Source organism: Mastacembelus armatus, chromosome 4 (genome assembly GCF_900324485.2).
Source record: "Mastacembelus armatus chromosome 4, fMasArm1.2, whole genome shotgun sequence".
NCBI classification, from domain to species: Eukaryota; Metazoa; Chordata; class Actinopteri; order Synbranchiformes; family Mastacembelidae; genus Mastacembelus; species Mastacembelus armatus.
Window position 1 is genome coordinate 3260807 of NC_046636.1, and position 72089 is coordinate 3332895.

The following is a 72089-nucleotide window of genomic DNA, read 5'->3' on the forward strand; positions in this document are numbered from 1 at the left end:
ATTCATCATTTTTCAATTCAATAGTTGTTCTAATTCAGTGCCAGTAACCACTGTGCTACAGGAGCTGCTGTGGCGAATGTATTGCACAAATCTTCACTCTGGTTAAAAACATAACAAGGTGACAAAAGTGTACCTTCACACCTTGAACGTCAACATTTTTTAGAAACTTGAAATGTCAGGTTTATATTGCATTACACTCAGCATTCACAGGTAATGTTTCAGTTTTAAGGCCTGAAAGTCCAAGGACAAGTAGATGTGGAAAGTGACATTGGCAGTCATAGCTCTCATATTGACTGATCTTGTTGTTTAGAGACATTGTAAGCCTCAAAGCAAAACTTAAATGAGTCTTTCCTCACCAGACAAACCACTTGGTCTTTCAAACACATATTGACCAATTTTTATGACTGAGTTTTTGGGAAGATTTATATTTTATTTTAGTTGTGTGGACATAAGCTCAAAGTGGAAAAAATATGAAAAAGTACAGTTTTTTTATCCCGTCTATCCTGTAATTGTTAGCATCACCACACATCTTGGGATTCATCTACAATCATTAGTACATGATGTGCTTGCAAACACAGTTCATCTACAATTATAAAATATGTTACCCTTTTTCTTGCATCTGTATGGAATTCCAATACAAGTGATTTGTTGGTATTACTGACAACCTTTATTGATGTCGGAGACAACGCAGTGCATGACAACATGTGAATAGATTTTTTACACTCTACCTGTGGGTCTGAAAAGAAAAAAGGAGAAATAAACACATGGAAGTGGAGCTTAATTAGACCTTTCTCTGATAAGGGCTCACAATATATTGAGTAAGCGTAGGTTTTCCAATAAATTCCAGGGGTGTTCCAAATGAGGAGGCAGGAAACAGAAGTGTATCTGATATAATCAATCAACTACAATTAATCTCTTGTGGGTGAAGGTATGGGTTGGTTGTAAATTGCCTCACACCTTTGGCATCATTACACACTTGGATACTTGCTGCCTTTTAAGAGGTGTGCTGTGGTGGTCTATTAGTGCATTGGACCGTGCAGTGTACAAGCAAGGCCAGGGACATTACCCTCACTGTGTGTCACGACACTGTAGCCTCATCAAGGTAACCTGCAGGGAGTCATTCCCTGAATGACGTTTATCAGTGCTCTAATTCAAATGTCACTTCCTTTATGCTATATTCCTCTGGCAGAAGCTTGTGTCTAGAAAACTCATATTTTTACATATAAATAAAGAGCAAGTGAACACTAACCCTAGACCACCATGACCTGTGATCAATGACCAACCCTTTCCACCGGCTGAGCAGCATCCAACACCTACAAACTGTCACAGAAGCTGACTGAACCTTTACATGTGGCTAGGGCCGTTCTATTGCTGCAGAACTGTGCACTGATGAGTGAAAAGGTGTTTGGTTCTTTTACTTTGCTAAAAAGACTGATGGTACAATGCACAATACTGCTCTTCAAATCAAAAGTAATACCAGCAAATGCACTTATGTCTTCATGTTTGTAGGCAAAATGTGAAATTAAATAATAGACCACACTTTTCATGAGATCACAAAAGGAATTTTGTAAACTACTTTTTTATCCTGTAGGTATTTTAGAGCATATGGAGGTAGACTGTACTGAGCACCAAGACTGTCCTACTGCAACAACGAAATGGATAACATAAAATAAGAATATAAGGGATTATTACAACCAGTAGTAGCATGTATTAGTTAGAGGGTGTTCAGTGTAGTCATTAAGAGTCAAAAATAGAAAAGACAAACATATACAACACACATGTTGCATATAAACCAACACAGGACACACTGGATGTTCACGAGACCTACGTTGTGTTTTCTGTACATGACTGTTCTGCAACTTTAACCATGTTTATTATTACCATGACAACAAAGATATTTTAAACAAAATCACAATCTTTTTCTAAATATAATTAGTATTTGTTCCTGAACTTAATGAAACCATGATGGTGCCATAATAATAAGTGCGTGTTTATGATCGTTTCTATGACAACAAAGTGACAGCGTGCTTGCTAGTGGAATTGTAATATGGACTGTTACCATGACAACCAAGGTACTGTAAGCGTGCCACCAGAAGGGTCTTATGGGTAATATAAAGGTAGGGAGGAATAACAAATGAGAGATTAAATGAAATGAGATGAGATAAACGTTATTCATCTTTAAAGGGAAATTCAGGATATCGTTTAGTTTGGAGAACTTTTTTACCTGCAGCATCTAGGTTAGGTGGGTAACGTGCACTAAGCTGGGAATTTAGCTCATGCCACTTAGTCGCATGAGAATTGGACTTTTTAATGGTAAATTCTGTGTCCCTGTATCCGTCGTGTCAGATGCTGGATAGCAATGTCAGATGCTGGTAGGTTTTTTGCAATGGGTAGCACTAGCTGTTCCCCTTGACCCCTTGTTGTTTTAGACTTGGTGATTTTTAGCATGTTGACAGTTAATTGGGTCACTGGGCTTTGTGCAGCAAATGACAGCATCTACTGCACAGACAAAGAGTTTGTTTTTAGTAGCACCTACTGATACTACTGTTCCATAGCAGCAGCAGTATAACTGACATTCTAACATCTAAGAAAATATACCATCTTTTATCAGTCTTTTATATTCCCCTCTTGGGCTATTATCCCTAAATGCTCATTTTATTTAGGGTATAAATGATCTGTACTGCACTGACTGTTGGATTTTATTCTTTTTGTTTTTACTTTTATGGACTACGGGTTTAGGCCTATACTACACTATGTTTACTAGGTTAACTACCTTAAGTACCTCACACCTGTACAATTACGTAGACTAACAAATGTTTTTTCACCAGTGGTCTGGGATCACGTCAGTAAGATTTCATAAAGACTTACCAGACTTATAATCATAAGTCTGGTAAGTCAAAGACATTTGGTGTTGGGGTTATTGTGCAGTTAAAGAATGATAGTAATACACATGAATTCCCTGCATTCAGTGTGGTTGTAGTATGTACAGTTTAACGTGTTATTGTGAGATATCAAGTATCAACACAGCACAACCAAACAATCTGTAGTTTTCCTTTTAATGAAAACCCTAATGCTATTAGATGGCCCAGTGCATTTGCTTAGCAAACATCCAAAAATTCGCCATGGTACATTTATAGTTTATTAGTTTCTTGCAAGGACAAGAGGAAATTCCTTCCCATTTTTGGTAATGTAATGCATATTAATCTGCTCATCCATAAAATCAGATCAAGCATTATAAGAAACGCTGAATTCAATGCTTTTCATGATACATTAACCTCATATGTACTTAGCACAAATGTGTTTGTAATGCCAGCAGTTATAACAAACAAAACCACAGGAGACAGCAAGAACCAGAGATTAGACTTTTTCATGAATTCCTAGCCTTCATCCTCCTCTTCCTCACTGTTTAGACTTTAGTTTGTAGTGGAACAGTGATTACACTAGGATAAAACAATAGCAGAAACAACCACAGGCTATTACTGGAAATGAAAAAAGCCACTTTGGCTTTCAGGGTTTCACAATTGTCCAGTCAGTTGCGGGTAATATTTTATTCCTTTTGAAGATATGCAATTACTGCAAAGGACATCTGTGTTCTTGTCACAGAAGAAGCTGCAGACAATATGACCCCATCCATGCTATCAGTAGATAGGTTCAAACCCCGTGGTAACTGTCTGACACTTTTACAATACACTCACCAGACTCATCACTGACACCTCTGCTCCTTGACTGTTTCATGAGGGTGCTGTGCAGCTGCCATATGGATGCTATCACAGATGACATGTACCATATTTTCATGTCTTTTCTAAGGAACCCAAGGGTTGCTCAGTGGGCGATCTCCTTCACAATGCAATTACAAATTTTCGAGGCTCCCTCTGCATGGGTCCATTCCTCTGTGAGAGACAAAATAGGTCCATGACCAGATGGACAATTGATATCAGTTGTGACTTTCTACAAGGCAGCGAGAACTAAATGGGGAATGAGCAAGTGTTTGGGCAGGTCTTGACGGACTGCCTGATCAGAAGTAAGGTCTCTCATAGATCCAAAGAGATCGGACAGATCGGAAGGTGGAGTTTGGCAAAAGGGTGAAGGGAGTTCATGGGCATGGAAAGGTGTGGTGGGAGGAAGGTTTAAAATTCAATGGATAAATAGGAAAAGTGTCTGTATGTGTTCCAAGATTTATATGGGACAGTCACTCTCACCCCTTGTTTACTGTAGGACTGTAAAAATTACAACCTTCCTGCTATGCACTAATTTTCTTTGTTCAAAATATGGTAAAATCATTTAATTACTTCATGATTTCTTTAGTGTGTCATCTTTCTTAATCTTGTTCTATTTCCCCTTTTAAGGAAGAATGTCATTACCAAAGGTACTACAAGAATGTTGTCAGACAATAAGGCAGGACTTTGGCCCTGTGAGTTGCATTTACACTGAGCTGCTGCATTCAGCGTCAATGCAACAAGTCAGTGCATTTTGCAACAAAATGGACGGGAAAGGTGAAGATTATGCAACATTCATGGTTTATATGCAAGAGATCAGAGTCCAGTAGTTGTCTTAGTTAATGCTGACTTTTCTCTCATCTCAAATCTTCTGTCTTTAGGATTTTACCTATTTATTTGACCGAATTACAAATAAATATATCAGTGTCTTGAAAAAGCTATTTCTCTCCTGGTTCATTAGCATTTTGGGCTACATTTAATTTCTTGTGGTAAATCTGTTGACACAATCCACAGTGTAGTCTTAGTTAATCATACAAATATTCATCACTTATACGTTTTGAATAATGAGCCTACAAAAGTTTTTATGTAAACAAGGCTGTTCACATGAAAATAGAGCAAAGGTTTTGAAAATTATATTTATATTTGCTTTTTGTCCGACCTTCCCCGACACCAAAGGCCACTCTTTACTCCATCACACACACAAAAGAAATCTGACATGTTTGCCTGAGGACCAACCAATTTCAAAGGTGGATTTTGTATGTAGACAACAACGTAGTAATTTCCCTCGATGCAGCAGCTGAGCACACTCGTCTGTGCAATGACAAACGGATAGGGTTATCGAGTCCCCTCAGAATACCTCACAAACATTGCTCAGACAAACCTAATTTTGCCCAAGGCTCTCTTCACCTGCTTGAAAACTACAGCAATAAATTTGCAAATATCTTCAAGAATTCTCAGTGTTCTGAACCTGCAATAACTATACCTCCGCCGGGGCACATCACTTTCCCTTGAGGACTTTGGGAAATATCGTTCAGGCCTTCAGTATTTTTTCTGACTTTAACAATTACAAATGTCATGGAAGAAAAATCACAAGCTCCATCAGGGGCCTGCAGCATTTTTTAGGGGGTGACATTGCCAAATGTGTTGGCTGTTTATTTATTAATTTTCTCTTTGCATAACATTATTCATGAATATTAATGTTGCCTCTTGGTGGGAACTGTTTGCAGTACTCAGTGGGCTGGAAGAAGCCATGGAACAAAGCTGGGAAAATCATACTCTCTAATGTGAAGTGGGAGTTGTGGGCTTTTGGCGCAGTGGATCAGTTACTGAAAATAGCTGCTCACAAACAAATTTGACATTTTATACGTATACAAACCAGACAAAAATGACAGTATCCACTCAAATATTTGACATATTTTTTCTGACTTGCCAAAAAGCTGCCCAAGAGAAGTTTCACATAGTTTTCCAAGCATAAGCATATGGGGGCTGACCTATAGTGGGTCTTTACCCTGAGACTGGAGCTGCTTTTAGAACAGACAGCCAAACTTCGGGTCAGCAGGGATTAATTAGCTTTTTGAAACCCACCCAGCAGATGTCAAGGTAATCTTGGAATGCGGACTGCAGAGGTCAATGCAATATCTCAGAGCAGAGGGAACAGGAGCTGATCTCACCAGTGTCCAACCCTCTGCCATACCAGGCATTAGTCCCAGATAGGCAGTCCAAAATTTCAGCCCTCATTCAGGCCTCATTAATGAGAGAACACATAATTGGGTCACACCTTTTTACGTATGCAGAAATCAAAATAACTTTTTAGTGTTTCTCATTTTAAACCCATGAATATGTGTGAAATGTTTGTTTTTTTTACCTAAAAGAACAAAACTTTGTGATGTTTTTGGATAAGTCGAGTTTTTACGCATTAAATGACTCACTTCCCTCCTTTTTCTGCATGGACAATCTCACATTGCCAGACTGTTGCCTCTGCTCTAGATGGCTGTGCCAGCGCAGGAGGAAGCTTTACTCTAATTGTGCTAAACCTGCTGGTGCTCTTGCATAAACATGCCAGAAAGGGATGAATTCTGTTAAACTTTTCAGGAACAATATAAGGGATTTAGCATTGTTGGAAATCTCTAGCAAATAATAATTGGAATATTTGTAATAATGAAGTAGTCAGGCCTACTATAGTACAATCTGTATAGTTCTGTCAGACATTCTCCATGTGTGTACCACGTTGTCTTAAGGAACTTCTCACAGTTGTTGCTATAGAGAAAAAGAAAATTTACTTGCTTACTTCATTTTGGACATATTGTTAGTACGGGCATTAACTACATTGACCAGATGTTTTGTGCAGTTCTTTTTTTGGGGTATACAGCAAAATTTAACATTTGCTGTTACTGCTTAACAACGTAAAACCCTAGCCCTCACCCTAGATGTTTTATTCTAATATCATGGCAGTTAATCCAATAGTTAAAAACCATGTGTCAGGGCTAATAAATGTCATTGGAAATTAATAGACTGTTCCAACTAGGACTATTGTACATTACCATGACTAGCAATACCAGTTTTAATCTGAGCATATGTCATTAATGTTGCTTGGGGCAGGAGAAATACCTTGAAAAACCCACTTAGTCTGTATTTTGTGAAAGCGGTGTTGGCAGGTAGCCATTAAGCCAAAGTTATTGTGCAACAAATTACACATGCATAATTAAACACTTGCTATAAGCCATCAGAATACATCTGAGGGCCTTTTACATAAAAATAAATAAAAAAAAAAACATTTGTAAACATATTTCCAAGTTAATCTATAGAATTAATCAAACAATCTGTCCTGCTGCGGGAAGCAAATCTGTTTTCATCATTAGCTGATTCAAGTCCTCGCAGTTGATATTCAAAGAGAGGAATTCAGATAAGACATTGCAGGTGTACATTATGGATATGTGGGAGGCTTATTGCAGTCATCCATACCTGATGATTCAGACTACACTGAATACACAACTTTTCTGCATGAAGAGGAGATGACAAAGGTGAAAGAATGGAAAAGCTTTCAGTAGAGTCAGATTAGTGTCTGAGAATAGCTGAATGACCCCACTGTTGAGAATTGGTGACCTGTTCTGCATTGGCACGACGTTAATGACTCAGAAAATGCAGCCAGGCAAAATGCTTCCACGGGAGCATCAGTATGGCCACCATAATGTCGGATGTGCACTGTTTTTTAATGAACAGGCCAAGTGCTTGGATATTGGTCTCATCAAACCCAGCAATTAATATGTTTAGAAGAACTGATGGTGAGTATTTATTTCAGTAACAGCCCAGTAAAAAGAGCTGAGTTCAAAGTAGTACATATAAAATACTATTCTCTCTACCTCTATATTTTTCACAGGTCTGCCTGGTCATAATTTATACTATATAATGTATTGCTATTTTAAATGTATCACAGTATTTGAAAATACCACCTGTATTTGTTCAGAGGTAGTGCTTTCTGTGAGTACGTGCACCCTGAAGGCTCCTGTATTTCCATATGGAAGAGCTAAACCTACGTCTCCCATTCTGATCAACTATTCTAGCAGTTTCATTAAAAGTTTCCAGAGGTCGAGGTCATCAGCAGAAAAGCTACCCAGGTACTGAAGCAAAGATTCTCTGTCTTGTTTAAGGGCACTTCAAGGTGCTGGAGAGGAGCTTCCCTTCCCACTATGATGCCCCAGAGTTGAGCATGGGGCATCATCAAAGACACAATAAAGGACAGAAACAGAAATGAGTTTGTGTCATTAATATTCAAGACACGAAGGCATTGTTTGCTGAAAGTGAAGCGCCAAAGACTTCATCATTAACACATTTGGCCACTTGCTCTCCCTTCTATAATTTGATGAACGTAGGAAGGCCACGTACATGGGAATCAGTTAAATTCACAGTAACTATCATTCATATTTTTAATTTCTAAATTCTAAATCATTTGGTGTTACCCTAAGCTGCTCATAGCATCACATCCACTTTTTGAGAATGTGACTTTCTATAAAATTTGTTTGTTTGAGGATCATTACCCTGTAAACTTTTTTTTTTTTACCTAAGACTGTTCTTTTAGCTTTTCTGACTGCTACACTTTGATCAAACCATCAAATTTATGCAGGGGAAAATGTACATTTTAGGGGCAATGAAGGAAATAAATGATTTTTTTTTAAAAATCAGGGAAGCGTATGGAGAGTGCAGCTAAATACTTCATTATTTCAAAGCCAGCAAAGGCATCACTGTTGAGTTTTGTTCCTTTGAACTGTTTGACTCACATTACATTTGTTTTCCCTGATTCTTTGTAAGTTGTGGACAGTTTGACACTTTGTTGTTTGTGAACCTTACATCAGAGGAAGGTGTTTCGTTTTCAAATCTAGTGTTCACCTTCAAGGAAAATATGACAAAGAACAACACAATAAGCTGGAGAAATTAAAATTGTTTAAAAAGCAAATTTAATGTCAGCTTCTATATAATTTCCATTCTCTACTCTTTTGACATTTTGTGTAAATGTTTGAAAAATTATGAGGTAGAAGTTACCAAATACACTGATCTCAGCCGTGTCTTATGTGCTATCAGTCCTGTACTGTAGCTGTTATTACAGATTGTGTAGACTATTCTCTACACTCATCTTCTTACATGGTGGGATTTAACTGCGTGGATATTATTGTAAAAGATTGCTGCGGTGAAATGAAAACATGAATTCAGAGCTGAGAATAGAGGACACAGTTCCTGAATAATTAATGACCATCACATAACCCCAGTAATCAAATCATCAGATTTGCACTTGTTTCATTTCACAACTCATGTATAATGCACTTGTGTTATGAAAGTTGGGAGGTTTGCCACAGAACTGCATGAATCCTCAGCTGCAAATGTTTTGAGCCTTGTACAAAGGAACTGGATGTTTGTGTTGAAAGATACGAGAGAAAACTAGAAAAATACGTACTCCAACCTCCAACCTGTTTTTTAGATTCGCGCTTCTAAACATCAAATAATCTCTCTCAAGAAAAACGCGGTGATGTGTCCAGGCTCAAGGAGAGATTATTGTGCTTGTTCAGCAGTTTATTACAAGTTCCCATTGAGTAGCTCTCAAGAACATAGTGATCTAAATATGATGGATAGCTTTCACATTAGCCTTTAACCGTAGTCCTTCTCAGCACCCGCAGAGGTGTCCATTCATACTCCAGTATGTGGGCGTGAATGTACATACAGTAGTCATGCAATCTGTCACGCTTGGTCATAGCACACTGGGGAGCAATTAACGTTAATCAGGCTTCAACTGGGTCAGTAAGTCCAACGGCAATCGCAATACTGTAAATGATTTATGTTTGTTTTGCATTTTAGTTGTCACTAAAAATTATTGTCTTGTGATTTTTTTTTTTTTAGATGCCAGTGCTCAGATAAATTAAATTCTTTCAAACGATAGCTCAAGGCAGACTGTCAATTAAACTAGCCAGTGATTCAAACATTTAAGTGAAGCTGAATAATGCTGCATTATCTACAAGTGGATATTTGTCTGCAGCATTCAGTTAATTTTTATTTGATTTATTTAGTGCCAACATATTTGCAAGTTACCAATTAACATCCTCACCGCATTAATAGAAAATGTAGTCCAGCCTTTTCATAATGTGTTATATATAAATGTAAATTCTAGGAGACAGGGTTGCCTAAGTTTACTGTGGGTCACATTTTGCTTTTGCTGTTTTGTTCTGCAGCCTTTGTCATGTTAGACCCTCCATGGATTCAAGCCTCCAGTTCAGGCTTTCAATCACAACTTCTCAGAAAACACGTAACAGTTGTGACGTCTCTAAGACACAGATCTCATAAAATCATTGGTTCCCTTTTAATGACATGTGAAACATCTTTCTCAAATCTGAACTATTGTACATGACATGACCATCTGCAGAGCTTCTTTTGACATTTATTTTTTGTAGCTATGCGTGTGTGTGTGTGTGTGTGTGTTTGTCCACATATGTGTTTTTGAAGTCCTTGTTTACATCTGTTCCAGTGCTCTAGGTTCATTGTGATGAGCATTTATTCGATAAAGGCTTAGAGGGATTTGGGATGAATCTTGTTGCTGTGTCGTTTTTTTGGTCCCCGTTTGATTTTGGAATGAAGGCTGTAGATGAAGATTAGAAAGAGCTGTGCAACCCTAAAATGATGTGTTGGGACTACCTCAGAGCCATGTGCCTTTCATTTGACCTCTCAGTTGGTTTATTTACAACTCATTCTGACCCTGTAGCTATTCAGATTCAGAGGTGAAGTCTCTGTTATCACTCCAAATTAACTCGTCCTTCAGTAACAAAATCGTATTAAGGTCTGACCGTGATTCCTTCTGACACGTCTTGGTGGTTCTTTATTCAGCATGATCCTACAAGTCTCCTTCACAATAATGTCACCTTGAAATGAAAGATTTGCATTAAGAAAACCCGAACACATTCCAAATTTATTACCAGCTCTAATCTCACACATTCAAAATAACCTTTCTGTTTTGAGAAGACCAGACTTCATTAAATAAAGAGTCAAAGCTGGAAAAGAGCCAGTGAATTCACTCTGTTAAAATAAAAATAAAAGGGTTGGTCTGTGACTGGATATTTGAAGCTCGACTTCACATCTCAACTTGCACCTCACTGACCGACACCCAAGTGTGAATGCTCGGCCCATACGCGCATCACAATATAGGTTTTGCCTCTGAACATTGTATTATGAGGTCTGTGGTAGTCTAGCATGGAAATTCTACGGTTTGGAAGCTATAAAAGCTTGAAATAATAAATGTCTTTAAAGCAAATCGACTGGATAGTAGCTGGACTGAATGTCAGGATCTGTATGGTTCCCAGTGGAAGGACAAATGCTGTACCTGTTCGTGTCAGATTGAGAGTTATGACATAAATGACATGATATCGGTCTTTTCGGGCTTATCTAACGGGGCTGCGAGTTGACATATTACTGAGAACACTGGCATCCTAATGAATATTCAGTCTGCGTCCTGAACCTCTATGAACAGATGGGTTTACTGCTCTTTTTACATAAACCCACAAAAAACCGTTACAACCATTGCATACAAAACACAATGTAGGCTCAAATAATGGGGTGTCACTCTACATAATGTCCACATTTCTGATGGATCTGGCCTCATAATGGATTCTTAATTAATGCTTGTACGTTCTGAAAGGCAGCAATGCCTGCGTGAATGATAAGGCCAGACGCTTTTTGGAATCAGTGGACATGAACGTGATGATGATGATAATGTTGATGATGATGGTGATGATAACAGATCTGTTTGGATTCCTGTGTGCCTACACAGGACCAGTCTGCCGTGCATCCGTTCGCTGTGTTCTAATATTCTCAAACGTGGGCTGAAAGCATCATTTGTCTTAAGTGTCAAATGCACTTGACATTACAGGCCCTCCAGCTCGCATCTCAAACAGAGGCTGACAGGGATCTGCCAGGCGATTTAGAGCCATTTGAGACAGCGCCGATCTGTCAGAAGTCTTTTATTCATGCAATTTAAAACTTAACCACTAAGATGACTTTTGGGAACCCCGGTCTGAGATCTGAACTCTAACCTCATCTGTGCGAAGGGGAAGTCAGTCATCAGGCTGCTACATGTTGGAATGAGCACTGCAGATGAGCCGATTAGTCATTCTGAAATTTATCCAAACCCAGTTAATGGGTAAGTTGGAGGATAGCAGGAGGCAGAGAAGCACATCAATTGATTTTGTGTAAAACATTTTTTAATGTATTTTAGACCTCAAATTATCCAACTGGGTATACTTTCTATACCATATAAATTCTAGATATTTATGTATCAGCATAACCTTTAAGAAAATAGAAATTGCTGCAAATTGCACTGAAGTGTGGTCTTTCTCACCCACTCCCTTCCTGGTCTAACCATCCTGAGAATCTTGCACTGCTGCTATGTCTGATAAATGTCCCAGCAATGATTTATTTCCACCAGATAGCCATAACGTCACTATTCTGTCAAATTCATTCACTCTGATCAAGGAGCAATTTCAGCAGATACACTAGAAGGGCTTTTTTGATTTAGTTTTTGACATTTTTGCCAATATGTCTCACATGCAATATATGCAAATTGAACCTCTCTAATAAGCATCTTTTTTGGTTCAATTGCTTCAGACCTTTTTTTTTTTTTTTCTCTCATCTGACAGTCTGCCCATCTAATTTTGGTCATGAAAATAGCCTTATTATTTTCCTTATAAGGGAAGGCCTTTTGAGATGTCACTATTCTGCTCGTGCTGAGCAATCACCCCATCTATTCAATTTCAATTCAAAATATCACTTGCATTTCTGTGGGGAGATTGTTACCACAGCATGTAGGCACATGCACAGATGCACAGGTACACACACACACACACGCACGTGAGCACCTCATCATTGTCATCGTGAATAAGATCTGAATGATGGATGGTTTTGCAATGTATTCAAGGCCACAAAGAAACATGGAGTTTTTTTTTACCCAACTACTCCAATTTCTTGCTGCCTAAAGGAGAAACTAAATGTAGCATCAATATTTTCATCATCTAAAGCTAAAACAACGGGTGGCTTGAGTTTGGCGTCAGTAGGAGTCTGGAGGAACAGCATATATATCTATACATTTTCTGCTCCTGCGAGGTTCTGATTCCAACGTGCACGGATCCTGACTCCCTCTATGGGTGTGTTCTCCGTGAAAGGTTGAAAAATGAACGGCAGTGAAGTTGATCTGAGGAACTGTTACCGAGCAGCTGCACTGTGAAATTGATATTAATTAAAATTGATTATTCAATCTGGGACACATGGGTCATTAATTTCTAATCTCTCCCTTCAATCAATAATATATCCCTCTCTGTAAAGCATCTTTTATAGCTTTTAAGTCCTGTTTATGAATAAAAATGATTACAATGATCGTATTCCTTAATTAAAGCCCAAGCTTCCCTGCCTCACCATTACTTTACTGAATTTCATGCCTCTAGAAGAGCAAAAAAAATCATTACTCCAAAAAAAAAAAAGATGAAACATTAGTAGGTGGAAATTCTTTAGTAAAACTCACTGTTTTGCATTATAATGTTTGTACTTACATTCTGCTACTAAGATAGTCAGATTAATTTTGAGATATTCTGATCAGAGATAAATGCATTGTCTAATCCCCTTTTCATCAGTGCAGGAGGAGACAGATCAGACTATGAGATGATAAATAGAAGACTGTCAGGTAATTTAACACACCCTTTGGCAGCCTTGGCAGCAGGGATTCAGCTTCATCTGGTTATCCACTTGTGCTTAGAATACTGTTGTTCTGACCAACAGAGGTACATTCAGTGATGTGCTTTTAATATGTGTTCTAAGGTTCTTCTCTGGACCCCCACTTTGGCACAGAATACAGTTTCTGTGTCCCAGTTCGAATCGAGAGTAAATACAAAATATGATATGTACCATATTTTGTTGGCATGTATGCTACATGTCCATTAGCCATTTAATTCTTCAGTGTGAACTCAAATCATTCTTGCTTTCTTTTTTGTTTTTTTTACTTTTTTGGAACATACACACGTTGTAATTATTTTTCCAAACAAAAAAATAATGTTTGCTGAACTAATTTAAAACCATAATTATGCTTTCATCATTTGTACGTGTGTGTATGCTGGGACGCAGCTTGCATGGTAACAAGTATGGCATTACACTTGCAGTGAGAGTTACCAGGTTCTGTAAAAGTGAGTAGCTCCTCCCTTTCATTAGTACTTTGCAGAACACAAAACAGAAAACAAAATCAGACATTTTTTATTATTATTTTTTGTATACCTGTGTTTGTCACTTTTCCAGAGGGTACACACTATAGACACTGTCTACACTGACAGTGTCTGAGATTTGGACACAGCTGGTTATGAGGTTTATGACAAAAGAGCAGAACATCAAAATATTTTGTTTAGGAGGTTTATTTAGTGCATTTGAATGCAGGTAACTTATGTTTCCCCACTAGTCACTTACATGGACAAAGAAAATTAACATGGGCTTCTTCAAGCAAAGTGGTTTGCCACAATACAGCGTGATTGGGTGTTGATTATGTTTGTTGGTTCCACCTTAATTATTCTGGCTGTTTGGTACACGTCTTCTCCCTCTGATTGCTGACGCATATCACCATGAGGTTGTGAAGAGCAGCATCCTGCGTGTCAACAGCAGCGTCTCGAGTGCCACTAAGGCTCCTAATGATCATCTCCCAACACTCAAGTCGACTTGGGATTTGATTTGGGGTGTGTGTGTGTGTGTGTGTGTGTGTTTTCACTGTAATGGAAGCTTTTACGACACACACAAGCATTGCTCTTTCATGAACTCGCCTATTCTTGAATCATCATTCTTAAGGATGTTAAGACCTGTGTTTCTCTGAAGTGATTGAATTACCTCTTTTATTTACATAACTATATCTACACATCACTGAGCATACACAAACACTTTAAATGTAATTTAAAGTAATTTGAGTTTTTTTAAATCGTGTAATACATGCAGGGAATACATATTTAACTATGTGGTTTGAAGTGGCCATGGTATTGAAATAATTTGTCCAGTGATCTATGTAGATACATGTATGGATGACTCAAACTAACAAAAAGTGAACAGTTTAATCACATCACATTGAGATTTGTGATAACAGGAGCAAAGGGCTTAAGACAAGGCATTTAATCATTTCATTAATCTTGTAATATGTTATTGATTACTAGGCTTTTTCAATAAAACTCATGTTAAATGAGGAGTCGGGTCCATGGGAGAGATAAAAACTGTTATCTTGGAATATGAGAACGACAGAGTCACCATGTAGTGTTAACCTTGATAAGTAAAAAGAGAAACCATTTTTCCACATGAATCATAATACACACTGTTTTCCCAACTTTCAACATTAAAGCGTCAGACACATGAAGGCTGTAAAACAAATGTTTTCTGGCTTATACACAGTATGTGCAACAGCTGCTAACTTCAGGATTTTATCTTTTTATAATTTGAGTTTTTTTTACCACCAGTAGCACAATGGAGAAATATATATATATATATATATATATATATATATATATTTTAATCTGTTCCATATTTCGTTCAGGTGCAGGTTAATGGTTAATCTGTCCCCAGTATTTGTACTTTTGCAGGAATGTGAATATTTCTCCCACCACTACCATAATCTAAGCTTGAACCATCGGCCATCACACAATTACACCTGTGACATCAGGAAGGGTGTAATAGCTGTGTTACAGTCGATATCTGCCAGTAGTTGGCAAAACAGATAGCTGTTTCATTTTTGTTGTAATTCCTCATCTTGATGAAAAATGATATAATAAACCCAATTTAAAATAGCCCATTTGGAGAGAATTAACAGTCTTAGGGCGAGCCTGTTTGATGAGCATTGAGTAGGTAAGTAATGCTTTGTTTGAGCATTGCAGCACTGCTTGCCCTCGGTTATGAGGAGGAGGAATAATGTTGATTTTACACTCCAGTCTCCTAACATAGAGACAGACTCAGACATTGACTGTGGAGCAGTATATTCGTAAAAAAAATGTGACACAAATCCAAATAATTCATAAATGACCTTGTCTAGCACCAGTGCCTCAGTCCTCTGATGAGTACATGTCACAGCAAAGGATTGTCTAATAAGTGATGCATTGGAAAGCCTGGCTAGAGGATCCCTAAAGCAATTCTTTTGTAATTGATGTTGCAGCATAAAATGGCTCTCAGTGGACTGGGCTGATTAAGTTGGTTTTTTTGCTGCCGTCTAGCTGCTTGCCTCCCACAAATAGTCACTCACCAGGTGGAATGACAGTTTCACATCCAATTATCCCATTAAGCCCAATGACATTCTTGTGTGTCCTGTTGTGTGTCTGTCATCTCATCACTAAATGCATGTTTACAGAACAGAAGGTTCTGCATACACTGTAGATATTATTGACTGATCATGTGCATTCATAAATAGTGGTGGAAACAAACACAGACAAGCTGCTGGAGTTTAATCTGCAGTACTAGATGCAATTTATAATTTACATGAATATGATAAGGAAAAATCTTTTTCTCTCTCTCTCTCGCTGTTACCGTCTGCCTCATCCTGTACTCACTGCCATGTGGAATCAGGGGAATCAATGCAAATGTCTTGGTGTTCCACTTACTCCTCAATCCAACTGGGTTCATCAAGTCTAATCAGATGTGTGCTGTGTTGACATCTCCTTCTCTGTAGAGTATTCTGAGGTGCTCATGAGCATTACATGGCTAATATTAGAGCACGTTATTGGGATACACATTATTGTAAAGCCTGTAAATTACATTAGGAATATATTATTGTTTTAGATTACTATGCATCTGTGCAACAGTAATAAACCCAGTGGCCCTTGTATGCAGCACTGTATGCAGCATATGCTGTACTGACAATTATGATAATTCTCCAAAATGAGCTCAGAATGTGCTTTTGATGACTTCTGAGCAACAAATGTACTGAGACACGCTACATTTCTGCTGTGTTGGGGTGAATAGTGAAAAGTGTTATTACTATGCTGCTGTGTGTGACTTTTGAAAATAAATAATGAAAGGAGCGATGTCCAAAAAACTGTCATTCTCCATGCTGATGATTTCATGCTGTTTCCTCCACTGTGTGTGGCTTGACTTACCAGGAAACTGTATTCTACCGGTTACTTTAGAAAAAGATATGAATAAATAAACCTTGACGAAACAAAGATGTGTCAATAGCACTAATGTAGTTTCATAAATTTTAATGCAGGATTTAACTTGTGTCACCGTGTGATATTTGTGATATTTCCCATAGGCTACACCTCTAACAATCTACCTGTCAAGTTAAAATTAGTGTTTTTTTGTGTAGTATTTTCCTCTGGAAAAGTCTATTAAAGCCATAAACACTAACATTAGTAATATATTTATAACTGATACAGAAAATTATAATAACCAATTTAACAGATGTTCACCCCAAAAACCTAAACTGTTTTAATACAACTTTCACTCTCTTATTTTTAGCACATTGCATGCAGCCTCACAGTACCGTCTAATGAATGGCATTCATCTGGCACCCTGAGTAATGTCATTTTATAATGCAGCATAGTGGCTAATAAACTCAGGATTGATTTGTGCTTATACAAAAACACATCAGGCGGAAACCATCACATTGGTAATAAATTGATGCTGATCTGAACGTGGGGACGGAGCAGCCAAATGCCAGGAGAATTTTATTTATTTATATTTTTTTCTCTTCGGAGGCTCCTCAGTGGTGCAATCGATCTCAGTGCAGAGTCTTTTGTTCTCAGAAGTAATAAAGCAGCACATTGATTTATTGGCGGGCGACAGTTACCTTTTGCCTCCTCCTCCTGTTCTCGGTTTCGTTCCACTGTCGGGTACCTAGGGAGGAAAAGTTTGGTCTGCATGAACGCTGAAGCCTACATTTGGCTATAGTACAATGCACATCTATACTGACATTGAGAGCTAAACTCCCTATGAAAATACAATGTAAGAGGTATTGATGTGGACAAGTGGATTTTTTCTGGAGTCAGTTTTTTATTCTGTCTGCTTTATCACTGTGTACAAATATGTTTGTTTTCTGATTCAGTCAAATAAATAAATAAACAAAACAGACCAGAACTAATCTGCATTTAGGGATGAATGATATCCTCATTCTAAACGTGAACGGCCATGATTCTGTAACTGTAAGCAGATATCACACGTGAGAACATGGTTAACCTGACTGAGCTCAACATTACCTACGCCACTCGTGCAGAATGCTCAATCCTTTATATAAACTGTAATTGTAAAGGGACTGTAAAGTTCACTTCAAATGGGTCTTCAATGGCTCCTGTCTCCCACGTTAAGATGGCAATTTAGATAAGCATTTACATTTAAATATCCAAATCATTTCCTTGTCCATCATTCAGTCTTATAGAAGCCATGGAGCCATGTAGTTCGACAGCCATTGAGTGGATGTGCCAAATTTCATCTTATCTAGGGAAGATATTTCTTATCTGATTATTACTTTTAAGGAGAAAACTAATCTGTTTTTAGTGCCAAAATAAATCACTGAATGCTAGTAGCCTACTTCTCTTATTTCTGTCAAGATAAAAAGTGATGTTGAAATCATACATTATTGCTGTTGTCATGGATTCAGACCTAAATTGTGCCTAAAGTGACACGAGGACAGCAACAAATCAGTCTGTCACCACTTGTTACCACCACAGAACCAGAAAATTTCATTTTACCTCTAACAATGAGCTTTTCTCAGGTCTTTGTGCAGAAAAAACCCTGTCAGACAGCTGTACCTCATTCGCAGCACTGTGCCTCTAACCAACATCACTGCAATTCTCAAATCCTCGTGCTGAAATTTATTCTACCAGAAAAAAAGGTTTTAAATGTGACTAATCATTTCTAATATCTCACATATTCTGCAGGAATACCACACTGTTCTCTTGCCTGTTCACAGAATTCAGTACAAACAAGGTCCAATAAAGAAATATGAATATCTCAACCAATACCATTAAAGCGTAAAGTCAGTCTCTGTTTGCAGTTCTAAGAAATCATTTTACTTCTTTATTATTTCTCAGTTTTTTCTTTAGTCTTTTAGTTACAAATTTACTTGTCTAAGTTCCAGCTTGTTCATTTTCCTCAACATTGATTTAAGGTTATCAGTATAAATATTTTGCATTGTTTTCCCGACAGGGTCGCTCACAGCAGAATGAAAAACCAAAGTAACCAAAATCATCTTCAGGAAATTACAAACGGAATTTAATTTAAGATTTACAGTGAAGTGGGTGACTGTTCTCACCTCTGAGAGTTTTGATTGACAGGTTGCTAAAGGCCAGAGCTAAAGTCCCCCTCTCACCACCCACTCACACTTTCATAAGGGCTTGGAGTCACTGGTGAAATAAAAAACAGAGCTATTTACAAGCTCATGGTAATGAATTATGGCTGCCTTTGCAGAATGGGATTTTAGAACCGAGTCTGGTAATTGCACAATGAGCAGAGTGCTGTTAAACATAGTAATTATGGGTGTACTACCTTGGGATCTTTTTATTTTGCTGGAGAATGACCATGCTCTGTGGGGAGGCCAGGATTATGTTTTAGTTCTCCATTTCCATTTGTCTTTGAAAAACACCATTCATATTCCTTTTTACTCTGTTGTATGGAGGTTCAGTTATTTTTTGATGAAAACAAGTAGGACTAAGATGTATTAATGTTTTATCCCTGTAGTTACCTGTTTCGTGATCCATTTCCCCTCTGAGTGAAGGGATTTAAAAGTGTGACTGCCTAAAGATTTGCTAGTCGACTGTGAGACCCATTTCCAGTCATTTAGTGACCTCAAAGTTGAAATAAAGTGACCGCAAACACAACCAGAGTTGCTGTCTGTCATTCTTTGTGCGTTGCTCTTTTCATGCTGCAGTGAAGCACTTATTTCCTCCATGTAATTGACCCGGCAGAATCCAGGAAAAAAATGTGCTGACATTTGGTAATGCATTCTACCACTCACACATCTCGTCAAACACTACTCATCCATGTACAGCCCTCATCCAACGCAGCATTTGACATGAGCTTCAGTTGATGGGAGGAGCAGACAAATTGAGGTGATGACTGTTAACCTTCACAGGTGCTTGCCTTCCCTTTGGGCTGCAGTGTCACAAAGGCACTTACATGGGAACAGATTAGATGTGGCATCTTATGCCTGACATCAATAATGCAGACGGAATCTTTGACCTATAGCACAGAGGCACAGCAACATTTGATCAGTGACTGAACTAAAAGTCCCCATGTTGGTGTATCTCTTTAACATCAATAAATCATTACTGATCTGGAAACAGTGGTTTAACTAATGTAAGAGAAAAAAACAGGGAAGACCGAAACAGAGCTGAACCTGCGTATTTAGAGCTGAATTTTAGACCCATAGTCTAACCCAACCTGAAGTTAAATTTTGCTTGTCAAATAAAATTTAACACTTTAAAACTTACATACTAGTGATGTTTGCTGTTCCAAAATTTAGCAGTTGCAGGGACTATGCATTTATTTGACTTCATATTGTTAAATGTCAGTGTATCAAGCCTGTCTCATGCCCAGGGCACTGCTTCCAGTGTGCATTTGCTGACTGATGTGTCTAGTTGCAAGTGGCTTTATAGCATAGTGAATACAGATGTAAGTAAAATTCTGAATGCAACACAACTTTTTGTTTTTTTACTATTCAGACTGCATTAATTTCACAGTAGCTTACCTCACTGGATGATGCTGTGTTTACAGATGTTTGTTCTTAAAGAGAGTGTCAACAAATAGATTCCCCCACAATAGAAAGAAAATTCTGTCAATAGGACATGTAGTGCATTGCTTTTACTAAAAATTGAGTGAAGTGGAGGAATATTGATTGGTCTCATTTTGTTAGAATACCCTTAGTAAGAAGCAGTGCAGTTCCTCCATTAATGTTTGTTTGACCTGCTAGTGTGAATAGCTCTTCATAGACAGCTTTTAATTAGACATGCAATGCATTTCTCATCTCCTTAAGGTTTGGGTTGTTTGTGCTTACAGGGTGAGATTCTGTTAAGTGAAGCAAGGAGAAAATATTGAGACACATGGAATTATTTGCAGTAATAAATTAGTCAGGACGTAACTGTGAGACTGTTATAATCACTTAGATCCAATTCATTGACCCTGACTCTAATTTGTCAAATCTTTAAAACAAAAGCTGCAAAGCTATTTAAGGGTATCATAAAAATATTCCAACAGCTGGAACCTGTTATAACATTATGTTTTAATATCAATTTATCTACAAAATCTTGACTGACACAACTGGATTCTGGTCTTCATGGAAAGTGCACTGTCACTGAAGCAAAGGAACATATAAAAATTACAAACAAACAGACCGTACCATTTTTACTGCAAAATGTCCATTGATTTGGCATTGGTACTTAGAGTATAAATGAGCAGAGTCATATTGAAACAGAACGGTTCAACTTTACAGCGGTATCTGAATTTCTACTGTAGAATTCTTTTGTTAGAGTTTCTTGAGAAGCAGTTGTGCATTTTCTCACTGATCGACCTCATTTTTTATAATATAGCACTGAAGGTAGTCGCCACAAAACACAAACCAAAACAATCAGATGAGTACATTCTTCAGCTGTCCACAGATGGTCCTCTCCTGATTAACTAGCTTGGTAATCAACAGACACAGAGCACATCTGTAAGCATCTGCACCACAAATGGCGCCATTCTTATGTCCAAGGGGGTCTCCTTGAGGACATTAACAGTCCAGATGTCCCTTCAAGCAGCTGTTAACTGCACAGCTTGGTGGTCTCGTAATCCATCGAATTAGGCAGACGCGAGCTGAAGGCCTGTAAAGAGGCATGAATGCGAACCACTTCGCTGGCTGTTAGCTTGAGCCGGTGCCGGAGAAGACAGGCAAACAGGTCCAACTTCTGTTGACCTGGAGGGGACAGCCGGTTTACCCGGTCTCGTATCTCCAACAATTGAAGCATTGCTGTGTCCTGGGACCCTTGGGTATACGGGTAGTCCAACTGCAGAATTAGGTCGCGGATAGCCTCCGGGTCAAAGTGCATGCTGTAGCCAAAGACTTGTATGCTGTTGATCTTCATGTAGCCCAAATTCCGAGCAGGATCAGTCATTTCTAAAGGCTCATAGTAAACACTGTCATTCACTCCATCTTGAGTCTTTATTCTGCTCCGAAGGTAGATATGAATGGTTTCAAAGAATGTCTTCCACTTGTTGCCCAGTGTCAGAGTCCAGTTGTAGCACTCAAAGGGCAGGTCCAGCTTGGTGGCCTGCCAGTCTGGAAAATTATTCTCATTGACTGGTATGTACCAGCTCTCTGAATGGCTCCCTCCAAAGGGGTTGATGTAGAGAGTAAGGACAGGCTCCAGGGTGCTGTTCTTTGTAAGGCAGATCTGGAGAGATATTCCTAGAAGCATGTGGACCATGTTGGACTTGTACTTGTTGCTCTTCAGGGTCAACAGCATCCTCTTTCTCCATGATGGGTCAAACCAGCTGTTGAGTCGCATGTCGTTGCTGATGAAGATGGCATGAACCTAAAAACATATAAGAAAACAGGACACACAAATACAGTAAGGACATATGAGCAGTAAAAATCTGTAATCGTAAAAAGCAATTTTGAGTTTTAATCATTAGCTGTTGAATACTCATAAGGTGTAAGTTTGACATTTTTGCAGAAGGGGGAGGTGGAATAGACCATCTCACATCAATGACGGAAGTTTGCTGTGCGAAAAAGTGGCATTTGGTTTTTTCACCCCCAGGTTAGTTTTACCAGATTTTCACTAGCGACAGGAACACCTCTGACCAATAACAATGCAGATCGTTGGAATGTCACTCAAAAAACATTAAACCTGGCAGACCATTATTACTTATTAACTTTATTTAAATTAAAGTTCAGCCTGGCAGACCGTTTTAGTAACTTTATTTCAGCTTAGAGTTCTCAAGAGTTCTTACAAAGGCAACGAGTACAATGACAATGTAGGGAAAACAGCTGTAGGGCTTCATTATGACAGCAGTCTGTCTAACATAACGTTACAGTTTATTACCATTTATTTGAGAATCATGACAATATGGACAGAACATTTCCTGTTACTATCCTGCCAAAACAGAGATACTAGTTATTAGCATTGAACGATACATGATGACTGTGATTGGGTGCAATATTGTGCTTTGTATTGAGTGCACTCCACATTTTATTTTTTAATGCTTTTATTTTGTAAAATCTGCATAAGGTCATCATAGCTTGATGAAGAATCCATTTTTTGTAGTATGTGAATGTCTCAGGGGTTTTTCTTTTGCCTCCAAATTTTATTTGACCTTTATTTGTGTCGTTCCTGGTGTTGAAAGGCCTTTAAAATCACACTTACCTCTACCCACTAAGGATGGCCACGAGATGCAAGATAAAGTCAAAAATCATCCTTCAGTCTTCGCTTGTTTATTTCTATTAAAAAGTAATACTTTTAGCCAATAAGTGGCTTAACATATAGTTTTGCAGTTAAAATCAGTTTTTATCTATATTCTAATAACTGAAACCTATTGCTATGAAAGGCAGTTTAGCTCACAGTTAGTCTGGAATGATTAAACAAAGGCTAAAAGAAAAATACCTCGAGCCTGCGGTCAGCTCTCTGCAGTAGGTAGCCTAACTCCAAATCCTGGAGGTCTGTTTCAAATCCCAGGTAGTTTTCCGTAGAGTCTGCCACCATTGGCCTGCAGGACCCCTGCATCAGGGCAAAGCCCGCGTTGCAGCTCCCACAGCGGGTGTGGTTGTCTGGTGCGCAAGCTGCGCAGGCCGAGCCTTCCCCGACAGCACAGGGCGGAGGCAGCTGACAGGGGCTGTGTTCATATCGGCAGCTACAGCTGTGAAGCTCCTCAGAGAATGCACCAAGCTGGTTGTTTTCTGAGCAATACAGAAGAGACTGGAAATGACTCAGCCAGTAGGACTGAGGCCTGCACCGGAGAAGGAGAAAGGCAGAAGCATCAGTAAGACAAGCAAAGATAGAGATTATTGAACAGGGCTTAAAAGTATGAGCTGGTTTATTAGATAGCTGCTTTATTGGGTTCAGGACATCTGTCTTGGTCTGCAGACAGCTTGCTTGTTAAAAATCTAAAGCATAATCAGCATAATATAACACAGAGATGGCTGAGAGGATTCCAGTGAACATGGTGTAGGTCATTTGCATATCTAGAAATGTCTAGGCATGAGGGTTAAATCATCTAGTAATTCATGATCTCACCCCATATATGATGACCTGTTATTACATGATCAAACTGCAATAATTACATCATATTGAAAACCCAACCCACTGATGAAGGCTATGAAAAATTTCCCAGAAGAAGAAGAAGAATTGACCCTTGTGCTAAGAATTGGTTTGCCACAGTACTTTGCCTGACACCTTATCAAAATCATCACAGTAAGTCAAATCAGATTGACTTTTATTTTAAGCATCTAAAAACTCAAGCACATCTACACTGCACTTTCTTTTGGTTGGATAATTCCACGAGGGTGACCCTCAAGTTCTTTCCAGACCAGTCCCTTCAGACACATTTAGGATTATGTGGAAGTGTTTGCAGGAATACCTTCAGATTTTTGAGTAAGCCCAGCCTGGTATTCCTGTGAAGTATTTCTGGAGTTCATGTTTTTGTTGTCCTAAAGTGTGTGATAAGTGTAGATTACACATGCAAAGAATATGTTGGTGTTTGAGAGTAGAAGAATGTGAGAAACAGTGCAGAGCGAGAAAGCTGACTTTGATCAGTTTGTGACATAAATATTAAAAGTGCTGTGCAGCCGTAGGGTAACTTACTCTCAGACATACATATAATTCCCCCATGTGGGCTAGAGCTTGATTCCCGTCTGTAGCACTTTCTTGACTGTGATCCTTTTATGCCTTTTATCCTCTTTGCTCACTGAAGAGAAGGAATGCACCATACATACTGCTAGATTTCCTTTCAGAAAAAAAGCATTTTTCTTTGATGAGGCTTTATTCTGCTAAACTTTATGCTAATCTAAAATTGTTTGCTGGATTACATTTGGAGCATCTTTCCTCCACATCCCAATCTTATTGTGTGCTTCGAAATAGGAAGCAAGTCTAAGTTCAGAAAATCATTATGAATATTAAAAACTGCCTAATGGAAAAAGGAGTCATGGGAAATGAAAGGACTTTTCCTTTACATGTACTGCTATCTGCGGGAAATGCATTTCACCTCCAGTGCAAAGCAGTCACCAAGACAAGACCGTAGTTGTACTGTTCCCTGGTGTGATTATGTACAGCCATCCTGCTCCCTGCAAGTCCTGCTCCAAATCACTGCTGTAAATCACAGTGTCTTCTAAATTCTATGTTGCTCTAAAAAGGGCAGGCTGTGTTTTGAAAATGAAATCAGCCACATATACAGTTAAACCCATGGACTGTGACTCGCTGAAGATTTGTGGACTTCTGTGGTTTCTATATAACAGCCTGCAGTCTTCTGGGGAAGATTTCTACAAGATTTTAAAACCTACTTGCAGAGATTTTCTCACTGAACTGATGAACCAATGACTGCCTTTAAGGCCTGGCTCACAATTAAAGTTCCAGTTCATCCCAAAATACTTGGGAGGGGTCAGTGATCTGTGCAGCACAGTAAATTTCTTCAACTCCAAGCTTGGGAAATCATTTTTATGAACCTTGCTTTGTGCAGTGTCATTTTGAAAGGTTTACCCCAAAGACCCCACACACTTTGTAGAATACCTTTGTGTATGCTGTAGCATTAGGAGTTTAATTCGAACGAAAGGAACAAACCGTCATTGTCATGTTTTATGCTATCTTTACTACGTAGATATTTTTACTCCGTAACGGCAAAATTGTGCTTATTTTCAGGACATTTCCTATGAACGTCTATTTATCCTTAGTCTCAGATGATGTATGTATGCTAGTGTCTAGTCAGTCAATACTAAAGGAAGCAAGCAAAAGCAATCAATATAAGGTCAGTACAATAATCACACATCATTTCCTCTCTGTGATTGGATGTGAATGAAACAGTGTGAGGCTGTAAAGGTGGAATTTGTCTGATCTACTGAATATCTTGACCACTTCATTAAAAATGCAGTCGAGATTTTCAGATCTTAATGGCACTCTTTTAGTAGTCAAACAAAGATGAGACAGCTCCTTCTTTGAAGCTTTCCAGAACTTGGTGTGTATGAAGAAATCCGGAACCTTGTTTGGGCGAAGCCTACGCATAAGGCATTTACTAAGCTGATTAAAGCAGAAACACTGAAAACGTCACTCGAATGACAATTTGGATCATTATGTCTAATGGCAAAAGTTTGAGCACAAAGTGTACGGTGCAGTTTCATCATTACCGTCCTAATAAAAGCCAAGTTGACTGCTGCTTTAACTGTCTAACATAATTGTCAGCGTGGAGAGAAAGTAGCCCCTAGGATGCAAAATCAATTACAAATCTCTCATCTATCTGAAGTGCCACAAACAAGAGTGAGAGTGTGGAGATTTTTTCGAGCTCTTACACATCTCACTCTCAAACTTTGTCCATTGAGGGTGGAGATTTCTTCGATGAGCGAAAAGAAAGGCAAAGCTTCACCACTCACACCGCAGTAATAACATTTATAAACACTGCCTGGATTAGTGCAATAATGCTCCCAGTCCTTTTCCTGGCAACTAGGTGGGAATATCAGGTACATACATCAATGATTAATATGTGTTTTTGGCTGTGGTGGAGAGTATGAGATAGATCAAGGAGAGGTTACACTGCAAGAGCGAGAAATGAAAGAGAAACAGAGAGAGGGACTGGTCACCGAGCAGAGTGCACTGTATAGATTAATCTGTCCGCTGATTTATGTGTTGTGTTTACCGCGGTAGCTGAGCTGACCTGAACACAGTGTCACTGAGAGTGATGGCTGGATTCATCACCTTCAGCAACAATAACACGCTTTGATGGATAAAGCTTTCTTATGCAAAATGGATATTATTCACTTTTAAAACACCAGTCTGAGATTTGGAATCGGTCTCTACCTTAAAACATCAGTGGTCAAACACAAGACCACAGTTTTCTTTCTGCCATCAAACAACAGTCTTTTAACCACAAACCACAAATCACATAAATAGTTTTAGCTGCCTGAACTGATCCTTGACTGCAGAAAACTGTTCAGATGGTAAATTAGAAAACATTAGCATGAAATCTTTTTGTAACAGACAGAGAAATAGTGGCAAACAACAGCTCAGGTATGAGAAGGAGCTGCAGTTGTCAGTCTTGACATGTAAACCTAAGGAGAAAAGACTAATTAAAGACCTCTAATTAACCCTGACAGGACTGCTGTAAAAGTGTTCAGCAGTATTACCTAAACTTAGTAAAATATACAGTAATTAGGCTGTAAATTAATGTGTTATGAATTTGATAAAACTTTGAAGCTCTGAAAAACATAAAATTGTAAAAGCGGAATTTTCTTCTTGTGGCCATGTAACCAGTGAACAAAATCTGGTTTCAGTGGGATTTCAGAGGATTTCATGAAGATGAAGTGCAATGAAACAACATGAACATTTTATGATTTTGTGAAAATTTCATGAAGCTCCATAAACATTTAATGAATCAGAGACTTGTGGGTTCTAAAGCTAAACTTTACTGTTGTAGCAGAAGAGAAAACCACATTATGTTGATCTGCAAATAATGTGGGACTATTAAAACAGATGCTAGTGTTGCAGACATGTCAGTGACTGCATTTTTGGTCTTCATAGGCTCGTGCTCACCGTTCTCTTGGAAGGAGGACTTGGGGCTGCCTGTGACATCTCTTGCTGAGACTGAAGAGCTTGAATATCACCCTTTGCGCTCGTCCCAAGAGGACCCGCATGCTGTTCTCCAGCTGCTCATATCGCCACTGGAACAGGCTGTCCAGAGACCACAAGTGTTGGATGGTTGACACATTGAGGAAGTAGTTCTGGGGTAGCCTCGCATAGAATGCCTTGAATTCATCTGTAACAGTAAAAAAGACACATTAAAAGGGAATAGCTTACCACTGTAACATAAACTTGCAAACATAACTATGTTTACTTCCAAGAGGATTACTGGAATCCACTATCCTCTACTGCATGGCTGCTACATTGGGTGCTACTATGACAAGTGTAGGATATGACACCCAATAATTATGTGGATAGTTAATTATTCCAACCTGCAGGGTGAAAAACATCTTCAAATGAGTGACACTTCACTTTTTTAAAATGATTTTACCGAACAAAATGTTATTTACTAATCGAATTACATCAATAATGACCAGCTTTAAGTTCTAGCAGTGGAAAACCAGGACAATATGAGCAGTGACATTTTACTGTGAAACAGTAGGGACCAATAACAAGTAGTGAATCGCAATAAATGTGTCCATGTGGCCACTTTGATTTTTCTGTCCTGTGTCTACATGTCTCAGCTGCTAACAGGACTTTTTATTATTATTATTCACGTCCTGTATTGGCTTATTCATGGGCTCAGTTCGTGTTATATATTGATTAGTCAACATATAACAGTGTCATCCGCTCATTGTGCCAGTAAACAATTAACAATTGTGAAATGCTATAGAACCCAGAGGTTTTCCTCCAAATAGAAGAAAAAGAAGGATTGAAATTGGACAGTCTTTGCCTCCCACTCTATTTCAGTTGCACCCAAACATGCTTATAGCATTTTTAATCACATTTTGTTAAGGAAACCTAAAACATCCAGAATATCAGAGAGGGTAGAAGGTTCCATTCATTGCAGACAGCAAAATGTTTTATGGGAACCGTTTGTGTTGGGGTTACAATGAAGGTTAGAATCATAATTATTCTGACTGATATATTATAGTATATTTTCAGTGTTGTTCAAGTTGGCCTTCAAAATAGTCAAATGGCCATGTGAAAACTGAGACAGGGATTTGTTTGCTTCAGATTTTACTGGGCTATTTAAAGATCCCTTCCTAATGTTATTTCAGCATTAGCCCTTGTTGTTACACAAGTTTATCTGGATCAAGCCAAACCAAGTGAATATCTTCCAAATTTACTCTCTTTTTTTAGCACAAAACAAGGACTGTGACTTACACTGTGAACAAAAGATCTCTGTTCTACACTGTTCTGTTGTGTTCCGTTGACCAGGATAATCTTCACTTTATCATTGTTCCCTAAATTCCATATGAAATCTTATGGACATTTTATGTACTTCATTATGTCCTTCTTTGCTGCCATTTGGTTAAATGTTAATTATGGAACTGGCACTAAAACAGTTTCTGCTGTTGATGAAGTGGTGATGCAGAAATCTGTGCTATCCCTCAGTGAAGGTCACATTTGCAGGTGTTTGCAGCTCCTGCCCTTACTTCAAACCCAGCTATTCAGATATTAACTTTGAAAGTAATTGCACTTATGGATATTTTAGCCAAAGCTGAACAATAGAAAAAAAGACATTCATTTGGATTTCACCTGAGTAATAATCATCAAGGCAGGGTGACCGAGCACAGCAATAATAACCAAACATTATGCTAAGAGCTTCCATTCAAACTCTGTTTCCCTAGTGATATGAAAAGCTTGACTCACAATAAATGGCTTTTATAGCTGATTAATCTGCTCCAGACATATTGTAAGGTACCCGGGCCTAAAGCTGTTGAGGATCTGGCGTGCTATATAAATATAAAGCAAAAATCCATCACTTTAAAGAAGGCCTTTTCACCTGATTCCTCAAATTCTTTATAGAGCAACCCCCATGTTTCTGTGATCCTCTCCAGGCTGTCCTCCATGGCTTGGATGTCCATGTAGGGGCAGTTGCATTCTGGGAACTTGGGGTCACAGTTGCACCAGCAGTCGTTGTCCTTGCAGACAAATTCACCCTCTCCATTGCAGGCTATGTAGCTGAGTGCAGCCTGAACAAAATTTTCTCTCAAGTAGTCTGGAAGAATTACTTGCAAGCCTGTAAAACCAAGCTGGGTTTAGCACCATCATCAAACTGGGAACTTGGGGAGTGACAGTGAAAGTTTAGTGGCAGTATAGTGCTGGCTGAGCTTATAACTTACTTAATAAAATCTCTAAATCTTTGTATTTGTATTCCAAACTGGTACTGATGTATGTCCCATGTGCATATACTTTACAGCTGAATCTTTTAAAACATATCATGACACTCACAATAAAAGTGCTAAAAAACAGACAAACCTTGCAGCTGGACTTTATTTTCAGGGCTCTGAACCAGCACAGAGCTAACAGAGTCCAGGTTGTCATAGTTACTGCATCCGAGAGGACCTGTGCGGGTCTCTGTCACCTGGGCAACAACAAATAAAAAATAAATAAATAAAACAACTCATTTATAAATTCCACACAGCATCCATTTTAGAACAAATGCATAATTAAATTGTATGTCTTTAGAGAAAGACATATTTTAGGTGTAAGTTCAGATGCAATATTAGTTTGAGCTGAGCCAAAAAAAATGTGTCTTGTAACACAAACAGCTTTCTCTACCCTGTTTTAACAAAGCAGTTTCTAAATGTTTGATTAGACTCATAAATGTGTAAGAAACAGAGAAGTAGGGTAAGCACATTTAGATTCTTCTACATTGCTTTAATAAGAAAGCTTTTCTGCACTAATCTTTCTTCAAGAATGCTACACATCTCTTTTTTTGTCTAGCCGCTGATTGAAGATGTTTCGATTGACCTTTGCCACAGAGCAACTCCAGCAAAGCATCCTTTCTCACTTCATTTGCAAGAAGAAATCTTATTTCAGCACTTTCCCTTTTCTTGCTGCGACATGGTGGAAATCACCTAACTGAATCTCATTTTTCTCTCTTTGTGGTTGTGGGACACCATATTTTGTTCAGTGATTTGTCCTGGTCAGGCTTGTCAGAGGACAGTTGGTGTAAAGTGACAGATAGATGAGGCAAGACAATGAGGGCCAGTCGATCAGTAACACAATCACAGAGGGCTGAAGGGACTGGGACCTAATATGATGGTGGTGCTGCAGGAAAGAGAAAACTCAGTATAGAGCTGTTTAATCAAAAGCTTAGTCCTGAAGAAGAGGGTTTGTCATAGGAAGACTAAATATCTGGTGTGAATGGAAAAAGCGAAATGAAGATAATTCAAATTCTTGACCATAATATATATGTCACATTATATCCCTTGTATCCCTCATGATGTATTTTAATGTTGATATGAGCAAATGAGGTACAGCCCAGTGTTTCAGACCACATGAATATTGAATCCACATAAGAATTATTTGATATTCCATATGATATGCCATATGGCAAAACACTGACTGATGAGCACAGTCTTCAATTTCCGCTTTGCTTAGCAGCTGCTATTCACTGTAGATACATTGTGGTATATTAAAAATACTTAATAGGACATTATTGACCACCTGTAACATGGCAGATGGTTGTATGAGGGAATGAAGCAATGACTGGAGCTCAGGGGAAGACTTTTTTTGGTGTATATTCTTTTTGTCGTTATGATGTGAACCTTCAGTCCCAGTGCTATAAGTATTTTACTGACTCATTGAAACAACATAGTGGGAGTAGGAGAAGCACAGAAAGCAGAGCACTGCAATCACTGCAGCAGAGGCTGAGTAATCTAATGGCTGCAGTCTCTTTAATTTACAACAAACATTCAGCAAATAATGCCAAACAAGTTTTTTTTTTTTTTTTAAACTTTTGCTGTTCATCTTTCTAGTTCTTGAAATAGCCTACCAGGGAAAGTGCTCCAGCTTTATCCTCTTCTAAAATAAGCTTTTTGTCCTCAAAGCTGCAGTAAATTATTTTGGACCACTAGGAAGCAGTAGACACCATGACGTTGTCATTTTAGGAAATAGTTTTACACAAAGCCGCAGGGATTAGTTTTAGATTGGTTTACTGCATCGACAGGGTTAGATAAATAAGGGTTGGAGTGCTTTGAGGATTCAACATGAAGCTCTTCAATGTGAATAATTGCTACATACTATAAATACTGGCTTTGGATAATATTTCATTTGTTTCAGAAGGTGGTGTGTAGGCTAAAAGGTGTACACTTGGTTTAGCATGTATTTGTTGTTTACTGTCTGAAATGTACTGGTCTGGCACCACCATATTTTCCCGTTCGCTGCAAATATGTCATAAAAATAAAGTTTGGTTCGAGTGCGATCATCTATGCTCCATGATAATGTTATCTAGTCAATAAGAAATGTGGGAAGACAGAAATGTATTTCTTTCAGATAATGAAACTGAAATATAATCAGTGGCTGTGTATGAGAAATAAATATAAAACTGCAGAGTTCTTGTTCAAATCTTTCACCTTGTTCATCACTGTGTGCCGACAGTGGGGTACGTATGGTTTTAGTGAGGCGGGGATATTGCCATTGATTCAGTCTAGGAAATTCTCAAATTGTAACAAAAATGATTTCAGCGACTCTCAAACAACTGGAGTCATTACTCATTGTACAAACAAGCTGGTCCAATCACAGACTCTGCTCTGTGCCGTGACTTTTTTAAGACAGCCCAGATTTCCACAGCCAATTCCCAGCGCACCACAACAGTAACAGGCTGTTTCACCAAAATGAGCTTCAATTTCCCATTTGCATGGAGACAGCAGGGGGGGCTTTGCCTTACCAACCCTCCCTCATTCATTCCTTAACTTGTTCAATTTTCAATTTAAATTCTTGCTCAGTTGTTTCACCACTGTGTGGGTTAACAACCTGTGGAAATGATGCAAAAGTGTGGAGGAATCTGTTGCTCCTTTGACTCACTTTCTAGCACTGATGGAGGTGAATCTCTCCTCTTTCCACTTCCCACCTGTCAGTTATGCTGGATGACTGCCTTTGGAGGATGAAAGCACACTCTTTCTACCTCTCTTCCTCTCTGTTGCTACAGAAAAAAACTAATTCCCCAGAAATAAAACAGACAAAAGCATCTGCCCACCTTACCTGCAAAAGAAATCCCCTCCCTGAACACAATGTAGTGAGAGGACAGAGCTTTGATATAAGTACAGGGAGTGTGATTCATGTTCTGCTACAGCAGAGAAAGCTACACTTCACAAGCTGACTACCAGTGTGTTCCAAGGAATGAAAAAGGCAGCAAGGGGGTGCGGGTCGTCCTCCTTTCTGTCACCCTATTAACCCCATGCTACCTGACGGTGACAAGTGGAGGCAGAAACCTGTCAGGAGCTGTGTTTCACGAGATTCATTTATCTTCCCCTCACCATATGTGCTCATCTCGGAGCTTCCTCTGGAATCGATGAGTTTTTGTGGTGGCTGAAGATCATATCAAATCAAATGCAGGCTGATAAAAAGCATCATCTTTCACTTTATTTTCATTACTGTTCAACACTGTAATGTAATATTGTAATGAGGAAATTATTAACAATGGAAATGGCCCCTAAAATCACGTGTGGATTTGACAGAGGCAAGAGACAAAAACTTAGAAATTAAAATTGGAATTTGTGATACTTATTATAAAGACAGTCCAATATATTTCAGTTCAGTTTATTATCATGATGCAATAAGTTTGACTTGATTGATGACTGGTAGAAAATCAAGGTAGATAGAATCTTTAATAATCAGACTACTCATTAGGTGGTCTGACGTTACCTTGATGGCAGTGGAGGCAATCTGGATGTGGTGCAGCTTGCGTAAAGTGCTCTCCCTGTCGATGAAGTAGGACGCAGCCAGTTGGTGCAGAGCTTCCAGAGTCACAGTGGTGGAGTTACCCGAGTAATCGCTCACCTCTGCTTTCTTACTTAGTTTCCTCTTGTCCACAAATATTGTTAAGGCTTCTTCTCCTGCACAGACACATAATGTGATTGTTTAAAAAAGTTGCTAGTACTTTTTTGAAAAGAGACAGCTTGTGCACTTTATGGTCATTAAGGGCTTCCAATCTTCCATAATCTCACTTTTAGCCTCTTGAAGGCCGAGCTGCACTTCTCTGACACAAAATCAAAGTGTTAATATCTTAAGTGTTTAAGTGATTGTTTGTGTTTGTCTCTATCTTTGGTGCTAAGCACTCATTTCTGAGGTGTTTCTACACTGCATTTCCCACAAATCACTTGTCAGTCAAACGTTGTGCCAACTAGTCTCACATCCTTTTATTTGGTTTTTCTGTTAATGAAGTTGAAGTGTCTGCATTTGGCTCTCTCTTCGTGGCATTACGGAACTCAGGATATCTTGCTTGTTTTTAATGTATTACAGTTTAACATATGTACTGAATTCCAGATGGAAAGAGCACAGAGATACCAGAGCCACTCAAGCACAAAGATGCATGATCACAATTAGGATAAGTCATGTCATCTTGTATCAGTAGCCACTGATCATAACAATCAGCACTTCACAGGTCTATGAGCCACAATGCAGAATACTGTCTTCCTCTGAGAGTCATCAAGACACTACACATCATATTTCTCATCATAATGCAGTGTTAATGGTTCAGGGACATTTTTCTGCCCACTGCCTTTATTCTGCGTCTGCTGAAGGGCAGCCTCTTAATATCACAATCTATTTATTAATTTCATTACGTCCATATGCTTCTGAACACAGAGGCAATCCATTCAGAGCCACAGAGGCATATCTCTGGCACCAGTCCAAGGCAAACTCCTCATTCTCCTCTCTTCATACAACTAAGTAATGGCGGAGAGCCAGAGTGTGAGTGTGCATCAGCTCGGGAGGCTGGTAGGGTTGCATTATATGCAGCCACTCACAACAGCGACCTTTTCTAAGCCAGGAGTCAGGTCTAAAGTAATTGACAAGTGTTGCTTTGTAAAAGCAAATCTGCTTTGCAAGACTTGCCTTGGCTGCTCTGGCATCTCAAATTAGATTTTTTTTTCTTCACTCAGGGTACCAGAAATGCTGGGTTTTGGCTTTCTCCTCACACTGGAGAGAGCCAAAAATGAGGTGACTCTGACTGGTAGTAGGAGTGGTTTAAAAAATACTTTTACACTGACTTTTACATGTATTCATGCATCTCTGAAGAGCAATTTCTGGGCTGATAGTGGTATATTATTCTACAGCCATGTGTTATTCAGTTACTTACTGCGTTATTGTGCCACATCCACCTGTTTTCCATATTCAGTGTCTGGGAGAGCAAGCTAAGCCTAAAGCCTTATATCAACACAAACTACAGACTTTACTAAAGCTCCTATCATGTGGGAGAGAAGCAATTCCTAAATGTGCATTTTCTTCATAAAAGTTTACTGTTCTACTGGGCAACCCTAGTTCTACCCTGGAACACAAGAACAACACTACTCCTTAGCCTTATTGTTCTTTGCATTATTGCTGCTTGCTCATCAGCTACAGCCAACGGCCCTTTTGCAGGGTTCATATTTAAACATTTAAAATCAGACAAAGACACAGTCTAAAATGTGCCAAAAGCAATTATCATTTCAACTGGCAAAACCGATGGTTGCTCTCTAAGAAATAGCAGGTTTTTATTGTCTACATCTGTGTAAAATCAAGGATCTATTATTCCAAAAATCAATGAATTTTAAATCTGTCACTGTTTATTGTAAATGGCATACATGCTGAGCTAGAATACAATGTCTGAAATGAAAAAGTAAGTGGTGTGAGGATTAGTGAGCAAACGAAACACTAGTTGGTACATTTATTCCAATGGATTCAAATAGTAAAGTGCTTATTTACTCCACCATGGAGACATCTAAGCAATGTGATCAAGGCAATCAAAAAACTTTTTATTTCCTTGTTTACCTCCCAGTGTAGCTGATAGCAGGAAGTGAGTCCCATACTTTCTGATCAGATTGTCAGTGATCATCTGGGTGGTGGGTCTGCGGCCCAGGAGTCGGATGTTCCTGATGAACTCAGGTGTCAGAGGTAACGGAGACTCCAAGAAATCTCTCCTTTCCACAGCCAAGTTGTTCACCTTCCATCTCCCAAACTCCCTTGAAAACACAGAAGTGAAGAAGAGCAACATTAAGTGCAGTTTTGCTAATAAGAGTCTCTTAAGGAGACCTGAAATAATAATCGATCTTAGAACTTATTGAAAACTAACGGAAATCATGATAATAGCATTTAAGTGATTTAAAAATGCTATTCAGATGCAACACCTTTGGCTCTGGGAAATTTGATGCTCATTTTTTTTTCATACTTTGGATGTTCTAAAGCAAAAAAATATATAAAATCATTAGGGCAGCCCTGGTACTAAGGTAGAGGAGGTGTGTCTGCAGGGTCTAATTCACCTTCACTGCTCCTTATACAGTGACATTAATATGGGAACATCATTTGCCTAAAGCCCAGTAAGTGGAATAAATGACTAGGGAGGGAGGTAGCGAATTTAATTCATTATGTCCTGGTGCTTTTGCAATAGGCTGTAAGGAATCCCTCAACCATGCCAACACTGTCTGAAGTGAAGTGAAAGTGAATTGATAGAGAAATAAAAACAGAATGACAAAAGAGAGACAGCCGGTGACGAGACAGGCTCCTGAGAGCCGAAAAACACACCCAGAGGAAAAAAAGAAAAAACAAACATCATTTGAAACTCATTTGATTGTCACCTGAGATGAAAACGTGCTTCAACTACACAGCTGATAAATGTTTTCCTTAATAGCCCCATCATGATGGGCATACAGTACACACAGAAATGAATAAAGTACAAGGTAGTACAAGAAATAGTCCCATTGCTCAAGTAGAAAATGTGTTCCATAATGAGAGAGAAAACAAAATGGGAGCAAAAATGTCATAAAAAATGTGAAAGTAGTGTGAACAAATGAAGCTGTGAGCCTTTGTTTCCACTTCGTATTCTTCTCTTTCTCTATGACAACTAATATGTCTGACCTCAACCATGAGTGCAGTTTATTTGCTGCATTATATCAATCCATGCTTCATTGATTGTAATATGTCTGAATGTGTTTATATGCAATTGCATCTGGCAGCTAAGATGATAAGACACTGTTAGTCTAGACAGCAGGAAGGGAGCAGAAAGAGAGAATTTTAATAAAGCTTTGCTGTAGAAGTAAAATACTTTTTTTCTGTGTATCTTCCCTGTACAGCTCTTAAGCTACTGTGACTCTGAGCTTTAATGTAAAAACCTGACACACATGCATCAATAAAAAGAACAAATAGATATGTCAAATGGTACCAAAGGATGTGCAATCTGCAAAGATCAGCCTGGCCCACTGCAAATATCTTTCCCATTACTATAGTTTTGTATTTGCCCAAGACACAGCCCTTTGAGGTGCTTTTGACTCATTCATACAATTATTCCAGAAAGTTCAGTGTTTAGTGAGAGATTTCCATGTGAAGAGTCTTTCACTGATACTCCGTGCACTCTTTCAACTGCAGCTCCACGCTCAGCTTAACAGAGAGCACATACTATGAATTAAAATAAGATGTTTTGTTTGCCTGACATTTGGAAAAACAGTACAAAATTTAAGCTGAGAACATTTTGTTTTGAGAAGAGAGGTGTGCGTGGCATCTTTCATCTAAATAGTTCTGCAGAGCTGTATAAGTCACTGAAGAGAAGAGAGAAGAAAGAAACTCTTCGTTCTGTGTAGTTTTGACACATAACAAGAAATTTAAAAGGTGAAACACTATTTATTTCGACATAATCTTGGATTTATGACATCTGAGATTTGAATACAAAGTATGTCTGCAGCCGAAATGACTAACATATACAGTACAAAGTCATTTTATCGTTTCAGTTTTGAGCCGAGACGCTAATCACTGAAATGCTTTGAAGAAGCTTAAAGTTAATCAGCAAACAAGCAAGAGCCAAGATAAAACTAAATCAGCAACATCTGTAGCTTCTAAGGGTGAAGCTTGTGCCCTGAGGTGACATGTTCAAGAGTTGAGATAGCTCCTATCATCTTACATAACAGTGAAACATGTAAGTTAAATCGATAGGTAATGGTTAAATGGTTTATGAGCTGGTTATTACTTCAAAAGACTGAAAAACTGCTGCTTCAGAAACGTTAAAAACTCTTAAGATGTTTGTTGCATTCACCTTTTAATGCTAGTTTCTTCAAATTTATCTTGTGTCGATACATGTAATCTTACACACACACACACACACACATGCATGCACACACAGACTTGCCAGTAATTGCCAGCACATTTACCCAGTAAGCTCCAATGCCAAGTTTTGTTTAGCTCAGTACCTCCCAAAGAAAAATTCAGCTAATTTTGTGAAAGTGCTGCTGCTAGCCCTGAGCAGGTCAGGCTACAAGTTTTACTCCAACATCAGCTAACCTGCTGTCATAACAAATTGGATGAAAGAACCAACGGCCAAACTCCGTATGACTAAGGCAGCACAAGATCAAAAATGCAAGGTCAAAACAGCTTGCTTTACAGAAAATATGCTCTCAGAGTTGAGCTTGGGTATATACTTCTGCTTTGGGCTGAAAGGCCTTAAAAAATCTATTTTCTCAATCAGCTTTTTACCTAAGAGCAGTGGAATCCTTTCCAAGCGTACTCCCTGCAGAAGTCGGACCGGTTTAAGCTATTTCACATGGCAGATTTCTGTATTGGTGTTTTGTCTGTGCTTTTCTCTCAGAATCTTCACAATAGTAAAATCTTAAATTACTGTTTTCATCTGGTGGTGAAATCTGTCGATGTTTTTTCCAACTACTCTTTTCAAGTTGAAAACTGGCTCGATCTCAAGTCTTGAATAAACATCGATGAGGACTTTAAAGTGGTCAGAGGATTTCATGACAACTGGGCAAACTTCACGTGCTGTGAAATAGAACCTACACCTGCAGAACATCCAAACAGAAATTTAAGAACCATTGTTTCCAAGGTGTTTGCAACACTGTGAAAAGATGTGAAATCAAGTCAATCTATCCATATACTGTAATAATAGCATGTCTTATTTACTTGATTACATATTAACGCCACTGTTTTGCTTACTTCTGCTCAAATACAATATATGTCTTTATTTTGTAATGTGTTTTTTGAAAAACAAATGCAAAGCTATAAATATAAATTTGTTTTGAGCCACTAAATTGGCAAACTACAACTAGTGAGATGCCAAGGATTTATACAGTAGTTTCCTGCTTGGTTTTTAGGGAGTCCAGAAAGGTGCCAAGTAACACATTTCAGACTGGGATGTTTTGCTTTAATGGTTTTCAGGTTGGTTTATTTATTTGGCTCTCAAAAACAGGTCTATTTCCTCTCCATATCTAAAAAGTAATAATTAGCACTACTTTTTATAAAACATGTTCCCTCCTGTACATTATGAACATAATAAGCAATACAGCCCAAACAGAAATTTTACATAAATAAATATTATTTATGTTTTGTCTTCATATGGTTAAAGTTATGATATAAAGAGCTAGCAGCTAGCAATAAAGCAAGAAAAGCCACGTGCAGAGAAGTAACCCATTTTAAATAGAACTAATTATATATGTACTTGCAAAACTAAACACCGTTTGAGGGACCAGAACTATTTTACATTCAACTCAGAGGCAAGACTGTATTTATTTTTTTTCCCTCCATCACATCTACATGGCATTAAGAGGCAGTTATGAAGCCACTGACAGATATTGCAACTGTAATTATAACTGGTCAATGTAATTACTTTGAAATTTCTGGGGGAGGCAAGTGCTGTGCCAGTTCTTGCCCTTCGCCTGGCACTGCCCCCAATTTACCCACCTAATCAAGCTTATATGGGAAGAAAGTCTCTAGAAAAACATTCCTCAGAGAGTCTTCTGCCTCTTTACGAGCACTTTGTTCATTTTCAAGGGCTGCCCGCTCATACTTTTCAGAAAGCAATAAAAAATAAACTCTTCCAATCTGAACATCAAGACCACAAAGCCATGTGTAAATTAATCTGATCGTCTTGACTGATGGATTATTTTTGTTAGATTTCATTGTGTGGCAGGAAATAAACATCGTGTGAATTTATGTGTACTCCATTGTCCAATCACTCAAACGCTACACTTTTCTCTCTCCAAACTAAAAGCCTGACTGCTGTAATCAGAACGGGTTGAACAACCTTGGCTGCTGATGATGGATGTGGGGAGTGTGGCCTTTTGAAAGGGTATATATCACATTAAACCAGGAGTAATGAGGAAAGCGTGAACATCCAGATGTTTGGACGATACAAAGTGTAAATAGCCTACAATTCAAACTGCTGCCCAAGTCAGAGCAAGTTGGTAGCAAAGATTTGCACGACACATTGATTTAATTCGCTGTTATATAATAACGACAAAGGAGAATGATTCCCCCAGTGTGAATCAGAAACTGTAGGCAGATTGTGAAGAATAAACATAATGATGTTAAATGGATATCTGGTACACGCTGACCTTTTTGCTGACACTGTAGTATTCAGACAAAGCCTCTGACTAATCTCTTGCTCAGATATATCTAGTGTAGCTATTAATCTTCACCTCATTTCATGCCATACAAATAAATGACCTCTTCAAATGGGACACCGTGTTGAGTTCCACTTTGGAGGGTGTCAGCACTAGTTCAAACCTGCAGCACATTCTGTGGAAAAGAGGAATATACGGGGTGGGAGGGCAGGAGTGAGAGGGTGCAGGGAACAGGTATAGAAAGAGTATTCGCAAATCCCTGCTGTCGTTCGTTTCTTCAGTTATTGCAGACTGTGATAAGCTAGCCATGTCTTATCTTAAACCCCCGATAGGCCAAATGGTTCGTCCTGCAGGGAGAGGAGGAAATGAAATGGGTTTCACCACAGAGTCGATTTTTTGGGCAGAAATCCTCCCTACAACCAGCTAAGTCATTATTATTATCAATCTCATTGCTCTTTTCCATGACGATCAGGTTCATCAACTCCTAGGACACTATCAGTCGGTTCAAATTTACTCCAAATTTCAGTGGGTCCATTTTTTTCTTGATTCATTGTGTCGTGTATTTGTAGTGATGGAAAAATAACAAAATACATTCACTCAGGTGCTGCGTTACATAGTAATCATATTTCAACATAATTGCTTTTAACTCTTTTCTACTTTGTGTTACTTTTTGCGTACAGTATATTTCATATTAGAAGAGAATATCAGAGGTATTTTTCTTGAAAGCTGTAAGTGTTGGTTAAAAATGCTTCTAAAACACGTGTGATTTAAACACGTTAAGGTTCAGCCAGTGGTTTCCCAAATTTATGGCTTGTGACTCCTTACGAGAACAAATGTGTAATGTTAGGTTAACTAGTCAAGACCACTTTCATATTCCAAATAACTTGTGCAGCTGGATTCATGTTGTGAATTGTTGGAGGGGACCCAGTCCTAGGATGGGAAAAATACAGTGGTTAAAATAAGCTTTGACAGCGACAGTACAACAGTAAACATCTGTTTATTTATTGACGCATCAGTCACAGTCTGATATTGTAATATATGATAATATTTCAGGCACATTTATCTTTAATATTATTTAGCTCAGAATAGTACTTTCACATTTAATTTCAATTTATTTTTCCATTGGTGCATCGGTACTGTAACTTGAGAGAAGAAGGATCACTGTGTTTCTAATATTTATCAACATTTATTCACTGGCATGTGGGCTAATGTTTTGTTTTTAATAATATGTAATAACATAATTGTTCTGTAACTGTTAATTCATATTAATTATGGAATTTTATCCCATACAAAATAATCAGATGCATTATCCAAATGCAGTATGTTCAAAACATGGCCGAATCCACGTCAGCATTCCTGCCTTCTCCCTGGTGAATGTGGCAGCTTTCCCTTGGCAGCGTTTGCTGTGGACAGGTGGCTAAGGCGGAAGGCCCACATTGTGTTTGCTTTGGAAGCAGTGGCTGTGCTCTCCAGTGAATCTCCAAACACACACACAGACATATGTGCAAAAACAAACCCTCTTTCACTTCCTTCAAAAGACCTATTAAAAATAATTTTAAAAAATTGAGTAGCAAGATGAGGTGTAAATTCATTTACTCCTTCTCTGCTGATGTAGCTCAAACACTCCAACTCTGAGCACAGATTCTAGTCATTCATGTCCTGTCACTGAGCAGAGTTTCAAAAAACGATATTGTCACTTTGCGTCACCTCTGCCCTGTGTTCTGCACAAGTGATGTGTCTCTCAATCAAACATGAATTGTCAAAAACAGTCATTTACAACAATCACAAGCTCAATAGGGATCTGTCTGGTAATTTTGAATCTACTCAGTGACCACAGGCACTTGTAGGTGAAAGCTCTTCACATAATACTAAACACAACTTGTAGTATATAATATAGAAACTGCTGAGATAATGATGTGCTAGCAGGTGCTATTGTTTGCAAAGTCAGTAAGATTTATTATCTGGGGGCAGGAGATTTCTCTGCAGAATTCTGCTGTAAACCATCTAATCTTTGTTGAGATATTTCATTCCTGACCAGAGTCAGACTGACAGGCTGACGGGCCTGCTGTCTGTTCCTGCTGCTAGTGCGGCTAAAAACCTGAAATGGGGATAGAAATTTTCCACTGGAATCTTTACGTCTTGTTACGCTTTTATGAATTTTATGGAATTAGACTTTAGTGAGGCAGCACTGCTAGAGAATTGCCTGCAGCGTTAACAAATTGAATGGAAGTGAGAGTTAAAGTAAAAACTGAGTAATTAATTGGGCTGGTTTAGGATAGAAAGGAATAATTGTGTCTCTTATGACTTCGAAAATAAGGAAGTGCAAAAACGACCAAATAAATAACAGCTGAGGAATAACAAAAAGTGAAGCTACTATTTATTACCATTCTCTCACAAGCCTATTTACCACAAGGACCAAGTTGGAGTTGCTGAAACCTCTAAGGGAATATCAGGAGAGGAGACAAGACAGAGAACATCAGTAAGAATAGAGCAGTGGGATGTTGAGAAGCAGCACTGAGGGAGTCTGCTCTAAAACACTCACCTCAGCCCTCTTCACAACACCTGCAAACTCCCCTGTGGTTTAGGAAATCGGTTGTTTTTTGTTGTACTTGAAGTGGCTCCTTTATCAAGCAGTTTGGTGCTTTCTTTTGATCATGTTACTCTAAGGGTGGGCTTGAACTACAGGCCCCAGTTTGGAGAATAAAATAATTTCAGATAATTATTGAAGTCCCATTTGTTTAAATCATTATTTGTTAATGCAGATTCTTGTGAAATTCCCACAATTCAAGGATTAATAAAGTTTATCTTATTGGATCTTATCATATTCTTTTCCAAACCATACAGTATTAGTTTCTGCAGCAGTTCCAGTTGCGTCGTTAAAATCTAGTTCAACACCCTAAGTTGATATACAAATGTACATACTTCCACCCAAATCTTTTTAAAACTGTGTAGTTTTGAAATGTGACAATTAAAACCTAACCGCAGAACAGCAGCTTTGGATAACTTGAATATTGAATGTATGCAAATAACAGTGGAATCCACTGATGACAATTTCTCCAACCACTAATACAATACTATTTTTTCTTATGTTATTTTTGCTGGTGTTATTTCTTATGTGTATCTTATTGCGCTGCAGCCTATAGACTTTTAATGGTCTTATTATCTCATTATCACAGCTATAGTTCCGTTTTGTACATTTTCATCTTTACAGAATGATATTAAATATGATTACATCTGTCTTTTAATTGAAAAAAGTCATTTGCTTCAGATTTTCAATCCAATTTTATTTCTCATGAACCTCTTTATATGCAAATTGGTCAAGATCATCAAACAGCTGTGAAAACTGTCAATGACTCCATTCCAGTATGGATTTTGAAGACGACAATTCAACATATTTTTGGTGAAAGTAATTGTAGTATAACCAGATATTCTACATACATTAACATGGTCGGTATGTTTCCTAATGCTAAGTCAATAATTCCAGGCACCTGGACTTTATTATATTACTTACATCATTGTTTACAAGAGTTATATGGAATATTAATTTATTACAGTATTTATTGCATGCTATAATATGTCACAGTCCCTGTCTCTGCTCTGTCTTTTCCTAATCCTGGTCATTCACTGTTTGGCCTCCACATGTCCATGAACTCCATGCCCTTCTACTCCCAGTCACATGACTCTGCTCACCTGTTTCCACTACCTCACTGAGTTCCTCAGTATTTATACCAGTGGGGCTTTCACAGGCTGCTTTGCTGGATGGTTTAATTCCCTCATGGCCTCGGTGTTTCCTAGTACTTCCCCATGCTTGGACGATTTGTTCAGTGTGTGGATTATTTTCTCTGTGACTGGATTATGGAATCTGCTTTTTGCCTTCTGTCTCGGATGGTTTGCTTGGCTCAGACTGATTTAGTTCTTTTTGACCCCTGTTGGACCTTCACTCTGTTTTTGGTTCTCCCTGCTCAGTTATGCTTACTGGACTTAAGGTCCAGTCTTTGTGTTTTCTTTGTGCATTAATTCAACTCTACCTGCCTGTTCTGCCCCTATTATGTTCTGCAACTTTGTTCTTCACCTCAGTTTGTTGTTTCCTTATACGAAACATGACAAAGCTAAGTTTACAATACATCCTTCCTTTGTAATCGAATACTACTGCATTACAAGTGCTGTCAGAACCGGGTACTGAATCTCAGTATTTTTCTCATACAGTAGATACACTGGTAATAGATGTGTCTGCAGCATCAGAAACACTCAAATGTTTCCAGAATATCATTCAAACTTTCTATTTTATTTAGGCAAAGTCAGCATTGTACAGCTGCTAGGATTGCAACAACATTAAACAGTATACTGAGAAGCTATTATTGCTCAAAGTAAGAGATAGGCACATCCTCTTGACATCAGTATGGAACCTCAAACCTGTTTAGATTGCTAATATTAAAATAACACATTTTCAATCTGTGGCGAGTGAGTACTATATACACACCCATCCTTTTACAAGTCAGAGGAGCTGGGAAGCATTACTCCAGTCCTGGAGGTCCATTGTCCTGCTTGTTTTCCCTACCACTGCAGTTTCTAATTGGCTGAACACACCTGATACAGGTAATCAACAGCGTGTAGGGCAGGGCTAGTTGGAAAAGAAGCAGGACAGTGGACCTCCAGGACTGGTGTTGGAGACCCCTGCTACAGAGCATGGCTTCCTTTTCCAGTTGGTACACAAAGGGAGGAACTCGACTTGGAAACCGAATGACCTCAGTTACACATAAGAAGTGTAGCTGCCCCCTGGAGAGCACTGCAGTGGGCCCAATTTCTTTAACAAAGAGAAAAATGTGCTGAAGTTTTTATGAGACAGCTCCAGGTGTGAGCTCCCAAAAATTTCACCACATTTCACCCCATCAGCATCAGCAGTGAAAGAGAGCTATGTTTTTTTTCCAAACCAGAAAAACAGAAGCTCTCCCACAGCTGCATCCCTCCTATCCCTGTCACAATTATTTTTGAAATAGAATGGGACTGAATCCAAGTGAATTCTGTTTAGGATGATTTACAAACTATTTGCTTTTTAGGTTAGTTTTTCCTTTTTATATCATCACAAGTAATAAGTGGTACATTGTGGTAAATCTAAAGGGCTTTAAACACAACCTTGCATCTGACAGAAGCCTCTCAGGGATTCTGTGATAATGCAGAGTAATAAGTACTAAGAGCTCACTAATCACTTGGCCACATGATAAGACTATTAATCTTGCTGCCCATGCAACTTGGCTCCAACAGACCAGTGCCTTTTGCCAGAGGAGGAAATATTAAAAAGCTCTAACGCGGCAACCGATCACTATAGCCATAAAGCATCCTCCCACTGATCCATAGATGTCAGGAACCCTGTCTGTCTACTTCCAGAAGCCTGAACAACACCCTCCTAAATGACGACAGATATGATTCATGACACAATCTCCACTAATTTGGTCGCATACCGCCACCTCAGACTGTGTTGCTGTCATGACGAATCATAATTTCTTTCCCGGTGCTAATCAACATATTTCAGTTGACCACCCAATCAAGAGGCTCCCTGAGGGTTCGGAAGACAGCACAACGTGATATACATCCAGCTGATAGCAACACCCAGCTGATAGCAACATGCCTGCATACAGTACATAATGATTCTGTCTAGGCGCGTACCACATATCTTGTGAACACAAAGTACAAGATCCCTTTCTGCATGAGAAGTCTGGCTAAACAATGCAGTCCGCCTGTTAAGAAGCCATGAATAGGGTAATCAAACAGAGCATATTGTCCACTGTGGGCACCAATACAAGATAGTAGTAGTAGTAGTAGTAGTAGTGGTAGTTGTACTGCATTTTCTCCCTTACATTATTGTAATATTAGAGTAAGCAAAAGGAAAAGCAAATGTATTGGTAATACCAATGCTCTACAGCTACAGCTGTACTCAGATTACCTCATTACATTTGTAATAACTAAAAAGCTCTTAGAATGACCTTGCACTTAATCTGTTCCTTAGCCAACATGTCAAAACAGATGTACATTTGAAAGTGAATTCAGCCAAGGCAGATAAAACTTCATTCCTTATTTCTATCATTTAATTCAGCTTCACCAGAGTTAACTGCAGTACATTTCATGGGAAGCAATATGATTTTAACTAGAGTGTTTTAATAAGGGTCACATAAGGAACTGTACAAATTTTGGGAGGTCCAGAGGATGCTGAAACCCTTGGTTCACATTAATTCTATCATTACACATCTCAAAATGTGTGACATACTGTATATTACCAGCGTACATAATAATCTTTCAATGTTTCTTCTTGTGAAATCAGCTTATGCATCACACAATGACAGTAAAAGTAAGTGAATTAGACAAAGTGTTGCAGTGATTGTGGTTTATAGCATTTTTCATAGTCCTCAGCTCCTTAAAAAAGTCATGCTAACTGCTTGTAAAATAATAGTTTGACCTGGAGAATACCAGACTGATATCTGTATGTAAAGTATGAAGCTGTTTGATTTGTTCGTAAATTGAAGTCTAAAGTGAGGGATTGTGGTTTTATGATGGGATTGTGCACAGGACAATATCTATTACGTGTGTTAGTTACTGAACTTCAGAGGTTCATAAACAGATTTTATTACTACTGGACAGAGCCATTGTTGCTGTTTCAGCATTTACAGTCTTTACGCTAAGCTAAGCTAAACATTGGCTTCCTATTTACTGTACAATGTAGTATCTGCTCAGTTTACTCTTATCAAAACCGAGGTTTAGTGTGTTTGTTAGAAGTGGTCTGTATATACATTTGATCATCAGGATACATTTGATCTGCCATTATTGGCAGCTAGACAATAACAATGTACCATAATAATGTAACATGACATCTGGTCATCTCGCATTAATCTTGTTTTAGTAAAAGTGAACAATAATTTTACAGAAATCAGGCTGTTACGAAATAAATATTGTGACTTTGTGAGTTATACTAAATATGTAAACACACAAACATTATCGTATTATTCATACGGCCGTTATTTGCACACACAGATGTGCTTCCAAAGGACAACTGTGGAGAGTGTTTGATGGCGCTGCTGGGAAATCTGTCATGCATATAATAGAAGTTGCGATATAGCAGCAGTAAATACAGCGTAAAGTGCCTCTTCATCCTGCAGTCATGACTCACCTGTATATCTTGTATCTAGTGGAGAAGCCTTGTCGGTTCTTCTCCACAAAGTCGATGTACTCTGGGGAGTGGTGGAAAGGCCCCTTATCTGACAGGAGCCAGTCCAGGGGGCCCCCAGGCTTGTCATTGGGGAGGCTGACTTTTGCTGTTGCTGCTGTTACCACGGATCGTAAACACACCCAGCAGTGAAGGCTGAGGCTGACGACGCCCCATAGAGCCATCAGAGATGGAGGGAGCGGGGAAGGGATGCAGGTGGTGTTGTTTTGGGGGAGTGGGCTTCAGCAGTCACAGCCGCTCTTCTTTAGCTGGCTCCTCCACTGGGAGGACCGGGGGAGCTGCATCACCTCAATCCCCCCCACAAACCTTGAGAAAACACACAAAGAGGTTTAAGGATACAAAACAAACACCTGCATCCATCATATACGACGTCAAATGCAGCCATAAAAAATAAAACCTTTCAAACTTTAACAGCTCAATTTGGCAGGAAGATAGATATTTGAACTTTCAGTTTTTTGAAACAAATGTATTACACACAAATGGTGTGACTACACACTTTTGTGTTGACATTATTCATCCATTAAGTAATCATTTATAGACAGGAAAAGCGTTGATCATGAAAAAATGTCAAATCTTCACTCGTTGTAATTTTTCAAATGTTAGGAGCAGCTGCTATCTTCTGTCTTATTTCTGTTTATTGTTAATGGAATATCTTGGCTTTGGACAGAAATGCAAAATAAACCAAACAGGAAAAGAACAATGAGGACTGTCTAAAAGACAGCTCATCTTCTTTTTGTGATCATGTAAAATATCAATGTATTGTACTATCATATCACGTTACCATGGCATGCAAAAACTGGTTTATTGAAAGAAATTTAGTGTTTAATGTCTTGAATAAAGACATTATGTGGACTAAAAGAGCAAGGGGTCACAGCACCAAGACTCAGCTTCCAGGAATCCCTCAGTCTAAACTTATTTATCTAAACTTATGGCAATGAAGCATGATGTAGAAAGAATAACACCAGTAACAATACGAGCACAAAAATATCTGACGTATGGCGAAGAGACTGGTGATTCCTGGGATACTGCATCAAATTGCAGCTTCAGCCTGATACAAACAAGAACTAGGTTGACTCCGATAAGAATTGTTCATATTTGTCATCCACCTAATGTATCCCCATAAACAAATTAATAAGTATACATTTTACATTACCACATAAAGTCATGTTAATTACAAAGTGTTTTGAATGACTTTTCATAGACTCATTTTTCATTGATCATAAAACGCTAAAACTTTCTTTAAATGTGTCGTGGTGATCAAAGAATCCACTTTCCTTAGGAAAGAAATATCTGCTCCTCCTAACTATTAACACTTCTATTTACTTTGTTAGTTCTGTTAGACCTTTGTGGTTTGTAGAGATATTCTGATATAACATCTTGTATAGTGCTATTTCTTTTACACCGGTAGAAGTTATGATTCTAATTCATCCCTTTAAGTCAGGGGGTAATTACTGTGTTGCTGTTATCAAAATTATACTCATCATCCTTCAGCACTCACTTTCCTGCAACAGATCCACACAGACACGTCTGCTGCTAATGTAAGAAGTCTCTGTTGCTGTATTTTATCAGACTACCTGCTGTTCAGACAGTTGTCCTGGACTCACATTAGTCTCCATCACCATCGAGCCCTGTCAATCATCTCCCCCACAGTGACACACGCCTTTGCTCGCCGTGTGTGTATGTGTGTGTGTGTGTGTGTGTGTGTGATGGGGTGTAGAGGGGTTGAATCCCATTAGAGTATTCTGATGACAGTCTGTCAAGTTAACTCAGCCATATGACCGTGTGGGTGTGTGCGCATGTGTGTGGGTTTGAAAAATCATTACTTCCAGGTAGCACAGCCCACAGCATGGGAAGAACACACAACAGCTGGATTAATGATTAATAATAATAAAAAATGTCAGAAAAGCATACAAGAGAAGTCTGACTGAGTAGTTTAAAAAAATATTTGAACTGGCAATTAATGTCAGTGTGACAACAGTGTGACTTTGAGCAATCATACCAGTCAAGTCTCAAATGTAATTTTTTGTGACTGAGTTCAGTTCAGTTCCAATCAGACAGGAAGTGATTACAGTTGACAACACTCTGAATGATGGAGATATAAAATTATTGGAGTTGGGAAATCCCTCAAAATCCTTTGTTCTGGTACCAAAACACATAGTACACAAATATGCATCAGAAACTGCCTTTCTAACTTATGCTGCGAATTTCCAATAAAAAAAACAGAGAAACAAAGGAAAAAATTATATTTTCATGAGATAGTGAAAATGTAGATGTGGGAAACAGGCTGCAGAGACAGCTGGTGGGAAGAGTATTATGAGAATGAGTCAACCCTTGCAGGGCTGTAGGTCTGCAATGAAACCTGATGAACTGGATTAAGAAAAATACATTTCCCTGTTATAAAATTCAGTCATGTTTAAAATAATCTTACTGAGAACAACAGTCAAAGTCTTGATCAGAAGGCAAGTGATTATAAACCTCTCACGCTGTATTATTTTATATCCCAACTGTCAACACCAGCTGGTACAGACTGTGATAGTCTAAGCAGTCATAATGCCATACCATCCCCAGCACCATTGTGTGTCCCCCTGCAGTAAGCCTGACACAGGTCAAGATCTGAAGTCTGCAGGTTTGGTATTTACATATTTATATTTGATCTTGCATGAAATAGGATGCAGGCATACAATGTTACACAGATCTTCAAAGGGCAAAATAGGGGCAGGAGCAAAGTTACCCAACAATGACACGGAGCAGATTCTCCACAGTTCCCTTCGACTTCTTTTGTTGTTGATGCACTTAAACTGTGAACAAGTCCTTTAGCAATTTCTGTTCTCATTCCAGCAAGCAGTGATGAATAGTTTATTTGCACTGAGACACAGAGACTTCTGTCTCCCCAGCTTTGCTAGTTTTTGTTCAAACTCAGCATTGCACTTTTCTTTCTTATTCTTTATTTCTTCAGCAGCAGAGAGCAACACAGCCAACAGACTCATACTTAGCGGGAGTTTTGACAAAGGTCTGAGATTAAGTTCCTGTATGATGATGCCCAACCATGTGTGTGTGTGTGTGCTGCACTAAAATTGGCCCCAGTTCAGCTACAGGTGCATGTTTTCTTGTTCAGTCCAAAATTACCCTTGACCTCCACTTTGACTAAATATTATTTCAGAAACACCACCTTGCTTAACACGGTGCACGTTGTGTATAGAGTGACTTTGCTCAAATGGGAGTGTGTAGCATGTTAATATCAAACTAGAGCAGAGAGGTCATATTAAAAGACTCTTTAATCCTATCATCCAACAGGCAGCTTTCCAAAAAGCTGAACACTGGCATCTCTGTTTTCTGTTGCTCACATGCTCCTTTTTCCTTCATGTCACACTCCTCTGTCCTTTTCTTTTGTCTTTCCTTTCTCAGACAGCCCACTCTCTTCCTCCCCTGCATTCTCAACTACCTCTGAATTCTCAACCACCTCTGGAATCCACTTTTGACTCATCCTCCATCTTTTTACACACTTGCTGTGACAGTCCTGTCTGTAAACATTCATTGTTTTCAGACAGGTCCACACCAGCCTTATAATCACATTATCTCCCAAACAAAGCAATCCACTAAGCCTTTGTTATCAGCTGCCTGGATGATATCAGATAATGCTATTTTCATTTACGAGGGCGTTATGTCACATTTTCAACCAGGACATTTTCAGCACTGCTTTTCATGAAAGGATGTTAAAAACATGTTCCTCCTTCAGGCAGGAGGCCCTCACATAATCTAGAAACAACAAATCAAATGTTGGGTGATACGACAAGAATGAATTTTCAATTCAAGCAGTAAGCAAGCACTGGAGTGCCAGTGAATTCACTCAAATATGATTTTGCACAACGTGGGCCGGCAATAACCTGGGGCTGTTTGGAACCTCTGTATAAAATGAAAGCTCTTTGTTCCTGTGAGGTGCTCTCAATGGAATTGTGAGGGGAGTGCAAATGATGGGGGGATAGATTTTCCACATATGAATGTAATGTGGACTAGACAAATGCCAAAAATAATATTGCTGAAAGGAAGATATGGTATCATATAGCAAATACAGCAGTTTACCGATTATTAATGTTGATTTGAACTATCAAGTGGCTGTTTTATTTTTCTAATGTCTTCATATGCCAAAGGACATTATAAAAGCATTAACAAATTCTCAGAGCACCAATGTAATAATAAATTTAAGCTAAATTAAAAATGATATGAGCATCTGAGCATTTTTCTTCCTGCTTTTGTAAACATCTGTTTATGTGGCCCTCAAGGTTCAGAGACTGCTCCCTGGCAGAATTGACAGTCAGCATGAGCCACCATGCACAATCACCTTAGCCTTGCCATGTGACACACAATTTTTCTTTCCTGTGTTAAAGAAATGCCCAAAACATTTGCACGGGAAACATATGTTTCTTTGAGAGAAAACAGAGATTGCAATCTGTCTTTCAAAAGACCTTGTTTATTTTTACAAGGAAGAAATATCTATTTGGAAATCTTTTTTGTTCTACCATTTTGACAGATAGATAGAGGAGTTAAAAAAAAAAAAAGGCCATTCGAGTGAAGTAGAGCCAGTGGATCAAACTGTTCAACATTTTTACGCCTACTGCCCATCATAATGACAAGCTATATTCTGTAAGCACCACTGAATATCAAACACTTCAGCTGCAAAAATGCTTAACAAGTCATGTGTGATGATGTCCAGGGTATGCAAGGTTCACTATCACGTCATTAACTGACAGATTGTGTGTGTAGATCTATGGCAAAGTTTTAACACGCTGACAATACTTGCTTAGCTTGTTTTTGCTGTTCATTTAACATTTTAAACAAAACATAAAAGCACCGAAAACCATATGGATCTAGTACTGTTCAGTAATGTTTTATGTTTTATGTTTCATTCTCCGATGGGGTTCTTAGGCTGTAGCGGCTTCTTATGTCAAATCTTTATTTTTATTGTTTAGGTAGTCTTTTAATCAGCAAAAAATGCTGATGTGGGACAATCGTGCAAAACCCCAGACATCACTCAGTCCCACCCGATTTTATTGTTCAGTACCAACACTGCTTCACTTCATGCTGCAGTATGTTTAAGGTTAAGATTAATTTGTGTGTATGGCACCTGGTTAAGATTCAGGAAAAAGCTGTGGATGCAATTTAAAAATGGTTTACTTCTCTTAAGGGACGTGTCTGATATTACTGGAAGCACAGATAAACAGCAGTTATTTAACATTCTGAGCTCTTTTCATTCTTTGAATATCAGTTTTGACCTTAAGCTCCTGATATTTAATATTTTAGAGCGCTGTTGCTTTATGTTTTGTTGAGAATCTGTCATGAATAGATTTTTTTTTTAGTCATTTGAATAAATTTAAATAGACTCATATCAAACATGAACCTTAATTCTCATGTGGAAATTTTTCTTGCATTTTTGTCCATTTATGTTAGTTGACTGCATTTGAGACTATGAGTCACTTCAGTTAGAGGTGAACAAACAAGAAAAGCTTCACCCAGCATGTCTCATGCGATATGTTTATTCAGGCAATCGAAGCAGTTCTTAGAACATAACCGCTGTTGAAAAAAACGACCACCAGTCAAACAAAAAGAAAAACATCATTTTTCACATCACTAAATCTTCTTCCTTGGGGCATACTGTCAAAACGTTAATGAAATGATGAGACAAAAGTGAGTCAAAAACATTTTTCATTACAAGCACAACATTAAGGTGTGACATGCACAGTGTGGGCCTGGCGTGTCCTTGGGCCATTTGGAACCTTTTTGTGAAATGACAACTCTTTATTTTTTCACTTTTCCTCTGAATGATCCAAACCAGAGCTTTAAAATAATAGAAAAAGGAGTCACGTCGGGTCCTTGACCAATACTGCAGTTGGAATTAGCCTTGGTGGGAAGAATCTTTGCAAATTGTTAGCTCAGCAAATGAGATAATTTACAGATATTCTTGGGATTATTCAACATTTATCTTGAAACTAGAAGGACTAAAGATCCAAAACCAACTAATTTATTGGCCTTTTCAACCAGGCTGCTGCATTTGTGATGAATGGGTTCATCTGTCTTACAATCTTTTGGAGCACATCTTTCAGGCTGCACTGTAGCATCTCCTGTAACCTTGTGTAACAGCCAAAATTACATGTTTCCTCCAGAGATACAGGCCTGGTTACTCACTGCAGTGGATCTTGACTCTCACCCTGTATTTTGTAGTATACAGTGAGCTTGATGAGATGTGGGAATTCCCAAGCCTAATCTTTCTCCAGAATTTCAGCAGCCGTTTTCACTGGAGACCAGGACAAAGCCGAGCATTCAACCCCTAAACATCTGCTCACTTATTGTTGGATGCCAGGGGTGTAGCGGTCACCTACCTGGGCTTTGTGTGTATTTACAAGTATGGTTGTTTGTGTGTGTGTGTGTGTGTGTGTGTGTGTGTGTGTGGCTTTATGCAGTGTGCATCTATGTTAATAAGTGGAAGACTCTCCAGAGCAGATCCTTTTTGTTGGCGCTGCCAGTAGCCAAAGTGAAATGAGTCTTTTTGTGATATCTCACTTTAAACACGTGATGGAAAATGATGGTTGAAAAAGAGACAGAGGGGAGGTGCACTTTTTTCAGACATTTCAGTAGAGTTTCTTCAACAGGATCCACTTTGTAACTTGTCTGTGAGCCAACCCTAAAACCATCCTCAAAGTAGGGAAGCAGGAACCGCTAAACCTTACATCTTCCCCTCCATGCTGACTAATGAGGTTTTGGTCCCTAATTAACCCAGTTATCTACCCTCCTACAACTGTCAACAATATCTCTCGTAACAGTGCCAGGGGTAAAACACAGCCTTTGTGAAATTATAATATGACTGCCAGTTGCACTCATCCGGCTGTCTTGCACACAAATACAAAGGATGAGCTCCCGTGGTGTTTTGAGAGGAAGACATCAAAGACAGAAAAATGTCACAACGTAAGCACATGCATGTACACATCTACTAACATGCATATATGAGCATCAGAACTGTACATGCACAGCAGGAATAGGTTTCTGTGGTGAAGATCAAATGAAAGTGTGTGTACACAAAGTGTTGTCCAGGTGTTCTGTGGGCTCCTGATTTTCCATTTGAGACGATGGTGGAACAATCCCAAATAAAAGCTCTCCCTCACCATCAAAGATAAATGTCCTTCATCTAAAATCCAACACTTGGGTGTTTTAATAAGTGAATACTATGAACGATAACTGTGTGTGCATTAACTAGTTTTTAAAAATAATTCCTACGTTTATCACTTTAAAGTTTGACTTAATCTGTGATTCTTTGCTTTTCGCTGCCATACACTTTATCTCTGATAATCCCCTTTACATATAAATGAGCTTTAGTGTTGTCACACAAAGAAACTTATTTACATTTTTATTTACCAACCATTGCTATAATCAGGCCAACTACTGTATACCGAGGTGCTGAATATTTAGAGTATTTTTTAAAAAGGAAGTCAACACAACTAGCAGATTTAGTCCGCAGAGGATCCAATGTTTTGGTAGTGACATTTCACTTGCCATGGCACCTTCCTTGAACCCTGCCCTAACCATAACCATCTCCCATAGCAGCAAATCAAACATCTGTATGAACATAAAGTCACTGTAGGAGTACAGACTGTATCTCCAAAGTAGTGAGATCGGGTTGGTAAGAGAATCCAGGATTCTTGTGTCCTACATATGAGATAAAATCAGTTGCTAAACTAGGAACTAGATGAGATAAACCCAGGTAGATATACCAATAAACCAACCAGTGTTGCTGCCTCATATGCACTGTGAGATAGTGTGTAGTTCTATGTTAGGAGCATGCACATATGCCAGAGCAGAATTTACTTAATGTGTGTACAAGTATTATGAAACAAAACGCACTAACTTTGCCCAGGACAGCATCATGCCAGCCTTCCTTTCAGAAACACAAGATGGAAATTCAGCTGAAAGAAGCAATAGACCGATAACAAACACAGCAACCCTCCCTCAGACAGGTAGCAACCAGAACAGCAACCTTCCAAGGAAGATCACATCATTACATAATGATATAAAGCTCCTCAAATTCAATTCAAAACCAACCTTGTTTCTGAGTGTTGACTATCTATTATCATGTTAGTACAGGCAGAAAATATTTGTGTGTGTGTGTGTGTGTGTGTGTGTGTGTGTGTGTGTGTGTGTGTGTGTGTGTGCAGTTGTCAGTATGTGTGTATGTTGTCCTTGGTTGTGGAAGCAACAAGGGATTAATTATTTAGGCACATTTGATTAATTACCCTGGTGGTGGTCTCTATCAGCATCTGTGTATACATGTGTAGGTTTTAGCAAGTTAAACTAATTTTTAATCTGCAGGGGTAAAAACTACACACTTGTAAATCATTTGAAGCTATAAAACCCAAGTTGAAAGCAAACAGAGAAGAAGTCACCTTAATGATTGCTGCCCAGACTGTAAACTTCTCACTTGCATGGTTTTATATGGCTGCATATCAGAGTGGCCGAGAACATACAGAGAGTGAAGCTACTATAAATCACAGTAAAACACAAATAGACTTCCTCTGCTGGTGGCCTTGTACAAACGGGGACACGCCTGCTCTTAAATTAAAAGGACCGTTTCCTTTCTCACTCCTTTCTTTACTTTCTTTGTCTGCATCTACTGCTTCTCTGACCTGTTGAATAATTGCAAATTGATTACTTTCTTTTATTTCTTCACTTCCTTTCACCATACTCCAAATATCCCAGTGTTTTTCACACTTTCTGTGGGATATGTCACAGTGGAGTAGTGTAATACCAGTGTGGAGGCCATTTTAACCATCCATTTTTTTAATAGTCACAAATAAATGGATATTTTCTGAAAAACCTGGAGTCACTTGTTTTGTTTTTGTTTTTTATTTTTCTCATGGCGTCAACCATCTGATCCCATGCCAACATACAACCTTACACATTTCTTTTTGAAAGCAGCTCTAACTGTGATTTGTCATGACAATTGTTTGGTCATTTTGTCGTCATGTTTAGTGAATGGTTTGGGCCACGATTCATTTCTCACTCCTGCCTGTTTCAGTGTGAAGTCTGAGATTGATTTGTAAAACATGTTTAGTACGTTATTTTTCGAGGCTGACGGCAAATCCGTAAGAACAGCATCGTTTCTGTCTGTTAGCGTGTGCGCTTTTACAGAATATGGTCAGGCTCAATATTCAATTACCAGTTGCCTCAGAGAGATATTTTGGCTTAATGCCCCAGTCGGTCTTAATCTGAGAGATTCTATTTTAATGCACTAGTCTGTCTCAAATCCCTCAATGAGACATTTTTCCTGCTTTTTATGATTTTCTTCTCTTTTGCTTTTACTCATCTCTCCCACTCTCTCTGCTCTGCCTCCAGAAGCTTTTCTCTAGCATTTTAGACTGAAGTCAAACTCGTCCTTTAGCTCATTATCATAAAATAATGGGCTGTGGATATTGAGCAGATCCTGTCACAGTTTGACCCTGAAATACCACCAAAACTTGCACCGTCAATCGTTTTTCTTCTTTCCATGTTTTTTCTTTTTTCTTTCTTTGAGCTCCTTATTTCAGGCTTCATTTTTACCTACCTCTTCTAATGACCATTTCCCAGCAAATTTGCAGTTATGATCGAATATACTGCAGTGGTATTTCACATACAGCAAGGGCACTAATTTATTAAGCAAACACTTGTTGCCCCCCCCCCCCCCCCCCCTTTCCACCCACCCATCTACCAAACGCTTTGCTTTGCAATCAAAGTCTATTTACTCTGCGGAGTCTTTTTGTTCCCTTGTGTGTTTACAGTGGCTGTGGGAGTAGGGCGCCAGGCATCCTTTTGTTTCCTCCCTCCTCTCCCATTCCCTTCTCAGCCACGGTGCTATCGCCGCCCCCCCCCCCATATGCTAAACTGTAAGAACAAGAAGCGATCTCAGACATGCCTTTCCTACTGTTGGTATCAGTCTCGAAGCCTATAGATGGCACAGTTGCTGTGTTGAAGCTCAATTCAGCTGTTATCCGTGCATCCATCACCGGTCTTGTCATCAGCACCCTTATAGCACACTAAAACACTGCCATACAGAAAATCTGACTCTCATAAACATCTAGCCTAGATGGACAATTTAACAGTGGAAAATGGAGAATCTGGAAGTGAGTTGTTAACTTCTTTCTTTTTGTGAGGCAGGAGACGACAGAGAGAGAAATCTTTCTTTTCAAAACAGGAGACAGTGTGCCTTTCAGGCCTGGACACAGTCGGGTTCACTGGTCTCTCAGGATAGATGAGGACACAGGGAAACAGTAGTCCTGTTGTGGCCCAATAATCAGTCTGACGCTTTGGCACTTCTGCCTAATACTGAAAAGTGGCAATGAGAATTACAGCAGTGACTTGCTGTTTTTTTTTCCACCATAAGCTCAGATACAAAACTGGATTAGGGTTTTCACTTCAAGAAACCTGTTTAATACAAAGTTAAATTCAAAGATACTTTAAATAACACCCATACCAGCCTTCCCTCTGGCCAGTGTGATTGCATTAAAATGTTATTTATTTTCTTTGAGGACATTTGGCTCATTATCAGAGCTTCTGCTGATGATCTCATAAGACTGACTGCTTTTCTTTGCAGGTGATGCTTCAGGGTGAAAAGTATAATTATAAAATCAGTGGGACTTTTTTTCCTGTGTATTTTCAGGCAAAGGGTGAGCTGAGGTTTCTTCACTTGGCACAAACCATGTCCTGTGCACACATCAGTCTTCATCACAGATCTGATCCTCTACAGGCAGGAATGCCAATACACCCTAAGGAATATAGATTAGATATGTTTGTTGGGAAGGGAGATAAGGGGAGGTAGGAAGGAACCAGACACTGAGAAAGGGAGGAGAGGATTTGAGTGTGCTCCTGTATTCTGTATATTGACAGGGCGTGAAAAGCAATATTGTGTAGCCTGTGCTTTCCTGAAAGCAGCAGTATAGTTTTTGTAGGCTATGTGCGTGTGTGCAGGTGTGAAGCTGCAGTCGCCTGTGTGTGTGTGTGTGAGTGTGAGTTTCTGCTTACACTGTGGTTAAGCCTCAGTAAGCGTTTCACACATGCCACAGCAGATTTTACAGGACTATCCAAGCCAAGTAGCCTGCACTGCTAATATCTTATTTTCCAGAGAATCTGAACAGAATATATCAGAGTGTAGGATTTCAAGAAATCTACGGTCTATTCACACATCCACTTTAAAAATGCAGAATTACAAGAACTCACCGCGGTTTGGAACAGCAGGTAAAGTTTAACTCAGTATTTCCCATTGTCCTGCTGAATCTCGGTGGCTCTCAACTGCTGAAATTGTAGAGAAACTCATGTCACAGTTTATCGGGTTCAGTAGCAACCCCGTGGAGAAAAAAGACAGCACTCCAGAAAAAAAAAAACACACACTTGTACACACTCAGGGATCCGAGAAAAGGTAAAAGCTTGGTGACGAAGAGTGCTCCGGACAAATCCGTCGCACGGTTCTACACCAGTGAGAAACTTTGAGAAAGCAGACCGGGTGCGCTCGGGTTGAAAGTCGGCTTATCCCAGTGTAATTTAACGTTCCTGGAAGCAGAGGCTTTGACCTTTCTGGGGATAATGACTTTACAAAATGAAATCATCCAGCAGGAGATGTAGTAAAGAGGAGAGACGCGTAGAGGAGGAGAGAGGAGGAGGAGAGAGACTCAAGGAGCGCAGAGGGGCTGTCGATTAGGAGATTAAAAAGAAGCGTTTGCGCATTTGTTCTAGCCAGAAACCCACGGGGTCCAGCGTCGGACAGATGCGACGGAATGCGGCTACTGGGACGTGGGCAGCCACATCACGAAGATGGTTAAATATCCCGTTATAAATTCCACCCCAGCGCCGTTTTTCCTACTTGACCCGCCTACTCCGCAGATCCTGTATGTAGGCGCCCAGCAGCACATAGCAGGCATGGGCGCCTCGGCTCTACCCGGTGCCCCTCTCTCACTTAGTCACATGTTTAAGACACAAGTAGACCTCTGTAATAGCCGCCAAAACGGGTAGACTATGGCAGGCGACGTGGCGAGAATGATAAGCGTTTTGTTAACTCTGCCTGTCTCTGTCCGACTTCAAATGAAACGAACTGACGTGCATTAAGCGAAATGACACTCTTGTCATTAACTTTATGCCCTAATATAATTATCTAATGCCACAGTTATTTATAAAGACGTGGGCAATGGAAGTAATTGAATATCCCCCAGAACTTCTTTGCAGTGCGCTCCAAAGGCGCCTCCAGAGAGGACGTCAACATTTAAGTCCTTATCTGTCTGAGCTGTCACATTAGTTGGAGGGGAGCGAAGGTGTTCACAGCATAATGTCTAATCCTCTTTGGTTTTGTGTTCTGGAGCATGCCTATGCATGAACCATGACTCATTAAGTGTCACTGCAAAGGCAGCTCTACTAAAATCACCATGCAGCAGAAACCATCGCCGCTGAGTGAATGAATAGATGCTGGCATTTTCATAATGACTATGACAGCACACATTATAGCAACAGGGATCAGCGCCGTTAAACTGTATGCCCAGGCACCTGATTTCATTTCAGATTGCATTGATCACAGCCTGAGCCAGAGCGTGTAGAATCAGAATTGGTCTTCCTGACCAGTTCTGTTGTACTTTATTGGCTCTTACTAATGTGTGGGAATAATTGATATGCAGTGAGGAAAAAAAGACTCTTTTGCCTGAATTACATCTGAAATACAACTCAGGTCCCTCACTCATCTAGAGTGAGTTCATTGTGAGGCGAATGTAAAATTTATTGACATCAACTTCATGTCATGTGACAACAGCATGGTATAGATACCAGCAGGTCATGGCATAGACATTGTGAAGGTTTAGGGTGGTGTCCATCAGTCATCAGTCATTTGTTAGCTTTTGATTCTGCTGGAACTAAAGAAAAGACACGAAATCTACCCAGCAACCGCAGAAAATAATCTGAGAAAGCAATCAGGTCTTGGAATTCTTCAGGCACAACAGCCTCAGTGTGGTGCTAATTAACCCAGTTCCCCGTGTATTTCAGTGTCCATTTAGTATGCTGCGCTTTGCTGGAGCTGTCCGTGGCCCTGAAGTTGATTTATGTCGTGTCCCAGCAGACATTTGTGCCAGATTCAGTGTGACACAGACTCTGTTTTATATTCCTAACTGTCAATTCCGATCAGCACGGTGCCACAAAAAGTGACAACTTGTTAGGAAAATGTCATTAATTTAACTATTTCTTTAAATGCATTTATCCACGTCTGTGCTGCACTTAGAAAAGAACAGTGCTGCTCTCACCCCAATCTGCGTACAATAGTAGCGGTGGGTGAGGTGCTGTCCATGGTGCTGAATAACCACCACACTGTTTTCAGTCACTGGGATCATCAAGTTTAACTTAAATGTTTTTACTGGTGATGGACTGGTGACCTGTCCAGGGTGGACCCCTGCCTTTCACCCAAAGAGATCTGGGATAGGCCCCACCAGATCCCTGTGACCCTGTTTAGGAATAAGGGGGTATAGATGATGGATGGATGGATGTTTGACTGGTTAAATGACTCAGTCTATTTGTATTAGCAAAAGCTTTGCCAACAGTTTTTCTTTAGAATAACAGTGAATTATTAACCACTTTAAATCATTTTATATGTCACAATCACTTAACTTCTCCCCACAAACACATTTTTAAGACAATGGCTTTGTCAGAAAAAAAAAAAAAAACATTCCTTTCTTCTTGGTCATGACCTGCTAAGTACTATAATTCTATTAATTTTGCTATCAGTCATTAATGACTAGCATTAGCATATTAATGAATGATGTTCATGAAATGGATCTCCATCATGTCTGCTGATAGAGGAGTGACCCAGTGGATTTGCTCCTCCAGTGCCTGTGATGAGCAAGGCAGTGTAACTAATTTACACCTTAAGCACAGTCTCATTAGAGGACCTAGAGTGTCTGGAGAGCATCATACTCATTTTTTTTTTGCTCTGGGACTGTGTGGATGAGTGCAGAAAATGTGCTTCCAATAGGAAAACGGTGTCTGGTGTAATACGTGGCCTTTTTAACTGTCATCCTCAATTTTCTAATGCCAGTGTCCTGCTCATGTTCATGTCAACAGTGACTCATTCCTGAATCAGAAACCTAACCTTTTATGGGAGGTTTTTTTTTTATTTCACTTGCATGCTTGTTTGATTTTACATTTTTGACAACAATGGCTTCAATACACAACATAATGTGTGCTCTCTCTCTCTCTCCCTTCTGTGCCCTATCTTAGCAGCCCTCGGTGCAGCAGACTGTCTGACTGTCAGGCTCCTATGAACTCTTAAGGCAATTCCTCTACAGTCACACACAAGCTGAACCCCTCTGTAATTTGACCTTAGCAATATCCCTCAGGCAGCCATGGAGGACAGTTGATTCAGATAACTCCATTTCACTGGGCCTGTGAAATGAATTTAGGTCTGTTCAACTAAAGGCCCATTCATTTTGACTCCATTTCACCGTCTATCACTTCCCCCAGAATACCATCAGACCAGCTATATATTCTATATTTAAAACATCTAGGTTTATTTGCTCCAGGGGATGAATATACCTCATACTTTATACAGATTACCTTAAGCTATCTTATGTTATTTTCTATCTGTTGCTGCACTACAGATTTGGCATTAGCATATACTGGAAGCCAGTGCCAGCAATACCATAGCTTGTTTATTATGGTTTATACTTATCACTGCAGACCCAGGACAAAAAGGTTCATGAACAGAGGGAACTTTTAAATTGCTTTGAGAGAATATTCAACTTTTTCTCTCACCACAAGGCAAATTCTGCTGCTCTACGTCTTTATAAAGCACAGTATAAATAAGTCCTTATTTATTTTGTGGAACAAACAAAATCTTAGAAACACTCTCATTGCCATTTATTATTGCTGGGTAAAGAAAAAAGACATATTTACATTCTTTAGGGTTAATACTTTAATCTACCTGTATGTTCCTTAAGACCATAACCAGTTCCCAAACTCACCCTCATGTTGTGTTTATACTATAAGAAAGACTTTTTATAATGGCTAAATTGAGGATTAAAGATGACCTTGAATAGAACTTGAATTAAGTTGTTTCCAGAGGCCTGTTTTATAGGTACCATAACCTCACTTTTGGCTCGAAACAGCAGCAACAACAGTAATACTGTGATAGTAATCAATGTTTTTCATTCAAGATGTTTATCATGGTATGGCATGTTCAGTGCTTAACAGTGTGGCCACTAATTCAGTCAGATTGTAAGATTAGTAAAACAACTGTGGAGGGGAAAGAGTAAGAGTATGAGAAAGGAAAGCTGCTTTGTCTACCCTTCAGTGAACACAGATCACATTTGCCATCTTATACAGATAATATGCTTTTCATTTGAAGAACACTGACATTGTACATACGATGCCATAAGCACTGTAGACCTATGGTGCTGCAGTAAAGGTCTGAGTCATTACTGCAAATGCAAATTGTATTTTCTATCTGATGTTTAAGAAAAATAAGTTAATTCCAGACAAAAAAAAAAAACATGTACAAATCTCTGGACAGGCTAATAACTATAGTCTGAATATCCTTAGATAAGGCATTGAACTTACTTCTGTTCAACTGTTCATTGGCCAAGAAAACACAGATGTAATAAAAATTTGACAATTATTTCCCCCTGCAACCTCTCCTGTGTTGTTGCTATATTTTTTCAAGTGGTCCAGTAAAAAGTTTGGAACTTTAAAAGAGTTAGAAAAAAATAATTATGATCTGTAGCACAGCTGGTATCCATCTTTGTAGTTACACATTTCAACAATGTGGACATTATCAGTCAGTTCTCCTCCAGAAAAAAACGAAATTGGAGATTTGAAAGGGGCCGACATGGAATAACCAGTGTGCTTCTATACCTAGAGTATGCTGCCATAGAGTAAGCCTATCACTGAAACCCAGTGAACAGATAGCTTGGGGATTTATCAGAAATGATATAGTGCTTTGAATGAGAAGGCTATGGCTTCTCCATTACCCATCCATCACTGATGATGTATTGCAGATAAACTACTAGGCAGCAACAAGCTCTTGCTGAGAGGCTGACCTCACTGATGAAAGCAAAAACTCCCCCATGGCCATCACAGCGTACACATCCCCTTCTTTTCAATACAACAGTCAGAGCTTGTCTCTGTACAGGGGAACTCATATCAACACTATTACTTGTTGAGGGTGGTGTGTGTTCACTGACAGAAAAGAACAAACACACAATTTGTCTCCAGACACGAGATGGCAAACCCCTCTCCTCGACAGCAGTGCTTGAAGGTGAAGTCAAAAGGCTATCCTCACACTGTGCAGCTGACATGTGCCTTCACGAGGCTCTGCCTCACCTGTTCAAGTAGCTCTTGGTTTAACGCCACGTTGACGGTTACAAATAGGCTACTATTAAGTCTGCATTTTGTATTTGATCTTAAATGACTGATAAACCTTGAAGTCTTATAAAATCTTTTCTAACTGAAGTTTACATTTTTTGCTTTAATGGAACCAAACAGCAGCACAGCGCTACTTTATTATGAGCGCTTCAGTGCTCAGCGGTGAGAGCAATCAGTAAACTGACATATTATCACCCTAAGATGGTCTACACACACAGTTTACCAAAGAGATGAGTCATCTTTAAGAACAAGCATTGAACAACTTGACCCTCAGGTACAACTTTACATAAAGTTTTGGCAGTTTTTGGCAGATGGCCCGTTTAAGTCCACAGTCCTTAATTCAGTCCTTTAAATCTGAGAGTCTGCTGATAGAGGTCAACTCAATATTTTTCTTTTGTGCTGCAGCACAGGTGCACGATGCATTGAAACAATATATTATTACATATTTTCTTTATGCCTCTGCAGGGAGGAAATACAGTCTGCATCAATGGCTGCAAATAGAAGTATTTGATAGCATTTTGTACAATAGAGAGATATGATATGATACTGTGATACTGGATCTGTTGTTGCAGGTTAGACAGGATTTGGACATATGGTGCTGTGATCTAGTTGTGCTTAGGCTTAGGGGTAGGGGCAGTCCTCAAATATTTCTTGGGCCAGCCTTGGAAATGAGAAACAAAAATGATCTTGGCCTTTGGATTTTGAGATTTCTAAGGGCAGAGATTTTGGCCCCTGTGATCTTCACTGACATCAGAATTGTATGTGAGCATGTAGAATAAATGTTAACACAGCACCACTTGGACTATGGTTCTGGTTTTACATGACAAAGCTTTTGACATGCAGCGGAGGAATGCTGGGAAACTGAGTGGTTCTCTTCTTTGTTTCTGTGTACTATTCTTATCCAACCTTTTGCCTCAGATAGAGAGTAAACAAATGACACAAAGCTGAGTAGTAGTCATAGAGATAAATTCCCAACCTGTGGTTTGCAGAGGATTGAGCAGTGGAAGAAGGGACAAGTTAAGGCATGTGGAGTGACCCGGTCCACATTACCTCTGTCACTATCTGTATTTGCCAGCTTGGCCTGATAGATCCATGGGCCCTCTGCTGACAGAGATAATACAAGACAGAGAGACTGCTTTGTGACAGCGTTAGGAAAAGCAGAGATGAGTGGGGAAAAGCAGAGAAGGGGTAAAGTGCATGACTCAGCGAAAGGTGTTGCAGCATTAAAATTAAATTTACAGCTGGTTTCAGACAAGTCTGTAAGCTCTGTGGCTGTAAGCTCTGTGCCCAGAGGTGGTTGGGCATTTGGAGGACATTACAAATTGACAGTCTAGTTCTCAGGACTACTTAATCATTTATTACACCTACCACTACTTAAGCTGTCTATGCAGTGATGAGTTTGGCACTGTGTTGTCCACAGTTAATTTATCCAGGGTGAGCTGGCTGGTGCACTGTCTGGCCAGGCTACAGTTGAATCCTCCTCTGTCATTAAAGATGTCGAAATCTCCAGATTTCATTTTATCAGTAAAACTGAAAGGACTAAAAGCTCATGAATGTACATACGTGTATTGATTTGAAATATCAGTATCATAATGTCCTGCTGCTGCTCATATTTTTATTGTTTCTGTGTAAGCTCATAACAAAGTCAACAGCTGTGGTTAATATGGGATTTCGATTTAACAGTGAGATAGCTACCACATCACTCCCTGTGCTGGTGTTTTTTCTTGGGAAAAGCTTGAGTGTTGGACACTAGATCTACATGAATCACTGTGAACTGAATTACCATTGAGTTATCCCACAATGAAGAACATTTATTCTTCTTTAAAAATAGATTTTTAGGTATCCAAAACCAGCGGGTAAAAAAGGTGATGTGCAGAGGTTACAGGAGACTGTTTTATTTCAGTATGTTCATGCATGTTCATGGTAGAACTGATGATTTCTGTGAACCATGACCCCTGACTAAACACACAAATTAAAAGCATAACTAAAACCTGGCTTTCCCAAATGAAAAGTTACTGAAACCACCACTCCCAACATTATGCAGCGAACATCCTTTTTTTTTTCAAATTACCATAATACTCTTATATCTTTCTGCCCAGATTAATTACTTCAAATACAGCTTAGCAAATTGGATTTGCATTTTTTGGCCAGAAAGCAAAAGTTAGTCACTTCTATTTTTACAATCATGCTCTTTACTGAGTGGAGACCAGCTCTTGCCTCATAGTCAGGTGGGAAACCATAATATAATCCATCGATGCACCTGTCCATAGGCAATGCAAAAACCTGGTAGTAAGTCCACATAAAATAACTATTTTAGTGATATACAAATAAGACTAAAGATTATGTTGACAACCATACACCTCTCAACTGGTCTGTAGTGTTCAGGGCAAAGCAGGTAACATACAGGGTTTTTCACTGAGAACAGCTGCCTGACTTGGCCAGAACCAGTGCTACATGAGCAGTGACAGAACAACAAGGCTGGCCAGACAGATAAACAATCAGCTGGTACTATAGAACTGTGCAGACTCATGTAATAACAAGGACTCATCATTAACAGCAACACTTGTCACATTGTCACACCTCTTTCACATTCTCATCATCACATTATCAGAATAAAATAATTCATTATACAGCAGCTGCTTTAAACAAGGGTGGTCACAAATATAAGCAGCCTCAGAACACCCCACAGCATCTAACATGTGAATCAGTAACTCAAGTAAAACATTTTCACATAATAAAATAATAAATCACATTTTCATCCAATAAAATCTGAAGTAGCCTCTGAAAACATTGCCCTTGCTGCTGTACTGGGGGAAAACATTGCCTCTCTAAATGGTTTAATAAACTAGTTATTGAAGAAAAACCCACAACCTAAAGTGGAACATTTTGAAAATACGGGGTAACCAACCTAAAAACAAGTAAAGCTCATTGCTAGAACCAGTTTTTTTTTAGGTCCAGTCAGTCAGTTTTATAATGTAAATGCCTGCTGCAGAAACAACTGAGATGTTACCACACTACAAACAGATATATGCTGTGGAAAACTTTTGAATTTTGGATATCTGTTTTTCAGGGTTTTGGAGAGTATTTACTAAGGAAAAAGAGCGACCATCAATCCCTGGTGTTATTGTTTTATCCCCACTGCAGACAAGGGATTTAGTGGCCCTTTAGAAACAGTGATTGACAGCCATGTTAAATTACAGAGAACTTTCAGAAGAGGTTTTTTTGCTCATGGCTTGACTCACTGTAATTTTCCCAGGATCTGGTGCAAGCATTCCCCTGTTCCCAAGCCCTAATTTAACAGTCCTAAAGCACCCTTGAGGACTCCGTGCTGAACAAAAACCAAATGCTGCTAATGCCAAGTTAATTAATAGAACCCCAGCTGCCTGGGCCTCAGAAAGACACGCAATGCCAAGGAGGAAATATTCTGTAGGCTCAGTGTTTATTGTGTCGATGCTTTGGTGTCAGTGGGACATGCCCTTATTGGTCCTCTCATCTGCTTTGTTAATTTTGTTTACAAAACCAGTGCTTTCCAACAAGTGCTGTGATTAATTTCGGTATCAAAGCTCTTGGGTCCTCCATATGCTGTCATATCTGAACGGAAGTTGGTGCTTCCAGACAAAAGAATTCATTTCGCTCGACTTTCACATGAAATCCAATTAGTTACTCCTTTGACTGGAAATTTCAGACTTCCTGGTGTTAGCATTTTCTATTTACTGTCTGCTGTTTGTCACATAATAACCTAATGACTTGATCTAATCTGTAGTAAACCTAATTTTTTAAGTTAGAAGTTTATTTAGAACCGTGTGAAACATATAGCAGACTACTTGTACACCTCACTTTCAACCTGTTCTCACCCCCATGCAATCAGCTGCTGACACTTTGTTATGGCTTTGCCCACTAGAGTCAATCGAAAACCTTGTGTGTCAGCATAGCGGTGCTTAAGGTTACGTTATGAGACGCCAGCAGGTTTGACAAAGTGTCAGCATTTGATGACGAGGGGATGAGAGCAATTTTCAACACCTCAGACGCCCTAAATTACCATTTGTATATTTTTATTAAATGGTACTGTATTTTAGCTGGTTAGTCAGCCAATGCACCACTTTGGTTATGACTAAAATTTCTCAAAAACTATTCCATGGCATATGATGAACTATAGGAGAGATATCTGTGGTGGCCAGAAGATAAATATTTCACCAGCAGGTTAAACTGTCACTTATCTTGTGGAAGATCTTAACGTCAACATCTACTCCTCTAAGTTTTGGTCTAACACGTTAGCAGGCTTAGTGTTACTTAAACGATACACTGTGCAACAATCAATCAGCAGGAAATCATACTTGTGAGAAGAAGAGGAGATCCACCACAATGTGACACACAAGAAATGAAAGTACATATATTAAAAATACATTTTAAAGATGACTGATATGAAGATCACCAAGAGGCTGCAAAGTGACCACCATGACTCATTATTACAAAAATACAGGACACATCAGTTAGAGATGAAGCATGAAAGCAGCCTTTGAGATAATCACTGCTATTTAAAACACTGTAGGTGACATTATCCTTCAATTACAAGGTTTTTTCCCCTTGCTAATGTAATCCCTCCTCTTTTTCATCAGTGGACTCGAGAAATTCAAGATAGATAACTAAACCTTTCGATTGGTACAAAGCTTTATCTAATCCAGTTTTTAGGGAAGATAATTAAAAGTTTAAATGACTGACCAAGGTAGTGCTTCCATTTTCTATGCTGCTCCTCTGATAAAACACATGTCACCCAATCATTTAATTGACTTTGCTTTATACATGCAGTATCTCGCAAATGGAGAGCGATATACGATTGTGCGAAGCAAGGTCATAAATCATCTAGCCTGCCTGTAAACACTATCACTTAAAAGAGATAGCAGAGCTCTAGCATTCACTGTTAACAAATCTCCTTTGACCTGAAAAACAGACCAGCAGCTCTCATGCTCGGCCCCCAATGCTTTCAGCAGTAAGCAGAATCTGTACGCATACACTTTCCATTCTGTATCTGACTCTTTAATTTTTCATATCTAGCCTACCTCCTGATATGAAGAGGCAGGTCAAATTGAGAAACATTGCCCTGAGTATGGTAACTGTGGTCAGTTAATGGCTCTGAAATATGTAGGCATTTTCTCCTGTTCGAGGCATGCATGCTATTGATTCCTTCAGGGCTCCATCAATCATGGCGATAACTTCACTGTCACATGTGTTACGGAGAGCCATCACTCAGGCCCAAGGCTGCAGGAGGACAGGACAGGAAGGGACAGAAATCTATGGGCGCTTTATCTTTGCAGTTTGTTTTATTCTTGCATGTGTGTTACAACCAGTCTGTTGTTGTTAGTAAGGGCTGGTGAATCAGCCCACAAGCATGTTCCTTCTAATTGTGTAAATTAAACTCTCATGCATATGGATGAGCTCTATGTGTTCTGTTCTTTTTGGCATACAACTGCAGTGGAGGCATATTACAAGATTAATTACAGAGACACACATCTGTTTGACTTGTTCAACGCTCCACTAATCAATATTTTCTATATTGGTCTTTATCCCTCTGCTTATTAAGAGTGACCCTGCAGGTAAACATTGTTTCAGGGAAAAAATTACAACAGATGTAATAGGCTAAGCTAATTTGGAGCCTGGACAATAAAGCTTCAATTACCAGTAAATCAATGATCATGCGAGGAAGTCATCACTCACACTTTTTAGTTTTTCAGCCTTTAGCTGTTCTAACATATTATTTGGAGATTACAATTATTCTTATCAGTTAATCTGTAAGATATTTTTTAATTTGTAAGTTAATAATGTACGTCCATCATTATTTTTTTTTTATAAAGAAACCTGCCTCTGTAGGCCCTGTGTGGTGCAGTGACAAGTAGTTTACATTGTTGTAGCCTTCAAGCTAGCAGATGAGCTCCCAGGTTTGTTGTTGATTTACAAAGCTGACAAGCAGCATCATCTTTGTTGGTAATTTTACCATCTAAAGGTGAACAACCCAAAATGCGTCCACACACAAGGTTCCAGACCTTAACTCTAACCCTAACCCTTCTCTGAGGCTTCAGTGTACACTTAGCATTGCTGTTCTTGCCTCTGTCCTATTTCATAGTACTTAAAGATTGTTGAGTTTGAATAGTTTAAACGTTTTTTCCATGTTTTGAATTATTAAATAAAAAAACACCCTAATTCCCACATGCAGGTTCTATTGAACACTTTGCTGAAATGTCTTGAGTCTTTGTGCTTTCATCAACATCAAATAGCAGTTTTCAACAGAAACAGCTCTGATAAAACTCAACCTGACAGGACTAAAGATCAGACAGGCCAACTAGTCAATAGTGAAGAAAGTTCGACATCCAGTTAAACATATTTTTGCAGGAACATCTGAAAGGAGAGTAAATCTATCTTACGTTCATCAGGTGGACAGAAATGAATGGTAACGTGTCTTTTGTGTCTCCGGCCTGAAATACATATATAGCTAACATGTTAGACATACATTTGACATTGATTTCATTAGCTTTTTCCTAAAATCTCATCATGAAAGGTTTGTGTCCTGTAATAGTCTGTTGTTCTACAAATACCTGTAATAACACAATGAATACACGTTTTTTTATTTGCTGCTATTCAAACATATTAAATATCAGCAGAAAAGGTGGAAACTCAAAAGCCACTAAAATATCCACAACAATATCCACTGTATCACTTATCTACACCTTAAGTACATTCAGTTTAATTCAATATTTGGGTTTAGCTTGAATTAATGCAATTAGTTTTCTGACAGTAACAGGATGCATTTGAAAGTCAATGTAGTATATTTCTGTGTGATTGACAACCTGTCAACTTTGCTGACACAGTCGTAATTGTGCTGGTGCAGTAAATCCCTGCAATCATGTACTGCACACAGATTAAAATACAAAGATTGATTTGCAAGTAATCTTTGACCCAGGCCAAACTCAGAAGCCTGTGCAAATGTCACTCATAAAGGCTGCAGGTTTGTGCAAAGAGAGCCCGAAAGGCAGCGAAGAAAATGTAATATTTTAAACGGTTTTGAAGGGTCTGCAAAAGGGTCTGTTCTTCCTCGTCATACAGCCAGCTGTGAGTAAACAAGTGGCCATTGTCTCATTGCTTTGCTGATGTCAATGCTTTCCCTGGGGACTGACATAAAATATTCATGAGGCATGTTTTGAAATGCACATAATGTCACAGCAGTGAGTGAGCTGCAGAAAGCTTGCATTGTATCACTTCTTTTACAAGATGTTGTAATCTGGAAAACACCTGCACAGTTTTAACTCCACTGTGCAGGCTGCGTTTGTTTTTAAGGTTCACACAGGGGTTTTCAGGTCAGAGCACCAATCAGGCTGACGTCAGGTAGAAAAACACATACAAATATATAAAAAAGGATTCAAAATGAAATATATACACCTGTCATTTGGCTGTGTGTCATCTTACAGTATATTTCCAACAGAGAACTGATGTGTAATTATAACGATTATTTAGGATTCCTGAACTGAATTATTCATGAACTATGTCATTTGGTATTTAAATCATATGGCTAGAAAATAAATAGTAAAATATTCAATCTGTAAACCTCCAAAAGGTTAAGTTCCAGTTGCATGCTTGCAGAAGACAGTGCAGGTTGCAGGTCAACTGAATATGTAAAATGTCAAGATTAAATGGCAACAAACATGGAACTAAACTTTCCAGTCATACAGAAACATTCACATGGGTGTTAATGTCCATCAAAATGAGTGGATATGTACAATAAAGTGTTATAAAAACAGACAGCTGCACACAGACCCTTTGTTATGTTTATTGTACAGTGCTGGTTCAGTTTTAAGAGTTCTCAAAGAAAAAGACTGGGAGACATATAAGTTGTCTTGATGGAAAGGGTCAAAACTAAATTCGGGACAGATAAGGTATAGTGAGCACACTGTAAATACACTGACATGAGCACAAACTGGTCAAAACAGCTGAAAAGAACCAGTTGAAGATGAACAGGTGCAGCCACTGCAGATCTGATTAAGACGTGATTTAACCACCGACTGTGAAAGTGTAGTTTTCCTTCTGTTAGGGTAAATGTTGACTGCTGATACTGCTGTACATCTCTCACAGCAGATAGTCTGTTGTCCTCCAGTCCAGTAACAATCTCCCTGAGATCCTGGCAGCTGTAGCTGAGTTTTGCCACGTGAAAGGTGACAAGTAGCCTACAATGACAAAGCTTTGAAATATTTGGTCGACACACTCCACCGTGGCAATACTTCATTTTTCCATTGGCGCTCTGCTTGAACACATGTAATCTATAGCCTGATGCGATTGTGAGATGGTTTGATTTTGATGTAATTAATGTTTTGTTTTTATGTAATAAGAATTAACTAAACTGCTGCTCTATACAATTTACTGTTCCACAAGTTGAAATAAAGGCCTCCAGTACTTACGCATTACAAGAGCAAGAACTGATCTAATATCTTAATGAATTATTGAACTACTCCTGAACTATGTAATTTGTTATTGATATCATATGTTTTTCTTTGCAAATGACATTTTT

General features: G+C 38.9%; 1 protein-coding gene across 1 annotated transcript; it reads right to left on the reverse strand.

Moving 5' to 3' along the window:
* Nucleotides 1-21481: 21481 nt before the first annotated feature.
* brinp3a.2 (bone morphogenetic protein/retinoic acid inducible neural-specific 3a, tandem duplicate 2) lies at nucleotides 21482-47395 on the reverse strand. Its single transcript, XM_026323578.1, has 8 exons — nucleotides 47078-47395; nucleotides 35360-35550; nucleotides 33254-33444; nucleotides 29861-29966; nucleotides 29385-29621; nucleotides 27449-27671; nucleotides 23321-23663; nucleotides 21482-22252 (listed from the first exon to the last, which is right to left on the reverse strand). The coding sequence occupies exons 1-8, from the start codon at nucleotides 47296-47298 to the stop codon at nucleotides 21482-21484; spliced, it is 2283 nt and encodes a 760-aa protein (XP_026179363.1). The 5' UTR covers nucleotides 47299-47395.
* Between the last annotated feature and the right edge of the window lie 24694 nt (nucleotides 47396-72089).

What these genes read in the sequence shown, in the direction of transcription:
- brinp3a.2 (XM_026323578.1), bottom strand. Translation starts at nt 47,298, where the DNA reads ATGGCTCTATGGGGCGTCGTCAGCCTCAGCCTTCACTGCTGGGTGTGT. An exon ending in GCTATCAGCTACACTGGGAG is followed by an intron (nt 33,445 to 35,359) that starts GTAAACAAGGAA and finishes GTGTCTGTGCAG; the next exon opens with GAGAAGAAGCCTTAACAATA. An exon ending in AAATAAAGTCCAGCTGCAAG is followed by an intron (nt 29,622 to 29,860) that starts GTTTGTCTGTTT and finishes TTGGTTTTACAG; the next exon opens with GCTTGCAAGTAATTCTTCCA.